Source organism: Sinocyclocheilus rhinocerous, unplaced genomic scaffold (genome assembly GCF_001515625.1).
Source record: "Sinocyclocheilus rhinocerous isolate Xijiao unplaced genomic scaffold, SAMN03320098_v1.1 scaffold387, whole genome shotgun sequence".
NCBI lineage: Eukaryota > Metazoa > Chordata > Actinopteri > Cypriniformes > Cyprinidae > Sinocyclocheilus > Sinocyclocheilus rhinocerous.
In genome coordinates, this window is record NW_015651557.1 from 647,697 (window position 1) to 719,785 (window position 72,089).

Consider the following 72,089-nt stretch of genomic DNA (forward strand, 5'->3'; position numbering starts at 1 on the left):
TGAACACAACTCGCTCAAGTGTCTTTGCAATGAATGGAAGAAGGGATACCGGTCTGTAGTTTTCTAAAAGTGCTGGATTTAGAGAGAGTTTCTTAAGCAGTAGGGTTACCCGAGCCTGCTTGAATGCTGTGGTAAAAGTACCAGAGTGAAGAGAGGTGTTAATAGAAGAAATGGCCTGAAGGAGGTGAGTGGGGATAGGATCAAGCGGACATATAGTAGGATGATTGGAAAGAATACGTTTAGATACGTCTGCCTCTGAGAGTGGAGAGAAGGTGGAGAGAGAATGAGTATTTATGGTTACGAAGTTTTTGTCAGTTTGTGGTGTGGAGAATTGGTCGCTAATGGTTCTTGATTTATTTATGAAGAATATTGCAAAGTCATCAGCAGTATGAGTTGATGAAGGAGGGGGTGGAGGAGGACAAAGAAGAGAAGAAGAGAACATCAGACAGCCAGGGGGCGGAGGTGGTGCGTGCTGGTCTAGATAGATAGATAGATAGATAGATAGATAGATAAGCTTTAATATATCCAACTTTTAAAATGACTAAACTTATATGTTTTCCTTTGAACTCTGTGTGAAACTATATAAATAATTAAATTCAGTTGATTCCTTTGCATAGTCATATATTTTCTTTCTGCTGCCAAACTTTTGCTGCAGCGGAAGTGCTTATTCCTTCCTTGTAAATGAATTTAAATTTATTAAATTTTTTATATTGACATCTCTTAATCTTCAGAAGAAAAGTGAATTGCTGACTCTTGCGAGAAGTGAATCCAGCTGACGCTCTTCACGTTCCGTGTGACTGGCTGTTTGCTGCATGTGTCACACTTTCAGGTGCACACACTCCAGAGTTAATCACAAACTCCGGTCCAAACTCTGAGTTGACAGAGAATGTTAATATCGAGTTTTGTGAGCCCGGTGAACCTGATCTAAACCAGTTTGGCTTTATCGGGTTTTGTCAACTCAAAACTTACTCTGCAACTCTTGAGTTTGTTCATCTCGCTTCATGCTACAGGCCACAGGTAATACTAATCCCATGTGAATAGGGCTTTAATGAATGGATATAAATGTATAAAAACAAAAGCAAGTGAGGGACTAATGACTTAATGAATGCAACACAGATTAACAGAGTAACGTAATTAGGACAACTAGGAAAAGTAGGTCAAAGGAAAGTCAACACAGAAAACCACAGACATGTAACAAGAGGCCAAAACAGAAGAGATATGTTGGCTCTTCTCAGCACGCACAAGCAGACAAGCTGCCACATTCTGAACTAATTGTAAGTGTGAAATAACGGTCTGACAAGACCCCACATTAAAAAAAAAAACATTACAATAGTCCAGAAAAGACAAAATAAAGGCATTAATAAGAGCTTTAGAGTGGGCGGGATTATTCACATGTCGTTATAGTTGCGCCGCCTCTACTACCACGACTCCTAAAAAAAACTTTTTCATCCCGCGTCGTCCCATCAAGCTCTCGCTGGATCCGCTCCTCTGCTATCAGAAAAGCACCATAAGTGTTAATGTCTGAGCATACTCTGGTGGGGCAAAAATCATAATCTGTTTTACTTTGATTTAACTGAACCAAATTGTGAATCATCCAACTTTTCATCTCTTCCAGACATGCCAAAAGTACATTTGAACCACAATTCTCTCCAGATGTCAAAAGGAGATACATTTGTGTATCATCAGCATACAAATGGTAAGACATGCTGTATTTTTTTTAAAAATCGAAAACTTGCTGCATGAAAAATCAGTATGCACCTACAATGGGAATATGTTTTTATTTTTCATGGAAGGTAAAAATAATGACATCCAAATAAATGCACAAGTTTATGCACTTTAAACTATGCTTCCAATATACATCCAATAAAGAGAACAGGCTGAAACAATTAAAGATTTTTTTTTTCTTATTTACAGTATGTTGTAGGATTTATATTAAACAGTATTAATTAAAGAACTGACCTGATTTAAACCAATTTCCTGTACAAACATTTAATTTATTCGTTAACATGGAAACTACAAAAGCTTTACCAATCATTTGAAACAACTTAAACCAGAATTACTTCTCAAACTTTACTGCAAGGCTGCTCAAGCCCATGACTGCTATCATTGCCCCCACAGGACGTGACAAGAGCTGGTTTCAAAACTCATGTTTTGCATGCCAGCCAAACCACAAATGCAGCCATAATAATCTTTGAACTTTGTAACTCTTAAATCTGCAGCTCACTGCTATAATGATGAACAGGTCACCGAAACCTTTCCAGCCCACGCTACCAAACTCCCCAGTTTCACTTACGACACTGCAGAGAACTAGCAGCGAAGACATTCTGGTAACACACATCAAATGAAGTGTTACGTAAAACATAGGGATTTCACACTAGAGAAAACCCAAATATCCACATACAGTACAACAAACCATTAGATTTATTGAATACATGTGTTATTTATTCAGTTTAAAATAAATATGCTGAAGTAGAACGTGTAGAACCTGTGACCTGTTTTTGTTTGTTACATCTACAGATGTTTCTTGGATGGTGTTTCATGTGCAGATCATTTCTTTTACTAGGTCTGAGGAAAATAATACAAAAACACAACGAGTAAAAAGAACAAACATCCTTTAAAAATAGTTACATTTTGTATTTAGTCAGGAAATTGTCAGTACATTACAATAAAATATATCAATTATTCAAATACTTAAAATAATTAAAATCAAGAGACAAGTCTCCTTTGATAACTAGCAGCAGGTCAGCAAACAAAATAGTCTTACTCTGTTCCTGTTGTTTTCTCCTTTTTGTGTGTGTGTCTGATGTTAGAACATTTAGGGGGAGACAAATAAAAGCTTACAATTCATTTCATCTGGATGAATCACTTTGTTTCGACCTGAATCAGCAACATCAAATGAGATGGAAGAGGAAGCAAAACAAACATAAAGCCTGCATCTGCCCTTGTAATATTTGTAATGCTTTGTTATCAATATACATAAGAGTGGTATAGTCTTCTTGTAACAATCTGAAAGGTGGTAGCTAAAAGGTACAAACCCACTATGGAGCCTTGTGAACTCTCTTGAGCAAGACAAGAACAATGTGCATTTACTTTTAAATTGTAACATATTTAGACATAAGTGTATGATGATGATGCATCAGCCAAGTGTTATTAAGGGAAATAAATAAACATTTTGCTAATATAGTAATTTGCTTATTTGCATCTGCTTATTTGCTAATAACAGCACAAAATGTAAAGGTGCCCAGTAGTAAATTAAGAGTTTATGTTCTGGAATTGTTCCAACTTATTGTAAACATGCCATAGCGCAGCCTTTATTGAAGAAATCAAACATGGATAAGAGTGTGTTGTGCAATTATAGACCAATTTCAAACCTTCCTTTTTTTAGCAAAGATTTTGGAGAAAACAGTTTTTAATCAACTTGAGTCCTTCCTTAATGATAATGCTATCGGTGAAGACTCTCAGTAGGGATTTAAAAAACATCATAGTACAGAATCTGCATTATTGAGAGTTTTTAACGATATTTTTATGGCAACTGACTCTGGTGACGTGACTCTACTTTAGCTTTTAGATCTTACAGCGGCATTTGATACAATCAACCACCAGATTTTGATCTCACGGTTAGAAACTTGTGTAGGTATTCGAGGTAATGCCTTGAATTGGATTAAGTCTTATTTTCAAGACAGAAGTTTCTCTGTTCAGATGGGTGAAGGTATGTCGACCTCAGCGCCTTTATCTTGTGGTATTCCACAAGGATCCATTCTAGCACCAGTCTTTTTTTCACTTTATATGCTCCCGTTAGGTCAGATCTTGAGTAAATATGGTGTGTCATTTCACTGTTACATAGACGACGAGTATTCAAACTGAATGATTTCACTCAGCCTATAAGGTTTTAATTCAACATGATGATGTCTGAAGATGTCTGAAATGTCAATTTTTGTGTCTAAAATAGACACGAAAACTTTTGATATTCAGCATAATACAATCATCATATCATTATTTTCCCAAGACACAAAAATAGATCACTTAACCTCAGAACTGTTTGGTCTGACTAAATCTCACATATGTCGATATTCAGATAAAATCACACACACACACACACACACACACACACACAAGTCTCACATAGCCATTCATTAAGTGTTAAAATGAGATTTTGTGTTGGTCATCTTATCCCATCTTACCTACCCTTTTTCTCTATTCCCTTAATTAGTCCACTAATATAGTCCACTATAAGGAAGGAATTAAAATGAGTAAGCAAATTTGGACACAGAGTGCTGGCTTTAAAAGTATCCCCCCACCCACTCTCTGTCTCTCTCTCACTATCTCAAAAAAATTATAATAATAAAAATAAAAATCACTAGGCTGGTAGCCTGTTTAAAAGTACTACACTTTTGTACCTTATTTAGCCCTAAAAGATGCATATTACACTCTTAGAAAAATATGCTGGGTTAAAACAACCCAGCGCTGGGTTAAAATAAACCCAATAGCTGGGTTTGTCCCTTTTTAACCCAGCATTTTTTAGAGTGTAGTACTATAAATGAACATATATTACCTTGTTATTATTGCAGTGCATTATAGGATTGAATAAGTGCACATCATATCTACTAAGCTTTTGGATACCACTACAAAATCAATGTCCCCTTAAAGAGCGCACTACAAAAGGGTAAAGGGAGGGATTTTGGACACAGCCAGAGTCAGTGAAATTAATTCATTGATGTTATTAAATTAAATAAATATATACCTCCTGAATATGTTCTAGAGGACGCCGTTCATACTAGAACACTCTAACTGTACTTTCACTACTGATAAAAATAAATAAAAATCTTTGTGTACGGGACGCAAGGGGGCGTACATGCTCTTCAATTTGATATTTACTCAAGCTTGTCTTATATTGATTCATTGACATGAATGCACATTCACTAATTTGCACAGAAAACGTTCGTTTTCATTTCAGTTACAATAATATACAGGAGGATTGATCTTTAATCTTTTATCATACATTGTTTATTTTTATTTTTATTTCTTTCTTTATTAGGCTATTCATATATAGGCCTAACTATGAAAGCAAAATTGAACAATCAGCTGAAAAGAGCACAAAACCGCTATTCGGCATCTTGTTTATGACATTTCCAGTTTCACAGGGAAATGAAACAACTTCAATCAGCAAGTGGTTAACTCAACTGTAATTCGGCAAAACTTTTGTTAATTTTAAAACCGTACTATGATGAAGGCTTTGCTCATTAATATTTAACAAACCTTCCTGGAGAATACTGTCACATTACAGGATTACTATTCATGAACCACGCCTTCAATAGCAGCATTCCTTTAATTCGCTAGATTTCGCTTGTTTTCTTTAAAAAAAAAAAAACACTAGCTTTTCAAATCTTTTTGTATTCTGTCTATTTGTCCTCATTTGTAAGTCGCTTTGGATAAAAGCGTCTGCTAAATGACTAAATGTAAATGACTAGCGCCCGCTTACTAACGTCTGTCTTTCAGCCAATCAATTTGGACTACTGCTACTTCATTAATATTCATGAGCTTAGTCTTCGCCATAGTAGAAATCGCTTGCGGGTCCGCTTTACGTTTTGTCAGATACGTAAGTGCGCACTCTAAAGGGAAGCTGCAGTGTGCCAGCCCCCTCCTCACACTAATGTGTATGAGCTTTGACAGCTGTGTCTTGTCTCTTGCGCAAACTCTGGACTTCGAGCCCGAATCCCTCAACCTTTATCTTCAACTATCTCAAGCGTTCTTATCACGTCGTATCGCTCTTCTGGCCAACCCCTTTCGGACCTTGAGCAGACCTAACTCGGTCCAGACTAATTTTTTTTTTTTTTTTTTTTTAACCACTAATCTCACGATTACTCACGTTTCCTTATTTCAGCATTTACATTTGACAATCGGATGTTGACAGTGTGTGTCGATAGTTTTTTATCAGTGTCACAGATAAGAGTTTCTCATGGACGATAAAGATGTTCTGGTCCAGACTGGTGCAGCCCGGTTTGAGATCAGCATCACACTGCAGCTCAGAACAACTTTCCTCGGCATACCATTAGATATTTTAACGGTTTTAGGTCAAATGGTTTGCAACGTAACTAGAATTAATTTAACACGACTCGCATATAAAGGCGTTGAATAGATTTTCGAATATTATTTTGGCATGACGCATCGTCGTGACGTCATGGTAGTGGGAACTCATTTCCGTAAAACGGTTCTTTCGAACAGGATTAAAAAAAAAAACTGATTCGGTGATTCTTTTATCAAATGGTACCTTTTATGAGATCTATTCTAAAAGAAACTATGGTTACACTTTATTTTAAGGTGTCCTTGTTGCAGTGTAGTTATACATTTAGGTACTGAGTAATATTAATTAACTACATGTACTTACTCTATGGTTAGGATTAGGGTTTGGCTTAGGGTTACTTGCATGTAATTATGCATAATTAATTGTTATTATAAGAGTAATTACATGTAACGTCTAACAAGGACACCTTAAAATAAAGTGTTACCAAAACTATGAAACTGTAGCACGTTTGCTATTTATTACCCCGTTTTCCTCAATTAACTTTTGTTAGTGTTTTGTTGTGATTTCACTGTCCTTGTAGTCCATGTGAGGTAAATCTTCAATACAATTATGTCATAAATGTTTTTAAACAAGATATAGCTAAATATATACAATCAAGTCATAACTATATTTCCAGTTAGTTGTATGTGTTTCACTTTTTGTGTTTTGCTGTTAAAGTAACTTTCGTCCTATCAGTCAAATCCTCTGGAGAATCGCTTAGTGAACCGGCTCTGAATCACTGACAAGAAATGAATCGTTTACGCAAGCGTTACATGACGGCTGTGCGCGCGTCGTTTCTCTCTGAAACAAAAAATAATAATTTATATTTATTAGTATTTCATTTAATGTGGTGGGGATTTTTTTTCAGTCTGTGCCTGGAAAATATTCTTTTACTCTAAGATAATTTAATAGAAGCTGATTCTACTTTTTGCTGATGTCATACTAAAATAGCTTGTCATCCCAAAATACTAATTTAAGCAAATAAAACAAAATACCAGAAACTTCCAGTTAAAGTCTCAATTTAATAATTTTCCTTCCTTGGAAAAACAATAGAGACATTGACGAGATCTCAACTAACATTCTTATAAGCTGTTAGAGATAATACTCACATAGTGTTCGCCTAGAAGCCTGTATAACTATAATGATAATTGAATTAGTCAATGTTTCAGATTCACATGTTGACTCATCGTTATCAATCTCTCTGCTCTTCGCTTTTATGGGTTAATGTCATTAACTCCTTTTCCTTGTGTTACCAGCAGTACATGGGACATTATGTTCAAACATGGAAAAGACATTTCCAGTTGTGAAGTAACAAGGTTAATGATTGCTTCCTGAGATAAACTCATTGATGAGGAGACAATAGTATTCTGTAGCAAAGATAGAATTAGTGGCAGGAGGCACAATAGACATGTTAACTCTGGTTTGCCATAAGAAGTCACATTTCTAGTTAATCTTCTTGGTCAAATGTGATGTCTAATGGTTTGAGGGAGACCATTGAAAAGCATGAACAAATCCTTATTATTATTATTATTATTATTCTGCTCTGGACTTCTGACGTTTAAGACTGTCTCTGGGCCTCTCTAGCTGAAAAATGTTGCACATATTCCTTTCATTCTCTTAAAATCTAAACATATATTTGCATATATACTTTTTTTTTTATATATAGATATACTGATGTAACCATAGCCAATAAATCTTTTTATGCAATACCAACGTGATGGTTGATATTATAAATCGATTCTAAAATCTAATGTTCCAATGTGTAAGCTCCAATGTCTTGATATTATCTGCTTCCATAATTAGTCAGTTCAGTCCAGTCCAGTGTTAATATTGGCCGATAACTTTATGGTCAATATTAGAGGTCGACCGATGTATCGGTTTTGCCGATTAATCAGCACGGATAGTTTTTTGCTGGAACTATCGGTTATCGGCAAAAATCCATGCCAATAGTTTTCCGGGTTGCGTCCGTTGCTGGAACGGCTGAGAAGGGTCTGCTGTCATTATACAGTACGAGAGCGGCCTCTAGTGGTTGAAATCACTGACAGCACGTGCTATTTGTTTATACACGTGATACTGCACGCCTAAGATTAACAGTGTTCCTGTGGCTCAGTGGTAGAGCATTGCGTTAGCAGCGCAAAAGGTCGTGGGTTCAATTCCCAGGGAACACACATACTGGTAAAAAATGTATAGCCTGAATGCACTGTAAGTTGCTTTGGATAAAAGTGTCTGCTAAATGTATAAATAAAAAATAATAAAAAAATAATGAAAGCTGTGTAATGAAAGTATCGTTCCTTGTTAGAGTGTGTTAATTTCAACATTTTTATTATTATTATCTAGCTATCGGTCTCGGCAAAATCCACTATCGGTCGACCTCTAATATATTGTCAACTGGAATGCGTATTACACTGAGGTCATATCTAGGGATTTTCAGATTTGGGCCTGTAACTAGCAATGAGAATCATGAAGACAACCACTTAATCCATCATCTCATTCGAATACTAGACCTACTACCTGCAGAATACTAAGGTTTTCAAGATTGCTGACAGGGGTGCTTCACTAGTCAGACTGAAAAGCACAAGCTTTCTATAAATAGAAGCCGTCATTTTCTCTGCAGATGGGGGGTTTGGGGGGGGGGGGTCTGGAGAACAGTTTGGAGCTGCTTGTGTATAACACGGTGTCCCTGCATTGTGTTTGCTTTAGATAAAAGGACAAGACATGTAGCTTCCCTGTTCACACACATGGTTGATTGTAAGCACATTGACTGTAGCACATGTATGTGTAGCTGGTCTACAGTAGAGATGGATATTCCCCATGAAAATGTGCTTATGAACAGTAAACCTTCAAAAAAAAATAGCTTTACCATCACAAAAATCATGCAAGCAAATAAAGTTTTAAAGAATATCATAATGTTGTTGTTTATATTATTGGTCCCACTTTATATTAGGTGGCCTTAACTACTATGCAATTCAAAATAAGTACTTATTGTGTTCATATTGTATTGCAAAACAGTTTTGCTGCTATGGAGGTGGGATACGGGTAAGGTTAGGGACTGGTTTGGTGGTATGGGTAGGTTAAGGTGTAAGGAATGGGTCAAAAGTGTAATTATAAATGTAATTACAGAAATTAATTACAGGTGCAGGTTTTTTTTTTATACAAGTACAATGTAAAACATGAATGTACACAATAAGTGCATTGTATCAAATTATTAATTTAAATGTAAGTACATGCATATGCATATGCATTTTGCAACGCTGCAAGCAATCAAGCGGTATATAGTGTATATATTATAGTATATATGTGAGTATATGTATGTGAATAAAGTTGGACATAATTATATATTCAACTTTATATAGAGAGCTTGGCGATAATATAGCTACATGAAAAATGACTAAATGAAAAATCAGGCAGCTGAGATATATATCAATTCAAGTTTATTTGTATAGCGCTTTTCATGATACAAATCGTTGCAAAGCAGCTTTACAGAAAATTAAGTTTCTACAATATATTTAGTAGTAGCTGCTCAGTGGTGACTATGTCAGTTAATGTACATATGGCAGAAATGTACGGAAAAATCAGTTAAAGACGTAATCAAACAGACGATGAACACTATTAACAGCAATTATTATATGTTGCACTCAAACTTATAGCAACATTTGGTAGTTCTGTATGTTGTTTATATCACTTTATCAGAGTTTATTGAATTGTTGGATATAATATATTAAATTTAATACAGTTTACATTTGTGTGATGCTATAAACGATCACACAGTCAAGATTTGCTATATAGTATAATAGCTAAAAATAAATAACTGTGGTAAAATCACTGTAAAGTTCACTGTTGTGGCCTATGGCATATTTGAAACTGTGACAGTGGTAATATGATAAAAGAAACCAAATGCCACAATTTTCAGTATTACAAGGCTGTAACCATGTCATGAACAATGAGGGTGACCAAACCTGTTTTTTTTTAATTTTTTTAAAGGGGTGGTTCACTGGGTTTTTTCTAGGCTTGATTGTGTTTATGGGGTGCAGTCTAACATGTGTTAATGCTTCGTTTTTAAAAAAACGCATTATTTTTCACATAATTTACCTTTATTCCACGCCGCTCTGTCCTTCTCTGAGAAACGGGCTGATCTTTTCCTGCTTTTATGAAGCCCCGCCCCCAGAAATAGGCAATGGGCTCTGATTGGTTAGCTAGCCCAGTGTGTTGTGATTGGCTAAACCGCCTCTAGTGCGTGTCTAAACGTCCACAGCAACATCACACACTAACTAACGTTAAAAAAGTGAAATCGCATTGAACCACCCCTTTAATAGTAATGGTCTGAACTTGAACCTGAACTTAAAGTAATCAGTTTGAAGCATTTTCAAGTGCATACTCTTATTCGTATGTTATTGTTTATTGTCTTGTCACATTCAGTTAAGAATTACATAAATCAAGTAAAGGAAAGAATATATTTTTAATTCAAAACTGCGAAATTTGACAAAAGATGGAGTAGTTTGCAACACTGGATATTATTGTCAGTTATATCAAGATAAAACAGTTGTTAAATGTTAAATGTTTATCTTACCACTTTCCATGTAATCTTTTGCTGCCCAGATTGAACATCATCATGAAAGTGTTATTAGCATATAGCATGTGAATAATAGATTGTATTCATATTTGTTCTGCAGGGACACATTTACATTTTTAATCACACAGCAGTCCAGTCAATCAAGATGCATGAAGTAACAGCGCAAATTAGGCCCTTTCAGGTTCATGGTTTGGAAGATGACACTTTTTAAACTCACTAGGGTTGTTTTGGCTTGTGTTGCTCAGTGCAGTCTTCATAGATCAGGGGTTGTTCCCCAGGACATGATGAGACTAGACTCAACATACTGCAGGTATCAGCAAGAGTCATCGACTCTATCACACTTCTTTTGGTGAAGTGCACTGCAGTACATATCTCCGCAAAGGCCAGAGCTGTTTCTTCAGATGAAGAAAAACAGACTATAGAGTTTCAAACTGAGGTGTTTGAACATGATCAGTAATTTCAAATATTTAGAGGACTGTTTTGGTTATTGCTGCTGTTCATTTTTTTGTGTTCAGCACTGAAAATCAGGTGACAGTTTCAACATCTTAAGCCATGCGATGATACTTCCCTGAAAACAGAGGTGTTTTTTCTTTGTCTGTTGAGTCACATGATAGTCCTGACTCAGTGAAACTCCAAAGTAGGAAGTGTATTAAAGGAGATCACGTCGCAGTCTGTTATTTTGCCCTTGGGAATGAGGATGTGTTAGAGCCTCCCACAGTCATAGAATTGGTCGCATACACACTGCAAACTTTTGGGAGTGTACAAATGAAGACCTCTATTAGCATTACAGTCAACGGTCTGATATGGGATTTACTGCAGGAGGATATGACCTCTGTAAACTGCAATAGCTTTAGTTATGCCAACACTGAATTCTGCATATGAAACATACAGTTTAACTTTTCACAGTTGAAGTGCTGATTTCACAAGAGCTTAGTCAACATATTTCTCTGCATGGACACGCATTAGTAGGTTCTGTTTAGCTGACCCATGCATTGATGTTTTATCAGCCCAATCGTGGCATGCAACCTTTGCTCAGGATGTTTGGCTGTTTCCTACCAACATGTGACTTCCCTCTGATGAGGACAGTGCTGTCAGCAATACGAAGCGAGTTCATTGGAGGCTTTTGCTGATGGTTGATCTCCAACTGGTGGCGCACTACATTACAATTTTTACATTTTAGACAGAATTAAATAAAAAATGTGCATTACAATAATGTAAATGTATATGTAACAACGTTTGTAGATCGGGAAGAAGGAGGCGGGAACATTTAAAGAAAACTTTAATAAAGTAAACAAACACAAAACGAAAGTAAAGCGGCAGCCCCTCGCGGACGACTGCCGCACACAAAACACAAAATAAAGTCCAGGCCTGGTCCTCTCTCGTCCAACACTGTCGTCACTCCTCCTTTATCCTTCCGGAGCTCCTCCGTGAGACTCGAGACCGGTGAGTGGCGCAGGTGTCGTGCATTAGCATTTACTCAACCGGCCTCGCTCCGTTCCCACGGCTCTCGGCCCCGCCCCTCTCGTCACAGTATATATAACTACAGAAATGTATTACAGATGTAATTACAAGACGGTATTTTCCAATATAAGTACAATGTAAAAACATGTACAGCGCAATAAATGCATTATATCAAGTGATTAATTTGTATGTAAGTACATAGTAGTTAAGGACACGGCTGCTCAAATGGAAGCTTGGTCAATTTGTTGGTGATCAAAGGTTCAGTATGTATACCCAATCTAATTAGGTAGTTGCTAGATTATCAGCTGAAACAGTTCAAACTAATATCACAAAAATTATGTCTCTGTGATGACTGGTTCATATACCAAAGGAGTCTAGCCTCCTCTGAGATTGTTTTATAAATCTTTTACAGAATGTATTTTTCTACAAAGGTTTTGTATACATTCCGCAAAAGTTTACCTGTGGGGCTAATAATTTTACATTTTGCATTATGAAAATGTTTTTTATTTATATATATATATATATATATATATATATATTTTTTTATTATTATCTCAATATGTTACAATTTAAAAGTAAATGCACGTTGTTTTTAAGGGTGGCATCTTGTCAAATATATTAAGTTTGCACTTCTGCCTCTAGTCTTAATGTGTCCAGACAGATGCTATATTTATACCTGATTGAATTACATGTAAACACATGTCAGTAAATATGCATTTCAGGATTATCATACAGTATGTGTGCGTAAATGGGTTTCTTCAGAGAATCCATATGAGCAGGAAACACAAAAGCACTGATTTGATTACCTTAATGTAGTCACTCAGACCTGGGAATCCCCATCTGTCCTGTTATCTCACTTACACTAGTGGACTCAGTCTTAAAACCCTTTTACCTTTACTCTCACTCTCCCTTAGGCTAACTGAAATACAGAGAATCTAACTTTGATTTGACTTTGATACAAATCATGAGTTGTACTTATTCTCGTGGAGATTTAGTTAAAGCATCTGATGATAGTTGATTATCATATGAGTATCATATAATGTGCAACATCAATTTTATTTGTAAATGCTATAGCTGAGGGGCTAAACTTCAGCATATTGAGGCCTCTATTTCTTCAGGTGCTCCTCCAGATGTGCATCAGATCAGCCACATGTTGATTCTGATTTTAGCTTCGTCAAAAGGGCTGTAGTAATGGAGCATTTCGGTTTTATTTAGTTCAGTATAACTTAACATCATCAAATGTGTGCGATTCTATCCGCAACAACTTTGAGGACACCTAAAATATGAAAGAACTGTGTCGGATTTGCATGCTCTAACATTATCACAGACTAATGGCTTCCATTTGTTAAGCAGTTTACAGACAAAACGTGTTCGAGGGATTTTTAAAGAATGTTTTTCACTTCTGTTTTACATGAAAACTTTAGGTGTGTCAAGTTAAAACAGTGAAATGATTCATGGCTCAAGACAAGTACAGTTTGTCTCATTCTTTGCTTTCAAAACAACCTCTTTCAAAAGAAATGTTAGAGATTGCTTATGGTTTTGTACATGACATTTGCAGTGATCTAATTCTTAGAGTTTGGTCATATGAGTCTAAGCCTCTGTTTCTAATAACTTAAGATCCATGGTCCAACGGAAAGGGCCGGTTATAATACATGTTGTTGAACTGCCAAAGTATAAAACCATGCTGTCATTTTTGCTAAAAACTATTAAATGAGGAATAGCTATGGGGTAAAGTGTGCCAGTGGCTCGAATAATAGTGATAGTAAGTTTTGCATCCAAAAGCACTGTTTTCAAATTATTATAAACTTTTTCTGGCTAGTTTATTGCTCAATAATGACACTCAGTGAGGAAAAGATCTTTCACTAATTCCATTTCATCAAGACTTTAAGCATTTTTATTGTGCTTTTCCTTATTTAGAGGACAACTTGAAAGGACGGCTCACCCCCATCAACATTCATTCACCTTCATGTTGTTCTAAACCACATGGCTTTTTTAAAGGAACACACAAGATATTTTGAGAAATGTTTCAGTGTTTTGTGGCACAGCTTGTCCCGACTGTCCAATATGAATGCATAGTGGATTTCATAATGTATGAAAAAAGCATACTTCATCATCATATCTAGCTGACACCAGATTGTGCTGATCAGTAAAACCATCATGTTAGTCATCGCGTCATCAAACTCAACTCAAAGTCCTGATCATGTAATAGTAGTAATGTGGTGTAAACTTTGTCCTGAGCATTCATGCATTGTCATGCATTTGCTGAACATCAAGACGTGTATGTAAGAGCTTTTCTGTGAAGATCACTGTAAAAGCAAGACGTGGCATTTTTTTTTTTTTTTTGCGTGTCTTCTTAGTATTATTGAAATGACTGACTGCTGCTCTCTAGGCCCACTGCTGTGTCTGTGAAAGCAGATGATTGACAACCCGAGCATGTCTGTCATATTTTGCTCATAAATAATGCTTGAGGTTACCAGATTTACCCTGGCCTGGTAACCCTATAATTATAGCATGACAGTAACAACCAACAAGATATGAAGAGTTCATTTGCAAAAACCGATAACTCATATGATGCTGCTAAAAAGAACATTATTTTGTGTATTTGGTGTAATGAAATGTGTTTATGCGGTTTAAAGTTAAAAAACACATTATTTTCCACATACTGTACATTATTGCCCCGCCTTTTAATACACGGAGCCATTGGTTCCGTGAAAACGTTTCAGCTTTTATTCTCCTTTTTCGCCCTGAAGAAGATATCACAGGTTCATCAAGTTCGTCGAAATGATCCAATCACGGTATATGTGGAGAATAATGCACAGCAATCAGCTCATTTTTTTTAAAGTGGCGTTTATCGGTTTTTGCAAATGAACTCTTCATATGTTGTCACACTCTGTGGACTCTTAAAAAAATAAATAAAATAAAATAATAAGTAAATAAATAAAATAACTACAAGATGAGCTAAAAGTGCTGTCCTACATCCCTTATTGTATTTAGAAGTGTAGTAGTTTAGTAGTTTGTAATAATGTCAGCTGCAAAAAACTGTTCACCCTATTCATTGTACATTTTTCACTGCGCTTTTTTTTTGTAAATGCCAAAAGACGGTTTGTGTTGGTGCTAAATCTGGCCATATATGTATGAACAAAAATTGAACAAATATGAATAATTAAGTTGCTTTATACATTTCAGACTGAAATTCGATTTTAAATCACTAATAAAAAGTTGGATAAAGAAAAAAAAACAATACTGGTAGTATCAGTCAAACCATTTCTGTAACACTCTTTCTCCATAAGAACTTATGTATTGGACCACTCAATTTAACATATTATTAAATAAAAGGTACCATTACTACTTTCTGAGGACGTTTGTTTAGTCATGTCAGTTGAAATCAAGCCCCCTGATCAGACAACATAACCATGCCAACCAGTTCCCAGCATTGCAGGATTTAATGAAGTGTTAAGATGTAACCGTTTAATCGTTAACCCAGGACAGATGTCCACACTGACTCTTTAATTCTAATCCTTTATCATACCGTTTTATTTTACACCTACAAACCAAAAAATAACACGTTTACAAAATCATGTATGATTCCTCCCTAATATCTTGTCTAAGATATATGGATTCAGCTAATACAAAACTAATTATTGGGATTCCTGTAATACAGATCTTAACGTGCTCCATGTTTGCATTGCCAGGCTGCTATGCAGACTTACGACTGCAAAGGACAGGAAGTCTTCTCCAACGGCAGCGCTGGCCATATGAACGGCAAAGACACGGGCAGGATGCGAGAAGTGGCCTTTGAGAAGAACCCCTCTGAGCCACTGGTATAAACGTTTTATTTCATTTATGCATTTCATTTAATGTTTAAAAAAAAAATTTTTTACATACAAAGAAGAATAGAATTATTAAATTATTTGAAAGTAATGAAAACATGAAACATTTTAAACAATGTCTAATTTACTTGTGTCATTCAAAAGGATTATTAAGAAGACATCTAGTCTAAATTTGTGTTTTGTGCCTGTTCAGGGTGTAACTCTTAAGCTGAATGAAAGACAGAGGTGTACAGTAGCGAGAATATTGCATGGAGGGATGATACACAGACAAGGTTTGTTTGCGAATAATAATCAAGTTTCCATACAGCTCAATGAATAATTGCTAATGACAAACCTTTTATTTATTTTTTAACAGGTTCTTTACATGAAGGTGATGAAATCGCAGAGATTAATGGGAAAAGTGTTACTAATCAAAGTGTAGACCAGCTACAGAAGATTCTGGTGGGTTGTGTTCTCATTTGTGGACACACACTTTGCAGTGTCTTATGAGAATAGTACATTTTAGCATACTTTTAAAAAGAGCATTTATTATTAATAAAATATACTTTAAAAGAATATACTTAAGTGCGAACTGAATTTTATATTTTTGGACATTTAATGGTATGTTATTAAAAAATAAATGAAAATGTATAAATCTTATCTTAAATCCAATTAGTTTAGTGTAAGACTGCTTTCTTGGCAGCATTCACACATTGAAAAGCATTCATTAAAGGGATAGTTCACCCAAAAATGAAAATGTGATGTTTATCTGCTTACCCCCAGGGCTTTCAAGATGTAGGTGACTGTTTCTTCAGTAGAACACAAACGAAGATTTTTAACTCAAACCGTTGCAGTCTATCAGTCTTATAATGGCAGTCAATGGGCTCCACGACTTTGAGAGTAAAAAAAACATACACAGACAAAACCCAATTAAACCCTGCGGCTCGTGACGATACATTGAGGTCTTAAGACACGAAACGATCGGTCTGTGCAAGAAACTGAACAGTATTTATATCATTGTTTACCTCTGATCCACCACAATGTCTGAGCGCGTTCACAACATCCGGCGCGTGGCGCATGACGCGTGTACGTGCTCTGGCATAGTAGACATAGATATATATAAGTAGATGCCTCATTAGTGACTGTTTCTATGGGCCGTGATACGTTCCAAAATGGCGGATGCGTCAACGTATCTGGAGCGGTCGAATAGGGCATCTATACATGTGCGGAAGCGATCTGTCGCGCGTATACATCTCTCATTATTTACACAGTGCAGAGAGATTGCGGACGTGTTCACTGGCACTGCGATGATCTAAAGATATTTAGAAGTAGAGGTCATCACAATGGAAGACGATTTTGATATATCATCAGACAACGTGGAATTTTTATTTGACGTCACGCGCCGGATGTTGTGAAGATGCTCAGGACAGTTCGGACATTGCGATGGATCAGAGGTAAAAAATGATATAAATACTGTTCGGTTTCTTGCACAGACCGATCGTTTCGTGTGTTAAGACCTCAATGTATCGCAGGGATTAATTTGTTTTTTTTTGTGTGTTTTTTTTACTCTCAAATCCGTGGAACCCATTGACTGCCATTATATGACTGACAGACTGCAACGGTTTGAGTTAAAAATCTTCGTTTGTGTTCTACTGAAGAAACAAAGTCACTTACATCTTGGATGCCCTGGGGGTAAGCAGATAAACATCAAGTTTTCATTTTTGGGTGAACTATCCCTTTAATTGGCTAAAATATATCTTAATGTAATTTCTATTTAAACTTGTATGTCATGTGTTTAAATATATGTGTCTTTACACTTGACAGCATGACAAAATTCTCCATGCACTGTTTTAATGTCACATTGTGTTGTATCATACGTGATAGTATACAATGAAATGGTAGAATCTCAGGAAAACTACAGAGAATTGCCTGGGTCATATTTCATCCTAAAATCTAAAGAAAAATTAAGAAATTATATTTAACATTTTGTTTTGTTAATACGAAGTATGAATGAAGTATACATAATGATAATGACGGAGGATTTTCATGACTGCCTTAGATGATTGAGAATGGCATATACTGTATCTGTGTTATGCTAATTCGAATTTGGCATGAAGATGAAGCTTCAGTTCAAGTTTCTGTTGTGTAACTACTTTATTAAAAGCTGAACTTTAAATTCTGGGTAGCTTGAGGTTTGATTAGCTGTAGTTTCAAAGCAGCTCCCTGAGCACTGGCACTCCAAGATGTTTCTGTGGTTGTGTTGCTTTTGATTTAATGTTGTTGGATGCTGTTCAACATTACAGAAAGACACAAATGGTGTCGTCACATTGAAAATCATCTCCAATCAGCAAAGTCGCCCCATGGCATGTGAGGTGAGTAAAAAATAAAAAATAAATAAATAGCGAAACCAGTGTCACATCTTACCAGTTTCTTGCTTTATTATTATGGATCCCAGCCTACTCAACCCGCTTTTTCCTTTGATCAGTAAATACACACTTAAATGTTATCACTTCTTTCTTTGTCTGTCTATCCTGTATCCTTGGTTAAATTAAGGTTTGGTGTTTATCATGGGAATGGGAAACTGATTGAAAGACACAGGTGACTATTTAAAGCATCAATAGCAGATAACTACACTTACTTTTCTCATTAGTTGAAGTAACTACAAACTTTCTTCTGCCATCTGCTGGTCACACAGCATCAAACTGAACTGCAGTTGATTAAAACGTATTAGACATGTTTTGATGTTGTGTAGAGCGATGGCAGTCCTCATTCACCATGTACAAGTAACCATTATGCTGCTGTAAAGTTTGAACATGTAGAGCTTTTCTTACCATTTTTAGCCTGTAACTAGTTCTAGCTGTAGATATTGTCACTAATCAATCAATCTATCTATCTATCTATCTATCTATTTATCTATTATTTTAAAGAATAGTTTAAGCAAACATGAATGTATCACATGAAGGGATTTTTTTTTTTTGAAGATGCTAGTTACAGCTTCTACAGTAAGTAAGAAAGATAATATATATTAAATAATTAATGCACTGAATGCTTACAATGCATTCAGGCTATAAATTTTTTTTACCAATATGTGTGTTCCTTGGGAATTGAACCCACAACCTTTTGCGCTGCTAACGCAATGCTCTACCACTGAGCCACAGTGCATTATGAAGTGCATACAATGAGGGAGTAATGTTTTTCAAATAATGTTTTTGCAGACGTATATGAGAGCACAATTCGACTATGACCCTGCCAAAGATGAACTTATCCCATGCAAAGAAGCTGGCCTGAAATTCCAAACGGGTGACATTATTCAAATTATCAATAAGAAGGATCCAAACTGGTGGCAAGGGAAGGTGGACAACTCCTCCACAGACTTCGCAGGACTCCTCCCTTCCCCAGAACTTCAGGAATGGTACGTTCTGACATGCATTCATCTTTTTTTGGGCCCCACTTTATATTAAGTGGCCTTAACTACTATGTACTTACATCAAAAATTAAGTACAATGTACTTATTGTGTTCATATTGTATTGCAAAACACTTTTGCTGCTATTGAGGTGGGATACGGGTAAAGTTAGGGACAGGTTTGTTGGTATGGGTAGGTTTAAGGGTGGGTTAAGGTGTAAGGGATGGGTCAACTGTGTAATTATAAATGTAATTACAGAAATTAATTACAGATGTAATTACATGCAGGTATTTTTAAAATATAATTACAATGTAAAAAACATGTATGTACACAATAAGTGCATTGTACCAAATGATTAATTTAAATGTAAGTACATAGTTGTTAAGGCCACTTAATATAAAGTGGGTCCTTTTTTTGTATATTTGGTGATTGACTTTCTTTGAAGTTATGGAGAGATTAGTAATGTACATGTACGATCTCCCTGTCTTTCACAAGTTAAACATTTCTTTTCTTTTTTTCAGGCGAGTAGCAAGCAAAAGCAAAGCAACACGGGAAGCCAGTCAGTCCTGCAGTCCTTTTGGCAAGAAGAAGAAATGCAAAGACAAATACCTTGCCAAACACAGCTCAAGTAAGTGAAGCTCACCTCTGTAGCATTTCTAAGGCCTGCATGTGATTTCATATCACATGCAGTGCATATTTATTTTGAGAAAATCCTCTAATAACAATCTTTTGAAAAATAGGCTTACATACATACATATACTTTTGGTTTGTGTTCAGTTCCATGTAGATTAATTACTTTTTGGATGTAAAGGTGACACTTCTACCAATGAAGATTAGATTTCACAATGATGAGTTGTAATAATTCTCAAATGTCACCTCCCAATAACCAGTTTATGGCTGTAATTAAAAAAACAAACACTCAATGTAGTAACCCAGTATGAAGCACAAACGGTGTCTGTGTTAAAGTGCAACATGTGTCCGCTGTTGTAGAAGCAGGCCTTAGACAGGTGCTCTTGTCATGCATTAACTAAAGAATTTGTGTTTCTTCCTTAGTCTTTGACCAGCTTGATGTAATATCCTATGAGGAGGTAGTGAGACTGCCTGCATTCAACAGAAAAACTCTGGTTCTCATTGGTAAGCATCTCCATAGCTATCTTAGTCACAGCTCAGACCAGCAGGATGATTTATTAGAGCACAGATCATCATGGACAGCACAGACTGTGATCATGTCTTTCCACAGTTATTAACATTGTAAATCTAGCCAAAGTTTTTTACATTGTAATTAAAAAAAATAAAATAAATAAATTGAGGGTTTGACCATATAATTCTCTCTTCTGACAACCATAATCAAACTCTCTCTATTTTTTCTTCTTTTAAAAAGGCATAGAAGGCATATATATTTTTTTTTTTACTATGGACCTTTTTCACATTTCCTAGTTTCTCAGCAGCAGAAGTCATCATAGTTGGGTAAACTTCTAAAGCAGTGAACATGAGACTACATCATATATATTGCTTCATGATGTGTGTTTTCATGGCTTTCAAAGAGAGGAAAAAAAAATAGATTGATAACAGCAGTCAGAAAACAGAAAAGTGTCAAATTTACCGTCACGCCCATAGACGCTATATTAGAAACACATTTGCTGCAGTGTATACTATTTTTTTCTGTAATTTCATGCAACGGTAATATAATACAAAGTAAAGTGTTATAAATTTACTTTTTTTTTTTTTTTTAAACGGGGAAAAAAAAATATATATATATAAATTTGGCAGGATTTACAATGCTGATGACCATTAAAACGTGCCATTGCAATTTGTGAAAAGCAAATGGGAATGCAAAAATATATATTTGTTGTCATTTGTGTCAGACGTTTACCCAACTATGACAACTTCCGCTTCTGCACACAATGGAAATATGAAAAAGAGTCCCTTGATAAAATGTAGATCACACAGATCCACAACGATGATCTTAATAATTGAAAATGCACAGTTAATTAGAAGTGTACAGGCTAAAATGTGTTATTTATTTAAAGGTGCACCTGGAGTTGGAAGGAGCCATATTAAAAATTCACTGCTGAGTAAATATCCTGAGAAGTTTGCTTACCCAGCACCACGTATGTACTGTCCAGCTGCATGCCTTCTCTTATTCATTTCTTAAAGGTCCCCTGAAATGCTTAGAAACACGCAGCGTTACTCTGTGTTGACGTCATTTTAACTGAAACAGGAAGACAGGGCGGGACATATCAAGCAGCCCCGCCCCTTTTTAAAGTAGCCAATAGCGTTCGTTTATATCACAGCTTGGGCTAGATCAACACCCAAAAAACTTTAATTTTGATTTCATGGGGACTTTAACCATGAACTCTTCCACCTGTTTTTGAGAGTGTGAGAGCCAAATTGAATTGTATACAGTCTTAAATCTATGTGTACATAGTTTACCCAAATATTAAAATTCTGCCATTATTCATAACTTGTCAAGTTGACATGCTGCATCATTTTTAGTCCATTGCAAATTGTATTTTGTGCACTATAAAGGCCCAGATGTACTTTTACAAAAACGATCAAATGTGACGTCATCTCATAAAGTTTGTTTAGAGTTTGTTATAGTTTAAAAAAGCTTGCCAGCGTGAACTTTTTTTGGAAAACGCTGGCTGTTAAACATCTCTGAGCTACCACTAGTTTACATACTCATCTAAACACCACATCCGGCAGTGCAGACGGTGTTCGCAAACAAGTAGAAACCATTGCTCTGCTATTTCAAACATTTTTTTACCACTGAGTGAAAACCTTAGAAAAAAAATCAATGTAAGGATATTGGGGGCTTTAAAGGGGGTTACAGTGTGTTTGTTTGTTTATTTCCCTTCCACTCCATTGATTTTCCATTGTTTTTCTGTGTAAACATGTTCTAGACTGACTTCTTTTAGTTCAACTTTTAAAAAACAAATAACTAACTAGCTTTTTGTATTGCAATTTTTGAACGCTTTAAAAAACACTTTTTGAAATTATTTTCGCTTCAAAATGATTTTCTTAATCTCTAGTTTTATTGTTCATTTTTTAGTTTTCCACTTAGATTATATTATCATCCTTAAAACAAGTTACAGGTACTTGTTAAACAAAACTGCACAAGATATTAAGACTATAAGATATATCTTTTAGAGATAATTATTTTTTAAATTATTTATAGATCATTTTTAGAGCTTAATTTAAGATATATTCTCTGAAAACAAGTGTTACAAAAATCTTATTTTGAGAATATTTACTAAAAGGCGAGACAAAATAATGAATCATAAAAACATACCATTTTCCTTTGTAGACACCACTAGACCCCAGAAGAAGGACGAGGAGAATGGCAAAGAATATTACTTTATTTCCAATGACGAAATGACCAAATGTATCATCGGAAATAAGTTACTTGAATACGGCAGTTACCAGGGACACATGTTCGGGACTAAGATCGAAACTGTCCACGAGATTCACGAGCAAGGGAAAATCGCTGTGCTGGATGTGGAACCGCAGGTAATGACACACTGTCAAGTCAACCGTCAATGTAATTAACATAGCATTTGATCCCTACCCTTACCAAAAAGTAGTATACTTCAAGTTTATTTTAGTAAGTATACTTAAGTAAAGTTCAAGTATATTTTTAAGTATACTTTATGTAGTAAGTATACAAATATCAGTGTACTAGTAGTATACTTGTAAGTGTACTATTTCAATACTCACTAAATTGGCCCACTTTCTGTCTAGGAGCACAATTATAGCTAAAATATGTCTAAGTCAAGTATACTTAAATGTAATTTTAAGTATATTTCTGAGAAGTACATAAAGCCCATTTCTGAGAAGTACATAAAAAGTAGACTAAAAGTATACTTTCCTATTTTTAGTTTAAAAGAAGTATACTAATAGCACACTTGAATAAACTTCTTTTTCGTAAGGGTAGCATTGTGGAGATACAGTCAATGAACTTTCCAGTGTCACTAATTCTTGCTTTGACAATCAGTGGTTTGCTGAACGCTTTCTGTTTTTTTCCAGACGCTGAAAGTGCTCCGAACGGCAGAGCTCGCTCCTCTCGTGATGTTCGTTGCTCCTACAAACACTGCCAATCAGGTTACAAAACTGATTTATTCAAACTTGTTCATTTCTACTCATGCTTATGACCTGAAGGTTATAACGCAACAACCTTTAATTTTTACAACCCAAGTTTCCATTCTGCTTTTCAGTCAGAGGCGGTGCAAAACATCCAGAAAGAATCCGACAGCATCCTCGGTGCATACCGCCACTTCTTCGACGAAATGCTCGTCAACAACGATGTAGATGAGAGTGTTAAGGGTGTGGAGGAGGCCATCGAGAGAGCCTCCTCAACCCCGCAGTGGGTACCGATCTCCTGGGTGTACTAAACCCCAATCCCGTTCTCCAGTCGCCCCTCCAAAAAAATCCCACTCACACAGTGCCCTGCCTAATACAGTCGTTATCAAGACAGTTTGCACATGAATAAGTGTTTTATAGAATGTTTGGCAAAAAAGCAATAAGTTTGTTCTTTTTGTTTAATATGTGAATGATTTTCAAATGACAGAGCGCTATAGCATTAAGCGATGACATTGTTAGCGATGCAAAAAGGACCTCTAACTGTGATTCAAAATACCACTCAGTTCATTAAGTTCTGTTGGTTTTCGATCCTCCCTGAAGTTTCAGTGGGTGTTTGTTTTTTTTTAAAGATTATTACATTTAAAAAAGCACGTTAAAAACACAGGGAAATTGTATCAGTCAATATTTGAAAGCAGTCCTGAAATGTTCTTCATAATTATATATGGATTTACCTCAAGTCCTAATGTAAGGCACTTTTAAAAGAACTGAATAAACCTCTCCCTACACTCCAACTGCGAATGACTCTCTTGTGTTAAAGTGTGGAAAACTGTTACTGCGACTAGCTACACCATCTTTTTCACGTTTTAGCACTGGTGTCTGTGATGAGCAGTTTCAGCTGTTTCATGGATGTTGGATTTGTGAAGTTGTCTGTGCTTGGTTTTTGTGTAAACACGGTCTGTTGTTCTTGAAGCACCAAACAATTGGGCGGATAAGGTTACAGATGCTAGTGCTAAGTTAAAAAGATGATATATACACATTTGTTTGCTTCTTTCATTTTAACCTTTTAACCAATCATCAAAATGCACACTCATGCACAGTCTGGCCTTCAGTGTGCCTCAATATATTTCTCCTGATAATTTGCACACTGATATTTAATCACAGTGCTAGGTCTATTCTATTTAAAGCAGCACTATGTAACTTTTTCTGTGTTCAAAATTTGCAAAATGTATATAATGAGCGAGTACATCATGAATTAATCTTCCAAACCGCGTTTTTTGTCTTATTCCGAATCACTACGGTACACTTATAATAAGTACTTATATTTGGACTATTGTAGGCTGGTCGGGTCGTCACCGCTGCGGAGTAACACATACCTGCGTGAATCGCCAGAGACATAAATTTAGAGAAGTAGCTCCGGTTGGAATGGTCTTCCGCGGGATGTGTGCAGTTCTGTTTATTAACCGCTAGAGCGCCAAAAGTTACATAGTGCTGCTTTAACATTCAAAAAAAGTCAGATGTATTATACTAATAATGTTTCTGTCCTGAATTGTGAGTGACAGATTCACACATAAAATGTAATGCCCTTTTAACAGTTCAAGATCATGGTGAACTTCATCTTTCATCTAGTCTGACTAAAATACATAGCTAGTATGGTAAACAAACATTATGCTAAATATGACATTCATACACAAATGTGCCTAAAACAGCCCTTTGTACCCTGCATTCAGACGGACTGGGGCAATGTAACTACACTGCCCAATTTAAATTTCCTAATTTTTGTTTTGTAGTCACTGTAGTTCTTTTTTCCATTTGTCAATTGTTATAATCATAAATTCATGCATTTTATGTTTCCATGTAAGTGTTAGCATGTTGCTAAATTCATTATCTTTGTAAAATATCATATGTCTTTTAGTAAAAGTTTAATAATAATGGCTTTGCATTCCACTTTAGTTCAAATGAAAATTTAGGAAGAGAACCAACACAAACTCTTCCATAGGGCAAGGAATTTGGGAAATATTAATTAGAGTATGTTTACTGACCACTAGATGGCAGTATAGGATTGTGTTTAAGATAATAGAAGAATTAGAGTGGAGAATGTAGTGTACTTGCTGAATTCAGATCCGCATACTAGCATATTACTCTTACTAGTCTGCCTTACAAAGATATAGTAAAAACTGGAAGTCTATCTATCTATGTCTGTCTAATTGTCTAATTATCTTTGTTTATTTCTGAAGCACTTCAGAAGTACTTTTTCTTACCTTTGCGGTGTAATTTGAGCCACAGCTATCTTTCTCCATTGATGCTTATTCAAAAGTAGCTATGTATTGACTTTTTTTTTTTTTTTTTTGCATTCAACATTTAAATTACAAATATTTCATTATATTGAATGTTTAACTAGAAACCACTTCTTATTTTTTTAGGAGGGATTTTAAAGAAATACACTGCATTTGTCAAACTACTTGTTTGTTTTGTCATATTTCATATAATATAAATTGTAAAAATTGTAATTGAATGTGACAAGCCATTTTCAGCAGATTAGTACTCTAATATAATCAGGAACATTTGCATGCCCTTAATTTTAAACCCTCATCCTCTCCCAATTTTTTTGATTTATTTATTTACTTACTTCTACGTTCTTGGATTTTTCATAAGCATATCGATTTTTACATTATTTTACAGAGTATTTAACCATCATAATAGATGATGCATTGAGTCATTGAGTGTCTCCGCTGTCCCCTGGTGGAGAAAAAATAACATACAATTGCATTTTACATTTTATGATTATTGCCACCAGAGGGCCCTGTAGGATCTCTATGGAAATCTACATAGAGTAAATAAATTAAGGTGAAAAATGTTTTAACACTGCTTTATTACACTCTAAAAAATGCTGGGTTAACAACAACACCGTGCTGGGTAAAATAGGGACAAACCCAGCAATTGGGTTGTTTTGACCCAGCGGTTGGGTTAAATGTATAACAGACAGTTCATTTTTGGGTGAACTTTCCTTTGAGTTAATGTGAAGATTGCTTAAAATGACTGAGTAATTTGATTTAACCCAATCCATTTGAATTTAACTCACGAGACAACAGGGTAGTGAGTTTCTGCAGCAATAACAAAGCCCTAAAGCAGCATAAATTAAAGCATGAATGTTATGTAAAACTAGATGAGCACAGGAGCGCTAGTTCTAGTTCTTTTATTTATAAAGCACATTTAAAAACAGTCACAGGACAGACTGTTCAAAGTCACATAGTCAAAACAGGAAATAGCATACAAAAATGAGAGCATCGGCATCTTTTGAAAGCTAAAGAAAACAGGTGTTTTTACAGACAAGATTTCAAAACAGATAGGGAAGGAGCAACTCAACTGAGGAGGAGGAGGAGCAGCAAACTGAGTTTTGCTGGCTGCAGGTTGTTCCACAATCTAGGTCCCACCACCGAAAAGGCTCCATCTGCGTTTTAGCCTTGTGCAGGGAACCATAAGTAGGTTTTGAATACCAGATCTTAAGTCTCTGGAAGGTTCTGTAGGGATGCAGCAATTCAGATCGGTAACAAGGCATGGTTGTGTAAACATTTATACACAAATAGGAGCATTTTAAAATGAATCCTATGTGAACTGGAAGCCAGTGAAGAGCTCGTAAAAAGGGAATGGCATGACCTTTTGACCTTTCTTAAGAAAATTGGCTGCAGCATTTTGAACCAATTGTAAACGAGCAACATGGGACAATACAGAGAATAACAATAGTCCAAACCGAGAGGTTATAGAAGCAGGCATAGCTATCACAAGGGATTTTTATTTTTTTTTCAGGCAGGAAATTATTAATTTTAGAAAGTAGGCGGCGTGATATTTAAATACATTTCATTTTTATTTGAATTTACTTCAATTTAACAGGATTTCATATTTATTGTATTGCAAGTTCATAGTTTATTGGACTTTTTTTTATCGATATATTTATAATTCATTTTCAATTATTGCTGTAAATATTATGTAAAATAAATATTCGTCTTTTTGCATGATGTGATAGCTCTTCGGCCACTCTGTTCTTTAAGAGATTGTGTGTTTGAAACATGTTGTCAAGGCGGTCAGTATGATAAACGTGGATTTTTCTGGAAAGGACACATCTTCCAGCTGTATCAGATATCTGTCACGTCACACATTAATATCACTCACATGTCATGTATGCAGAGTGTAGACTATGAGTTTCTACATTTCCTTCTACGGCTCTAAAGCACCCGGCCTAAAGGCCTTGAAGGAAGCCTGTGTTCTGTACTGTCACATCCAAACTACCCTGATCCATGATGCTTCTTTTACATGTATACAGACTAGGGGCCAGAATTACTAAACAGGGCAAATCAGGTAAGACTGCAATTCCATAAAAGCGCCAATGGGAGTGGACATTAACATTAACTAATGGGACCTTATTCTTAAGTGGTACTGACACATCAGTTTTGCTCTCTTCTTTGTTTCTTTCATAGATTCTCTCTTGTAAATAAACAGCATTTGAGTTCCATTGACACCGGAATAGTGGCACATTGTAGGCCTGTGTATATAGATGGAGTCTTTAATAAAATAATTTTAGCAACTAGGCCTACTTAAAAACATCTTAATCAAAATTATGCTTGAAATCAATAGAGAATGAATGTTAAAGCATAAATATAAAACATTTAAGCACCTTTGCAGTAGTATGAAAATGCTTAGGTCAAGTCACGTTTATTTATGTAACGCTATATACGGACGTTTCAAAGCAGCTTCTTAAGCCAATGTATATAATATATAATATGTAATATGTATAATATGTCGTGTTTACAACGTAGGAAATGCATACCTGGTTGATGTAAATGTAGTGCTTGTTTCGTCCTGTGAGAGCGCTAAAGTTCACAACTGTCTGACTGACATCACACGAAGCTCCAAGACTAATCTGATCTGATGAGGGCTGTGGCTTTGCCATTAACTAGATATATCATTTTATTTAGACAGTTTGCCGTGTGAATTGTTTCTATACTGGGATCCTCGTTATCCTTTTAAGCTCGCTGAGGATGGCTGAGCCAAGTGGGAGATATCAGCAGGTGAGTGAACTCCACTGTAACTCGGCACGGCTATTTGTAAAGCAGACCAGAGGCAGGCGCCTCCACGGCGGGGAGTGTTGTCGGGAAACACCGAGGCTCTGACAGGATGCGGGCCGTAATGTTTTGAAATGAATAACACGTCCATTTAAATGATAGCGGCATGGCATAACACTTAAATTGCGCTCGTCTGTGAACATATAGCGTTTAACCAGTTCGTTATTTAAAAATGCTTGCTATAAATGCAGTTGTTTCTTGCTTACGTCAAAGTTTTCATTCATACAATAAATTATGTGTCTCTTTTACAGTAAGTTACCCATGCAAGGAAAGTAAACTTAACGCAGGGATATTGCAGATTGGCATATGTTTATGTAGCCAGAACCGGCCTGGTTTATTAAAGTGACAAGTTGAAAAAATATCTGGTTAGAACGCTGAACTAACGTTAGTACGTTAGAGGCCATTGTAATGTAATAGCACACTACAGCAGACATGTTGGCAGAAGTATGTTTGATTATTATTATTTTTTTTTTAAGAAACATCCTATTCGGTGACATTAAGTTTGGTCAAGGTTCTTGCACTAACCTTTATATGGTACAGTTCTGATATCAGATGGTAATACCATGGTACTTTGATCTATGGACTATAGAATTGCATGTCCAAGCTACTTCTGTCGTGGTAAAACAATGATAAAACCACTATTCTGGACATACAACGTCCCATAAACCATGGTATTACGATGGTGAATGTCTGGAGACATGGTTAACCATAAAATGCACACTACAGCAGACATGTTGGCAGAAGTATGTTTGATTATTTTATTTATTTTTTTTAAGAAACATCCTATTCGATGACATTAAGTTTGGTCAAAGTTCTTGCACTAACCTTTATATGGTACAGTTCTGATATCAGATGGTAATACCATGGTACTTTGATCTATAGACTATAGAATTGCATGTCCAAGCTACTTCTGTCGTGGTAAAACAATGATAAAACCACTATTCTGGACATACAACGTCCCATAAACCATGGTATTACGATGGTGAATGTCTGGAGACATGGTTAACCATAAAATATGTTTAAAAGATCTGGAAAAGAATGTAACCATGTATGTTAATGATGTATATAACAATGGTACATTAATTCTTTTACGCCTGATATAAAACCTGAAACAATAGACTAATAATAGTGAGAATGTGGAGCTTATACTTATACTAATATGCAATTTGGTGCAGATGTTGTTATTTACATGATTGAAAAGTAAGAAATTGTGATAGCTTATATTGTAAATCAGTGAGATTTTTACCAGACTACTTACCTAAAATGTTCAGTTCAGTTGCTTCAGTCCAGTAAATGTGCACCTTAAAATATTACTAACAATATAAAAGTTATTCTTATGTTTACTAAAATTCATGAAAGATTTCACACCAATAAGACACGTATACCACACCATGAAGGTGGACATATTTTAGAATTATACTAAAAGGGATTTTGCTTATTAAAAAAGTATAAACTATCCATCAGAGAGCAGAAGGCATTTAGTAGATGTAGTAGAAGTAAAGTTTTGACCATGTTGATAATTTAGAGGCATTAGAAATGCATGTCAAATTTAATACAATAATATTTTTAAGGGTAGTAATAATAGTGCATTTACAAAATGGTGTAATCCTATTCCATCCCTATTATGTGGCTGTTTACTTTTTCATTTAGTGAATAAAACTTAAAGTTTTTCATTGAAGTTGTTTTATGTAATGTGAATACTTCTGGTCATCATTAATAAAGGGCAGTTTGGCAGCCCTTTTTTTCCCTGATTTGTGAAATAGTGAAGATGAACACTTCTGGAACAGATGTGAGTGTTTAGTGCATGGCCATGTGATGAGTGTATGAAAAGTCATGTGAGTTTAAACTTAGTTACATTTGTGATGGAGTTACAGTGTCATGTTGTGCATTTTTACAGAGAATTTACACTGACACCACTGGTATTTCAATTTAACACATTAAAATCAGGTTTTACTTGTACCAGATCATCTCATATTTCCACTTGCCTTTGATAGAGTTGTATTTGCAACCATGTCACAGTCAGACTTGGGAGGCAAAGTTCAAGATTTCATGCAGTCAATGAATTCTCTTGTGTCACCAGCTGCCCAATGAAGAGGAACCAGAGGAGGGAGCTCAGGTGGCCAGTGATCCTCCGCCCCCTTACAGTAGTGTCGCAGCTGACAGCGCAGGTATGCAACATTTATAGGGCCCTGTAAAATCCTTTTAATTTTCTGTTTTCCATTTTAATTCTTCTGGGTTGTATTTTAAAGGTTTAATATTGAATTTAAATAATCACAAAGAATGTCTAATGATCATGGAAATCATAGTGCACAACATGTTTTTTGTTTGTTCAAACCATATTATGAAATGGCAATCAACATTGATTTTTATTTTTCACTCTTCACAGCATATTTTGATTACAAAGACGATGCAGCATTTCCCAAGCCCCATTCAAACCATATTATGAAATGGCAATCAACATTGATTTTTATTTTTCACTCTTCTCAGCATATTTTGATTACAAAGACGATGCAGCATTTCCCAAGCCCCCATCTTACAACGTAGCCACATCTCTACCATCGTACGATGAGGCAGAGCGAACCAAAGCAGAGGCTACTATCCCACTGGTCTCAGGCCGAGTAAGTACCGCAAATCTCAGCCACTAATTCCAACCAGCTCTGGGACAAAAAAATCCTTAACATCACCACAGGAATTGCTGTTTTAATGTAATGTTTCCCCTGTTCACGGCTCTATTTCTCTGCCACTCACTGCTTGCGTACAGCACAGGGAACGTCTGGACACATTCGATGACGTAACTCGCTGTGCGCTGGAGGTACAATAACAGAGTGTGTGAGACTGTAAAGTGTGGAGGTGATGTCAATCTAGGAAGACCCCAGGGCCCTGTTTTTCTGGCTTGAACCTGTTACAATATAGGTCTATATTTATTTTTGTGATGTAATTTGCTGCACAGAAAAAATATCAGCATTAACAGCAAGCATTGCATGTTTGATACAATTATTAGCATTTGGATAGCAGCACTGATTTGGTGCTTTTCAGGCCATGAAATGTTGCCCCTGGTGTCTTAGGTTTTAGACGTGATGATAGTTATGTGCTATAGAGTATCCGAAACATTATTTTTTTTCTGGAGATATTTTGCTATTTGAATGTGTTATGTCTGTGGAATGTTTAGTAATTTGACACAATCATCTTTAAAAATGTGTATATATAAAATTCAGTTCTTTCAGTCAGAACAACTTTTAAAGGAAGTTCAAAAATGTTTGATGAAAGTGGAATCATGAACCTGCTAGCAGTGGAGAAATTTTAAAAAAGGGACAATTCTTTTGAGACTTTATTGTAATATGAAAACATGCTGTAACCTCATTAGTGATATTTATTCTTTATAGTATTGATTAGTTTGAGAATTTTGAAGGCAGTAAAAAGAAATGTAGTGAATTTATTTAGAAAGGCAATGTGCATTTAAAGAGTGTGCAAAAAGGAGTTAAAATATAAGATGTTTGCTTACCATTTGAAAGTAAAAATTAAAATGACTGAATTAAAAATTATAAAGAAAAACGAAAGCAAAGCAAACAAAATGTTAACTGGTTGAACCGCTGCCAGAGCCGATCCTCCCTCTACGCAAGCTGCGTAGGGGCCCCGAAACACCAGGGGGCCCCCTTGCTCTCAAAGATGATTTAATTTTAGTTTCGTTTTTGAATTTGGCCAGCGGTTATGAAAACCGCTTATGTCATTTCTTATGTCGCCCTTTCTACGTAAAAATCTGTCAAATCATGTAACGTGAATGTCATACAGTCTCTTACTCGAGACAAAAAAAAAACGACTTGAAAGTGTAGCCACAGAAGAGACACTGTTTCTGAAGCGCTTTCCGTGAGCGCGATTCGAGACGGAGTGAACACGGGCAAAGGCGTTTCATTCATTCATAACTCGTCCAACCTCCCCCCGCCGACCAACCCGCTAAACTACTGTATATGCTTTAGTTTAAAGCACTTAGTATGCATTTAGTATTCTCATGTTTAGGACAACATAAAGGCCTTTTCACACTGAACGCAAAATTCGGCGCGATGACGCTTTTAAATCGAAACAATAGATCACTATGGGGCAATTCACATCAGGCGCGATCATTCATGGCGCGCAAAAGTGAGGAATTTTTTTTCGTCCTGTGTGTCGATTTTTTCCCCCGTCACTCCGCGACCAAACAGGCCGTCCAATCAGATTTGAGCTAACATCACGTGCCCGGAGCAGCTGCTGTTGCACAAAAAGGCTAGAGTGGTGGCGCTGTTTCGAAAACCAGTGTAAACAAACAAACACTGAAGAAGAGTGTCCCGCAAGGACAGATTTATCTTATTATAATTTCTGTTAATTCTCCACTGAATCATGTGATCTGGACAGCACTGTCTGTTTTCTTCCACGTGCGCGAGTGTTATATGAGGCTCAGCATGTTCACTGTCTTGATCTCCTGAATTAAAATATCCTGTAAAAAAAATCGAGTGAAACGTTTTTCTACACATGAAATATGAAAGCAAATAGACATGATTATGATGATATATTTTCTGTATGTTTTGTATGCAGCTCATGGTATTGTTCTTCCTATCATTCTGCCTTACAACCTCAGCAGCTGGGCGTTATGGCGCCATATCTGGGTTTGGTCTGTCCCTCATCAAATGGATTCTCATTGTACGGGTACGCTTCCACCTAGACATTCGCAGCTAATTTTGCACGTTATGATTTATTTAGATAGCATATCTATTGGTTAACCATTTTGGCTTGGCTGGGTTAGTGAGAACATTCCAGAAGCACATTACCCCACATTAGTAATCACCACAACTGCTCAAATCTGACTAAATGATTTGAACATGCTGTAATGTATTGTAATGTGTTTTCTTCATGACATTACAAGCCTGGACATGATCGGTGCTTTATCCGTGCATCTCTTTCTCACTCTTTCTTTTCATTCTCAGTTCTCTGCTTATTTCCCTGGTTACTTTGATGGACAGTACTGGTTATGGTGGGTGTTTCTGGTGCTTGGTAAGTTCCTTAAGTGAAATGTTTCACTTGTGAAGCAGGCTTATGATCCGTATAAGTAGATTCTAAATCATAGGTGGATGTTTATCTAGTGTAATGACATTCTTAATTTTAAGTGCATCTTATGCATTAAAAAAGTGTATGTTGTCGGCCCAGTTAAAAGGCTGTTTGAAGCGAGAGCACTGAAATGAGTTTTTATGACCTACAGGCATCCTGCTCTTCCTCAGAGGCTTTATTAACTATGCCAAGATCCGAAAAATGGCAGACTCCGTTTCTACTCTTCCGCGGACCAGAGGTCTCTTCATCTATTAAAGGTTATTATTTCTGAGCCTCTTTTATATGAAGGCAAAGCTATTTTGTGTTTATTAAATGAAGTTCTAAAACTTAATTGTCTCGAGACTTGCCTTCAATTGATGATTATAATCATATATTGATTCCCTTATGAGCAACCCCTTTCTTAATATTTAAAGGCAGCTATATATATTTTTTTATGTTTTAAAAAATTTATATTTAAAAATCTATGCAAGGTTAAATTAAAAGCCCTTTTCCCACAACCTATTGTTATGAACACCCTCTTTTCAGGAACTGCTTTTATTTCCAGCAGTATTTCTTAACATGTGAATATTAGTATTAGCATAGAAAGTTTAACAACTGAGATGAACTGAAAAGGTTTCACAGGCATTTGACGAACTGAAATGGAATAACGAGGCATTGAACAAAGCGGGGGTCAATATCAAAAGTTGCAGTGAGTATTTTGCACATGCCATATATGTTAATAAATACTGCAATGATCATAAAAAAAAATGTGTTCAGAAGCAAGCATGCAATTTGGAACAGCTCTGGAAGAGTTTATAATAACGACTGTCCAGTCCAGTAAAGTGAACACATGAATAATGCAAATGTTTATTTTTTTTCAATCTGCTCTAGTCACTTGCTGGAAATGAAAACACATTCACAGGCCTGCATTGAGCCGTTGACCCAGCAGTGAAAACATATTTAAGAGAAAAAAAAATCCTTCCATCTGTTATCTACTCATCTAAAAGGAAGACCGCGGAATTTCAGAGCGATGGAGGAAGAGCATTTTTTTTCCACCCTCTGCTTTTGAAAATGCAGTTTGGGTGTCCGATAGCAAGATACTCTTTTTACGTTTCTAGATGTAAAGTAGTGGATGCTAACAGCTCTGTACCTGTTCTGAAATCATTAGTGGTTTGATGTTGAGTGCTATTTGCTTTTTTCAAGTCTGTAATGTATTTAAAGGGGTCATATGATGCGATTTCATTTTTTCCTTTCTCTTTAGAGTGTTACAAGCTCTTGGTGCATAAAGAAGATCTGTAAAGTTGCAAAGACTAAAGTCTCAAATCCAAAGAGATATTCTTTATAAAAGTTAAGAGTTAGCCACACCTACCTAAAACGGCTCGTTCGAACACGCCCCCACATACCTACCTCACTATGTGGGAAGATTTGCATAAAGCCCCCAAATGTTCACGCAAAGAAAGAAAGCGTAACTTTTATTCTCGCTGTAGTATTGTTGACGCTGCAGCCATGTCCCGGCCGGACACGGCATCGACAGTATGGTGAGGGGCGTAACATTTCCGTCTCATGCTTGAGGTATTCGGCCAATCACAACGCATTGGATAGCTGGCCAATCAGAGCACACCTCGCTTTTCAGACCGATTAGTTTTGTAAAAATCGACGCGTTTCAAAAAGGCGGGGCATAGAGGAGAAACAATAATGTACAGTATGTGGAAAATAATGTGTTTTTTTAACTTTAAATCGCATAAACACATTTCATTACACCAAATACACAAAATAATGTTCTTTTTAGCAGCATCATATGACCCCTTTAAAAAAGCCTTATGTATGAGATCTTGTTTATAGTAAAGGCATGCACTATACTCACTGTTAACCAGTAGGGGGAAGTCTTGCTTTTTTATTTCAGTGTTTTTCCCCCCACCCCCTCATTCAGTGACGTTTGACAAGAAGGCAACCAGTCACTGCTAGTCACCATTCATGAAGAGCTTTTCTCTTTGTGAATGGCTGTGTGAAATGAATTGAATCTAAAACAGTCTATGCTTTTCTTCTATTCTCTTCTACTGTTTCTCTCTTGCTCCCTACATGACATGAAATTAAAGTTGCTGTTTTTAAGTTATAATTTTTTGATGTGGTTCAGACATGTTTTATTGGCCATGTAGTTTTCCGAGTGGCTTATTAATAGCAAAATTAAGATCATGGAATATTTTTTTTAAAGATCTAGAAGGTACATGAATGTCATCTAGCATTAGCAAATTAGTCTTTTGCACTCATGTTTGAGTACATGCAACTTTTTCAGTGAAGGAAACGTTAATATTTGCAGTTGAACATTTCTCCTTTTATACAACGTGGCTGATGGCACTGCACATTTTTCCCCACCTTTGAATATACATTTAGCCGGATGCCTCTCCCCCACCTTGTGCAGTGGCCGTGATAGGGGCCCGTTTGATCTCTCGCTGTCTAATCATGCATGATTTTGTTGTGGCTTGTCTGCTCTTGTCACCTTGGGTCTCGTTCCGTGACACAGGAAGTTACTCTTTTGTGTTGAGTTTTCCATGCAGCTTTGCGGTCGCCCTTTGAATTCCAGTGGCTGTGCACATGCATTTGCTTGTAAATAAGATACTGCTATTAAATGTCTCTGGTGTTCAACGTTTACTGGAACTGTTTTTTGTGTATCTTTGTCGTAAGGGTGCAGTATATACGAGAAATGTGAGTAAACATTTAAAGTAATTAGCAGTTAAACTCTGATAAACGTTATACAGTAAATAAAATAAAAAAATGTAAATTAATGTCAATGGGTTTTTTTTAAAGTTAAGAATATTATCAGTAGTATATGCCTTATGATTAGTAATTTGATAAATTTTGCTTTACTTTAAGTTATGAAATTTAAACTTACATTTTTTTTAATGGTTTAAAATACTTTTAAAACCATATGAGGATAATATGAATACAAAAAAAGGTTTCTAAGCACAAGTTTTAAACTAGATTTTTGATTTTGTTTTCTTGCACTCTTATTTGTCATTGACCGTTTTCTAACAGCAAAAGCTTTTGAGAAAGAATCATCTGTTACTGAAGGTTTATTTTCAACTGTTATCCTCTCCTGAAGTCGCTGAACCAATAAAACTAGTCTGACCTGATTTCCTTGGTCGGATGTAGAGGAAAAATATTCATGTCAACAAGGGCAAAATTCTGTTGTGGTTGCGGCCGGAGCCTATTGACAGGCAATATATCATGTCAGCGAAATGAAAGTAATGAATCATGTGGAATGTAGAATATTAAACAGCTGGTTTTGAATACAAAGATTTTTTTTTTTTTTTTTGCCGATGCCCATCTAATAGCTCCTGAATGCAGTGCAGTTGTGTGTATGCGAGTGTGGGTTTGAGGAGCAGGCACAGGCTGTCTCCTGTTATTGCCTGTTTGTGCCGTCCATTTGAGGTGTGAAACCAGCAGCTCTCATTCCTCCTCCTGGTGTGACTTCCTGGGGGAAGCGCACAGCATTTAATAACCTAACACTCTCCTACCACTGACAATCATCTCCGTAAACACAAACACACTCATGCTCTGGAGTCCTAAATATATCCAGGATGGCTTTCCAAGAAGGGGACCAGAGTCCCATTTGAATGTGGAGGGAGGTGGAGTGTGACTGTGACAGATGAGGGGGAAAAAGCAGTTTTATTTATTTAAAGTTATACATGTTTTTTTTTTTTTTTTAAACACATTCCTTGAATACTATGGTAAATATGGTGATCATTTAGTACCATCCATGCTATCACCATCTGATACCATCACATGAACCATGGTAATACCGTGATTTTATTGTATTATTTTATTTTTAATATGTTCTATGGCAGTGCAGTTTTTCGAACATTGTTTTGTTGTAATACCAGTCTTTACACATATTACACGTATTCTTTAAATGACATGCAAATACTATGATAATATGGTAATCATCCAGTACCATGGTATGAAAACCTTGCGATACCATCAAATGTACCATGGTGATAACATGGATTTTAGAACATGTATCATAGTAATACCATCATTATTTGTATTTTTTTTTACATACCACGGCAGTACCTTTTTTTGGACGTGAGTAAATGGCATATATAATATGTGACCCTGGAGCACAAAAGCAGTCTGAAGTCGCTGGGGTATATTTGTAGCAATAGCCAAAAACACATTGTATGGGTTAAAATTGTTGATTTTTCTTTTATGCCAAAAATCATTAGGATATTAAGTAAAGATAATGTTGACCCTTATGACTGGTTTTGTGGTCCAGGGTCACATATGGTAATCGCCCAATACCATGGTATGAATCAAAGTACCATGCTATTACCGACTGATGCGTTCGCTGTACCATGGTACCGCCTCAGCACTTAGTAAAGGTGGGGGCGGGGGGCTTCAGTCACTTATGACTCATACAGCCCCCCCTCCTCCCTCCACACACACACATTTGGCATAGATGTTCTGTGTCTCTGCCTCAGTGCTGATAAAGTCAATCGAACGGCGCAAGGACTCTCGCTGACTGGTTACCGTGGCGAGGGTGGACCAGTTACCGGGAGTGACGGCCGAGCGATTGGTGACTCATCGGCGGCTGCTGTATTCTGCTCACGCTTGCTTTCCGCACCTTTCTCTCATCGCTCTGTTTATGAACGCCGTTCATTCACAATGTCTGTATTTTTGCTCATCTTATATCACCTGAATTCTGTTCTAGCAATCAGTAACCATCATATAAACTGTCTATAGGTCAGTGTTTCCTAACCTTTTTGGTTTTATGAGGCCCCACGGCCCCATCAATAAAGCTCAAGAACCTCTTCATCGAAACTGAACCAGAAATGTGCAACTTTCGAGTTATATTCTACAGGAAATCATATAACATCATTTCTTATTATTACGATAACCATATATGTGTCCCAAATTATGTTGTAAACACTATACACTATGTACTCTACTGTCTAGTGTATGACGTTTATATGGTTATTTTGTCATTCAGCATTGGAATATGATCAAATCTAATTCAAAATATCAACAAAAGCTATAGTAGTATATCATTTGTTCACTTTTTAATTCAAAAGAAAAAAAATACAGGGCAACTGTCTATAAGTGAATTTAAAAATAAAAACAAATTAACTGTAAATTACATACATATTTATGCGGTGGAATTTAAATACCATAGAAGCAAGTCTGAAATTCACCATAATTTATATATTTATAAATTTTAATATTTTTCCCCCAGACTTGCCAAACTTACCAAACTATTTATATATATATTTTTTTTTCTTTTGGAACATGAGGATATTTTAAGCCAAGGAATATTTCAACTGTTTTGTCCGTACAATTAAAGTCATTGTGGTCCCAAACAACATTGGACCCCACTGACTTTTATTGTATGGATATATCTGAACATATTTTACTTAGTTTTCCACAGAAGAAAGAATATTTTGAAGGAAAAAAGATTTGCAAATGATTTTTGGGTGAGCTATCCCTTTTACAAAACATTGGAAAAATGATACCCCTACATGGGAATCAGTTCTATGGAGCAGTAAATCATGCAGCGATGCAAGAGTCCTGCCGAGTCTTTGAGATGCTGAAATGTTGGCCAGCCATATTACCCAGCTATCTACATCCACATTTCATATTTTTATGAATGAGGAGAGACAGTGAATGCTGGGATGCTGCGATTGGCTGCAGAGGACTCATTCAACCATCCGCCCTCCAAACACACACACACACACACACACACACACAGAAAGAGCGAGGAGACGTCATGCTACGCTTCCGCAGTGCATCAAGGGAATCAGACTGCCTCTGACTCATGCTGGAGAAATTGAGAGAAAGAGTGAGTGGGGAGGGCTCGCTCTTCATTCTGATTTTCTCCTCTTTCTCGCTCGCTGCTCCTGGAGCCCAGTGATGTAATACAGGTGACCTATTCGTCACAGACCACCCCCGCTTCAGCCCTGGCAGCCGATTGGCTGAGCGCTTGTATGAATGGGCCGCTCTGTTCCCTGTGGGGAGGGGGTTTGGGTGGAGTGAGGCAGAAGCACGTCACTCGTTCATTGAGAAAAAAAAAAGGAAGTGGAGAAAAAAGTCTGCTGGCTTCCTTGGCAGCAGCTCTGAATAGAGCTCAAATGAGTTTGCGTGCTGATCTCACTCTTTGTCACACATGTAGGCAGTGGCGGTGACAGCGGGCGTTTTTATTCTGTGTGTGTGCTGATGGATATCCATCATTAACTACTGCATGATCATTCATTTCAGACAATGAGAATGTAATAGCTATTGTTTCATAATTATTGCATCGTAATTAAAGACACTTGCATTAACACAACTATTAAGTGGAGCGTATACGGAAGCATAACTGAACCGTGTCTACAGTGTAATGAGAAACAAACCTTGTAAATTTGTGATGTCAGATGTGATTTAAACAGCTAAATATATTTTTGTTCTGCTCTGCTCCTATTCTACTTAGCTCTCTTATGTACTGTTCTTATTCCATTCTAGTCTGTTCTTTTTCTATTGTTTTCTTCCATTCTATTTCTATTGTGTTCTATTTTGCTCCTATTCAGTTGAATTTTCATCCTATTATTTTCTTTTTCTACTTCTATTGTGATCTATTCCATTTGTGTTCTGTTCTGCTCGTACCTTGTTCAGTTATGCATCTATTCTGTTCTATTCTATTCAGTTCTAAACTGTTCTTAGTCCATTCTACTCTGTTCCAATTCATTTGCATTGTTCTATTCTGGTCCTGCTGTATTCCGTTTTTGTTCTATTCTGTTCCAACTCTATTGTGTTCTGTTCTAATCTGCTCTCCTCATATTCTATTATATTTCTATTATATTCTGGTTTGATCTATTTGCTCTGTTCTGTATACCATTCCTATTCCATTCTATTCTGTTCCAATTTAGTTGTATTCTGTTTCTGTTCCATTCTGCTTATACTCTATTCTGTTGTGTTATATTCCTATCCTACTTCAATTACTCTTTTATTTTGCTCAAATTCTGCTCTACTCTACTCTGCTCTACTATCATGTTCTACACAGATTAGTATTGTGTTCTATTCTGCTCATATTCTCTATTATGTTCTACACAGATTTATTCTATACTTATTGTCTTATCTGCTCTTCTTTTTCTTTTCTATTCTATTCTATTTATGTTGTGTTCTACATCTTTTTGTTTTGCTTGTTTCTATTCTATTCTATTCTATTCTCAGTGTTTATTATTTGCCAAGAACGGTCTAGTTGTACAGTTGCTAACATAAGGCTATGTATTGAATTTTGTCAGTATTTTTGTGAATGACTTCATACTGTGTGTATTTGAGTACATACTGGAGAACTGAAGTTGTGTGTGTGTGTGAGAGACTGCATTGTGTGTGTTGGGCTGGAGGAATGCGTTTGCGTGTGCAGACCCTGGCCGTCTCTCTGCCTTGATCCTGAATGAGTCACTGCTGCAGTACTCTGTGGGAGGGGCTAAGGTTGGATCCCCTGCTGCAAACCCAGTTAAACATACTCGCATGCATGATTTCTCTCTCCCTCACACACACACTGCATGCTGTCACATCCGGCCCTCAGGTCTACAGTGTGGCCTATAATTAGACGCCTGCACAACTTATGGCCTCAGAATGATCTAACTAAATGCTTCAGAATACCATTCCACTGAGACAAAGAAACAGAAAGATGGTTGGAAAGAAAAAGAAGGAAGAATAGATGCTGAGCTGGAATCTCTAATGAGTAAACCTAGAATGTTACTGCTGCCTCTTGTGCAGTCCAGAAACACTCTGGTGTGTGTTTTCTGACTGTCCTCCCAAAGCACTCCCAAACAAAATGTGTTTTTGTCATTAGGGTGAGTTCGTGGTGGGAGAAGAGGCCCCTCTCTGCCTTTCCAAAGCTATTAAATGTTCAAAAACAGCAGAGCGGCCCAGCAAACAAAGCAATTTCAAGGAACCTCCAGTGACTACAATTACATCTGACCTGAGGTGGATTTGTCCTGCACAAATATTTGTCATAATTATTAGTGAATTATCACATCCTACAATTTAAAATGCTTATTTATAGTGGGCTATTATAAATTAGTTCAGTGGCCAAAGCATGTTTTTCCAGGAAGCAGTTTATATTGTATTTAATACAGTTTTGGCGCTCAATATGCAATGGTATCCTGCTTTTGAGTGGGATTTTAAGGTCACACTAATATCCCTCAACTCATCACTGTTTGCTGTTGTGTGGAATCTCTTCTCGGGATGGACAGTGAGTCATACACTCCCCCGTTGCTGTCCCTCTCTGCCAGGAGTGGGATCTCCATGGAATCACTTATTCTTGCCTGACTAACCCATCTCTGGTCGGGTCTTCCTGCCTCCACCAGTGGTCAGGAGTCTCCAATGCATCATCTAGAACATATTACACCCAGACATAGAAAATAAAATTCAATTTCCTTAGAAATAGAACAGAATGCAATATGTATCATAATATTAGATAGTGTTTTCTTGGAGGTCACTACTAGTAGCACCAAATGGAATTTGATTTCAAATGTTTTTTTCATTGTTCTCAAACAGGTGGTCCCACCACAAATACACATCATTAGCTGAGCACATATGCTCATTGACACGGTAGACCGCTCAAATAAACAAAGCGGTGTTTTGGAAATCTCTGTGCTTTCTTATTGTTGTCTATTCACATTATCTGGGACAAAAGTTTGTCAGCATAAAAAATGGCAATGTACAATATGAAAAGAACCATTTTTCTAATAATGGTTAATGGTTAATAGTAATCAAGGCTTGTGTTCACAGCAAATGAATGAATAAAACATACGTTTTATTTGAATTGGCACTAATGACGACGTCTGTTTGCACAAAGTTAAAATTATTTCTCTGCCCTCTACTCGATCCGTAAACACGCAAGATGAATTGAGCAACTTTATATCAGAACACATCTAAATATCAGTATATCAACTCCAGCACAGGAATAACTAATCAGCAAACAGGAAAAACAGAGGGCTGTTTACTTTAGTTTAACATTAGTATTCTCTCTCTTGTTTTGGAAATCTCTGTGCTTTCTTATTGTTGTCTATTCACATTATCTGGGACAAAAGTTTGTCAGCATAAAAAATGGCAATGTACAATATGAAAAGAACCATTTTTCTAATAATGGTTAATGGTTAATAGTAATCACGGCTTGTGTTCACAGCAAATGAATGAATAAAACATAATTTTTATTTGAATTGGCACTAATGACGACGTCTGTTTGCACAAAGTTAAAATTATTTCTCTGCCCTCTACTCGATCCGTAAACACGCAAGATGAATTGAGCAACTTTATATCAGAACACATCTAAATATCAGTATATCAACTCCAGCACAGGAATAACTAATCAGCAAACAGGAAAAACAGAGGGCTGTTTACTTTAGTTTAACATTAGTATTCTCTCTCTTCTACGGCAAACTGGCCTCCAGCTGCAGTCGCATATGGAACCTATAGATCTTGTTTTTGGTCTTGCTGAATGCATTCCTTTGTAATGACATCCTGACCAGAGTCTGTATCATCCTCTAAGCGGCCAAAGCGACCGACCCTGTGAATCTGTTGGAGTTTTGCATTCCCCTTTAACAGTGGCAAAGTTTGTAAGTCTTTTATAAAAGAGTTGCCGGTAGGACTTGGTAGTTAACTTAATCTAGCAAGACAGCTCAAGGCAAAGGGCACGGTATTCTCAGTAGGGGACATAACCCTGTTATATGAACCATTACACAAGGATCCTGATAACTGCCTAATGGGTTAAGTCTGAAAATAGATGTGGTAACTCTGTTAGCTTAAACTGTCAAAATGCATTGTAGGAAGAGGTCATTCGTGCTTGTTATTATGACAGCAGCACATTTAACCAAGGTGATAGCGGAGTGAGAAAGGCCTGACCCTAGTCCTGTTTCAGCATTGCATCACGTGCCATAAAAGCACTGACAGGTTACATAAATACCATGAAATGGAATGTAATCTTATATTCTTAACCACTTAACTTTTATCAGGCAAAAATGAATTATTACTATTTAAACACATGAAGTCTGAATGTGTCTCCATCTCTATTATCTTTGATGTCATCAATGTTCTAGTGTACTCCTAGAAGTTGACAAAATAAATAAACCTCCTGTTACTATAAAACAGTGGTTCCCAACCTCGTTCCTAGAGTACCCCAACACTGCACATTTTCCATGTCTCCTTAATCAAACACACCTGATTCAACTCATCAGCTCAGTAGGCTGCATTTACACTGCAGGTCTTTGACTATATCCGCTTTTTTTTTCTTTTTTGATGATCAGCTTATGTGACCTATATCCGATATCTGCATTTACATTATTTAGTTGGAAAAACAACCCAAGGTAGACGCACTGACCTAGAAACAGGGTTTCCAGGTCTGCAAAATAAAATTAGCCCAATTGCTAATCAAAACTAGCCCAAAACTCACCATTGGGGGTCTTCTTCCTCAGAATCGCGTTCCTGGGGAGAGAACGCTTTAACCCACAGACTAAAAAATAATGCGTGGCAACAGTGTAAAAGTAGCCTAACTCCATGGGAAAACTGCAAACTTGGCAACACTGCTTGGAAAAGCGCCACCTGAGTCAATGTCAGTCGCCACCGTCGTTTCTTCAATGATGTATGACTCGAATTGACAGGGGAATATCCGATCTGTCCGCTTACATGGCAGATGCAAATACACACATCAGATTCATATCAGATTTATTTTCACATATGAATGAGGCCTGGAACCAGTCTGAGAATATCGGAATCCACGTGCTTTTGTCCTGTTGACACGTTCATTGGTCATAACCAATCTGTGCCACATGGAAGGAAAAAATTGGAATTGGATCACTTGAAAATATGTATGTAAATGTAGCCATAGAGCAGGGGTGGTCAAACTTGGCCCTTCCAGACCACTTTCCTTCAGAGTTTAGCTCCAACCCTAATCAAACACACCTGAACCAGCTAATCATTGTCTTCAAGACTACTAGAAGGCTACAGGCAGGTGAGTTTTATCAGGGTTGGATCAAATCTCTGCAGGAAAGTGGCCTGGAAGGGCCAAGTTTGCCCATCACTGCCATAGAGACTTCCAAGACCTGAAATGAGTGTGTCAGACAAAGAAGACATGCAAAATGTGCAGTGTTGGGGTACTCAAGGAACATGGTTGGGAACCACTGCTATAGAAAATACGTTAACACAGGGAACAAACTTGCATTGAACAAACTACTTCATGACCTACATAGGCAGCAACATATGCAACCAAAATAGTGCTCCACATGGAGATTCAACTCACAATTTATTTTTATTATGAAGAATATGTAACACTTCATACTTTTTAAAACATAAGTTTTGCTCAGCTTGTGTCCGGAAAATTATATATATATATATATATTCATAATGACAAAAGTGACTGAAAGGAATTACTAATACTCAGCACTTGACCTGGTGGCCCAAAGACATTCCCTTCTTCACTTAAAGGGTAAATTGCTGTGCAGACATGGCTCTATTCCTTACCGTGAGGTGTGGTGGCTGGGGTGGTGGAAGGTGGTGTGGGGGTGCACTGAGAAACGGAAAGGGGGATGCGGAGAGAGCAGTGAAGGTGGGGTTGGGAGGTGGGGGGGTAATGAAGGTGTAATTTGGGAACCATCTGTAAGACGCCTGCAGGGCTTCCTCTCCAAAACCTCCCCCTCCGGAGGGAAGCAGGTGCTGAAGGCGGAGTAGGGGAACAGGGGAGTGGAGGAGGAGAGGAAGGGGGAAGTGAAAAAGAGAGGTGGTGGTAATTGTAGTTAGCCAGCTTGCTAAAATGTCATCAGCTCTAGAAGTCTGAGTTTTGGGAGTCTATGTGACGTGGATGGCCTTTTATTCCTTTGACCTTCTTAAAGGTCTTTGAGTCAAGGGGTGTGCCCTTAAGGCTTATGGATGCACCAACTTGATTGCACTGTTCACACCTGCAGGTCTTCCTTCCTATGCTTAATTTGGGAAAAGAGTTTGTAAATGGGAGCGGTAATAATGCTCTTAAGCATTTAAGCTCAATTTAAAATGGACTGTAATGGTTGAAAATAAAGGCCAATCACAAGGTAACCGCTCAGAAAACATGAAAGGGGGTGAAGGACTTTGTGTGTAGCTATGTTGTCCTATTTTTGGCAAGCGCAGCTAGTGGACTCCTGAGATTCTAGCGTGGAGATTGGCGTGACACTTTGGAGTGCGTGGGCAATAGTCGGACATACAGATACGATTACCCCAGCACGTTGGATGTACACGTTGTATCCTGAACTTGACAGTGTTAACAGAGTGTAACAGCTGTAGTAATAGACTAAAAATGCATGAGTTGGACTCCTTCCAATTCCTTTTACAGTTGAAGTGCTCATTCTTGCATTCAGCTTGTGCTTTTTTCCTTCCATTTTAACCACTTGCCCTCAGTCTCTCTTTCCCTCTATTTCTCCCTTACACCTACTCAGAATGGCTCCTGCTTAGAATCCATTAATTCTAGCTCATGTCAATGTCCGTACCACCCCCGAGAGGACACCTTTGTTGGGGGATGAGCATTGGGGTGCCGTGGTTGAATTCTTGCCTGTTCCCTGATTTGCAATCAGTGCAGATGCTCCAGCAGTTATTCCAATCCTTATGAAAATGGGGTTGATGAACTGCTGAGAGATGTTCATCACCTGCATTGAGTGTTTTTGGAAACTGGTCTGAGTTGACACAGGCAATCTTATTGTGGTTCTCTTTGAGTGCCACAACATTCAAAAAGCTCTGGTGTGCTTCACGTTGAAGACAAATGGGGCCATTGCCTTCAAAGATTGGCTAAATTGTGTCATTAGTTAACTACCTGAGCTTGTTTGGTGGAACCCGTCCTTGGTGGAGTCAGGTGTAAGGATGTCTGCTGCTGGTGGTTATACTCATTCTTTAATCAGTTCAGCCCTCTCTAACAGTCTCTCCCTCTCTTTCTTTGGACTGAGTGGGCATGGCTGTGGCTCCTTCCTGCTTTGAAATCCTCTAGTCAAGCGTGCTGGCTCTCGCCACCGTAATGGGTTTAAGAGGCTCTCCTGAGCCGCCGTGGCTTCCTGCAGAAATGGCTCCTTCCGCTGGCTCGATTCTTGTCGGGGAATGTGGCAGGTGGCTGGGCTGTGCCTGCTTCTTTGTCTTTTCTTTTCTTTTCCCTCCCCTCCACCCCTCCTTTTCTTCTCTCTCTTTTCCCTTGAGCAAGAATGAATGAGGCATTTAACCCCTTCAGCCTTGTCTGTATTGTTGGCACTTCCTGGTGACTTTGTGTTGTTTGTGTGGCGTGGCCTTACATGTGCAATGTGCCATGCTAGAGTCGAGTCTGAATACAGCACAGCAAAATAGTGATGATTAACAGTCTGAGGTGGATTTTAACAGCAATGCTACATAAAAGAAGGGCTTTTCAAGAAGTGTGTTGAGTACTAAGGACAACAGCACAGGCATTCATACAACACAAAGCGTTGTAATCTTACTTTAGATGGTGAACCTACACATCAGTAAAGTAGGGGCACAATATTTTTTGCATTACCCGTCTCAAAACAAACTTCCGAGCATGTTGAAAGTTGCTCATGCAGAGTTCCTTGTTTCTTTCCAAACAGAGCTCTAACAGGGCTCATCAGAACGACCAGCAGATTTCCTCTAATCTGGCATACCGCACATTCTCAATTTCCCACACTGATCCGCCACCCTTCCATTCGGCTCAGCTGTGCTTCCAGCAGGACCTCAAGGCTCTATCGTGAACATGCTGCAGAAAGAAGAAAAGAAAACAGCTTTTACGTGTGACCATACAATAAAAATGCGCAGTAAAATAGAACTAGCTCACATTTATCATAACGGAACCAACATTTGTCCCCCAATACAGTTTTCTACATTTAAAAAAATGTAAATGTGCAGTTGTTACCTTAAGGAGCAGGTATTCCTGATACTGTTTTTGGGGTGGTATAATGTAGTTGGATAATTTATTCATATTATTGTTTTTGTTTTTTTGCTTGAATAAAACTATTCCAGTACAGAACACTACAGTCAGCTTTTTTTATTTTTTTTTTACATCATTTTATTTCACATTATCCTCAGAGATATATCTAAAATCTCCATAATCTTTGCACTTGCTCTCCAAAGGTAAACAAGTCTTTGTGAACTCCCAGGGGCAGCTCAGCTCGGCTCTATGAGGGCTATGGGACACAAAGGCGTCCTCTCTTGTTTCTTGACTCTGAAGGTATGTTGTTGTTTTGAACTCCATCTTCACGCCTAGACTGTCACACTCCACCGAGGCTGGATAGGATGAAAAGAAAAGGAGAACCTTGGTGATGGAGGTGCTGGTGGCTTTAAAGGGGTCATATGATGAGGTTTAAATTTTTCCTTTCTCTTTGGAGTGTTACAAGCTCTTGGTGCATAAAGAAGTTCTGTAAAGTTGCAAAGACTAAAGTCTCAAATCCAAAGAGATATTCTTTATAAAAGTTAAGAGTCAACCACGCCTACCTAAAACGCCTCATTTAAACACGCCCCCACATGTCTATGTCACGATGTGGGAAGATTTGCATCACAACTGCAGACATGGTGTTACGCTCCGGCCTGACAGGGCATCAACACAGTATGGTAAGGGGCGTAACATTTCCGTCACACGCTTGAGGTATTCGGCCAATCACAATGCACTGGATAGCTGGCCAATCAGAGCACACCTCGCTTTTCAGACCGATGAGCTTTGTAAAAATCGACGCGTTTCAGAAAGGCGGGGCATAGAGGAGAAACAATAATGTACAATATGTGGAAAATAATGTGTTTTTTAACCTTAAACCGCATAAACACATTTAATTACACCAAATACACAAAATAATGTTCTTTTTAGCAACATCATATGACCCCTTTAAGGGCCAAACTAAACCCCCTTTACCTGAAAGCGATGCCAACAATATGTAAAACCAGCTAATTTAGCAGTTATTTGGAAGTAGCAGACTGGATAAAAATTACAACACATTCTCACTCCCTTTAGCATATTTTTTCAGTGTGCAATGTACTCTATTGCATTCAATGAGAAACTTTGCTGTCAATACACAGACGTGAAGGGCATGGGAAATGTGTTGTCATGAAATTGTTTATTGGGTATGATACTTTCATTATGCTGCAGTTTGATTTTCAACTTTTTTAAATACTTTTTGAACTGGTACACATTATGCAATGATCACATTTTCAAATAGTAGTATAGTACGTTTCACGACCTTACATTATACCTTTTTAACTTGCATTTTGAATAAAATTTTCTTTTTAACATCGGGCTGGGCAAACAAACAAATAAATATATAATTTTCTGTTATCTTCTTTTTTTGTCCTGCTTCAAGTTTGAGTTGATGTACTGAACTCAGATTTGAGTGGTATGGTCACTCTGCTGCTTTTACTCCAATAGTTTGGCTTTTGAATGTGACAACTATTTGTCACCGTCTTTCTCTCGCTCTTTCTCACCATCTCACCGTCTATTTCCCCTCACCCATGCCCTAAAGGTCCACATCCGGTTGCTGTGGTGTTTATTGCTGCTTGTTCAGGTGGAGTGTCAGGATTGTAGTCCACAGTTTAACCGGAGGCACATAATTACAGCTTTTGATGGTGAAATAGCAGATCTGAGATCAGTTTGCACTGTTGTTCTTTAGCTTGATTGATGACCCAGCTGGATGTGGAAACATTACTGTCCAGAACACACATTTAGGAGTAGAGGGAAGGGAATGTCGCAGTTGGACTCTTTTTCAGGATTTGGGAATTGGCAGTTTTTCAAATTCTAAGACGGAATTTGAATCAAATTGGCCACGTGACTTACACTATTTTGAATTCGAATTTAAACCGGAAAGACAGAAATCATTCAGGAAGTGAATTTTGTATTTAACAGTTCAGTTCTGTATGGTTCACAGCCCTGGAATCTGACAGTGTTTGTGCTGTGGTTTATCAGGTGAAAAGCCTCGCACAGATGACACAAGTCTGCTAGTCTTCGTTCCACACACTCATACAACTCACTGCCCACTTGATCAGATGGCAAATATGCAGCACCGGAAGTACAGGAACACCGTATCAGCATGCTATCTTAGCTCCTGTTTACCCTGCCTGCCCTTATCTGTCACATGAGGGCCATTCGGTCACATAAACATGTTTCTGGACTAGTGAATCCTGGGAGAGATGTGAGCACCACATAAAAAACAACTTGCATCATACTTTTTAACTTCTTACACACAACTAAACGTTTCTTAAAATGCATATTAAAACAAATGCACAACAACTGAAAATGTAGTGTTATTTTATTAATTCATTATTTAGTATTAATTGAATTTATGGCTTATACCAACACTGTCATGGATTCACTCTGTTTGCTTTCACTATTCGTCATCTTCATTTGTCAAGAACTGCATAAATACCTAGTTCACACACACACACACACATTCAGTTTTATGGGGACATTTCAAAGGTGTTATGGTTTCTATACTGTACAACCTGAATTTTATATCCCCTTACCCTAATCCTACCCCTTTAGATTTAAAAAAAAAAAAAAAAAACTCCATTCTATGGGATTTATAAGCTTGTTTTCTCATGGGGACCAAAAAAAAAAAATGTCCCCACAAGGTCAAAAATTACTGGTATTACTATTCTTGTAGGGACATTTGGTCCCTGTAACATATGAATACCAGAACACACACACACACACAGTCATTAGGTGTGTTCCAGTTGACAGGGTCCCTAGTACACAGTTCACTGCTCCCTACTCCCTAAACTGGAAACTGGTTGAAGTGGACTTCACTGACAACAAGGTCATATCACATATCATAAATAAATATTATCATTTACTTTACTTTCAAATGTAAAATACACATAAAATACATATTCAAAACTCACATTGTGTATCTAATAAATATAGTCAACACTTATATGTGTATTATATACTTGTATGACTATTGCGGCTATTCTCTTTGGAGTGTTACAAGCTCTTGGTGCATAAAGAAGATCTGTAAAGTTGCAAAGACTAAAGTCTCAAATCCAACCGTCATGCAATATGAAAATACATTTTGATTTGGTTAACTATGTGCATATCTGTTCTTAATCCATGGTATCAATAATTGATTTGTATCTCATCTCATGTGCTTTCTTTCCCAAGCGCAGCTGCATAGTAAACACTCAAAAGGTAAATTAAGTAACATAAAAATGACACTTTTACTTTGTAATACCAATTCAGTAGAATATGCAAATGTAATAGTCATCGCCATAACCATTCATAAATTCTCTAGTTTGTATAATAATAATAATAAAGCTGCTCACTTGCCGACACAGGTAACTGATCCAACACAAAATATATTTCTTTATGTACGTAATCATGCAGGAATTATTAAACATGAACATACATCTGGTATTAGTATCCGAAATTGATTCGAATATACAATGAATAATACAATACAAGTCTGTTATATTGCTCTATGTTGTATTGAAATTAAAAGCTTACCATGCATCATCTTGGAAATAAAGCTTCATGTCTTTTAAGTCCGTACCATATGTAGTCAGCGTTATTTCTCTGAATGAGTTATGATGTGTATATTTTTAATGTCCTAGTTGAGCAACATCTATTTCAGACTCGCCAAGATCGCGCAAATATGACGTTTTACTATCATTACCGTTTCCATGTAAAATGTTATGTATGTTAAATTAATAATGAATTTAACCAACGTTAAATCACTACCTGCTTCGAAATGATCTCTTAACGAAATCGTTGTTGAAACATTTGCAGTTAGCCTACTGTACGAATAAAAACACTATCATAAAATTACATAAACAGTGAATAACTGTACAAGGCGAATGAAGGTATATGTGTATACAAAGCATAAATCTTTATTCAGATTTCAGAATGAGCACTTTGTCATTTGTAATACATATGTTGAGGATCTCGTCTGTCTGATGTTCACGTTCATCTGACGTTATACTGTATATGAACATAACTTTAATAAGCAGGGGAAATTCCCGACATTAAACAAATAGCCATTTACTTGCTTAGGACGTTTGTGTTGTAAGAATGTACAGGGATACTTCAGATATAAAAACACTGACTTCTTAGGTCACGTTTTCTTATTAAAATAGTACGATTTCCTATTAACTCAATAGAATGATTGGGAATACTAGGGAATACCAATATGGCGGCGCAGTGGCTTCACTTTTATGACGTTATGAGCAATCCAGTTCTCTATTATAGATCAGAACAGTTCTGAAAAATGACAGTTGGGTGATGTTCCCCCTCCACTTGCTATCAAGTGATACATCAATGTCCTTATTCCCTATGCCGTTCACAGTGCCCTTCGAACTGAATATATTTGCTCACTTTGTATTGGAATCTCTCTTCTGAGAGGTTTATTTTTTATGTATATATGTAAATTGCTTTTTAACAAATACGGAAACTTATAAATGACTGGTTTTGAACATATGACCACACAAAAGGTTGAAAAGTAAAGTTGAAAGTAAGCATGTTGCTAAGCGTATAAGCAAATACTTTAAGGCCTGGTTTCACAGACAGGGCTTAGATTAAGCCAGGATTAGGCCATAGTTCAATTAGGACATTTAAGTAATTTTTATAAACATGCCTTAGAAAAAAACATTACTGGTGTGCATCTTGGGACGAAACAAGGGCACTGACATATTTTAAGAGCAATCAGTGCACGTTTCTTTCATTTGAAACAGCTCAGACTTACATTTTAGTCCGGGACTAGGCTTAAGCCTTGTCTGTGAAACCGGGGGTAAAAATCATAAATTAGACAGTGCATACAAATATTGTGTGTCAAGATGAGCGGCAAGATGTCAATATGTAAAATAAGAAGTCTTTTTTTGTTGCTGTTGTTGTTGTTTTTTTGGGGGGCGGGGGGACAAATTTAGGAAATTCATTCAGACTAAAATTAAATCATTAAAGGGCACCTATTATGCAAAATCCACTTTTACATGGTGTTTGGACATAAATGTGTGTTGGCAGTGTGTGAACACAACTACCCTACAATGATAAAAATCCACCCCTTTAAACCAAGTCAGTCTCACTGGGCCTGCCGTTTTGATTCTCATGCAGTGTGATGTCACATTGCATAGGACGGTGCCACAGGGGTTGATTGACAGTCCTGCATTGCTATAGATTCCGCCCTCAGCGGTTATACGCTGTCCTCCTTTTTATCCACGCTCGAGCAGCTGTAACGTCAACAATGCCTTGTAAGCAATCCCCGTGTTCTGCGTTTGGATGTAAGACTGAACATAAGAGTCTTCATTTTCTTCCAACATCTGAGCTGCTGAGGACGCTGTGGATTACTTTAATTTTTCAAGGTAATGCGCCTCAAAATCTACCTAAATACGTGTATCACTCCAGACTCCTTTGTGAACGTCATGTCGTTATAGTGCTTAGCATTTTAACCGTATTTGTGTGCGTACATTCAGTATTTTTTAACTGATCAACGCTGCACTTGTGAGATTAGTTGGCGCCGTTCGTAACGCGAGATTCGTTCGGTAGCACGGTTGCGCGGCTCGGTCAATTGATCTGCGCCGATGACAGGTCAGCGCGGCACGAGCTCTGTAACATCGCGCTGTTTCGTTCCAATTTCAGTGCATTTGGCTTCCCATATGTATGGCTAAACACCGGTTCTCTCGCTCTCAGTTATGTTGCTTCTACCGGGCCGGCTGTTTATTGCTGTAGATATGCAATGCAGAGAGACATATACGCAACGCCCTCTTCTGGAGAAGGGGTGGGAATATGCAGCTTATTTGCATTTAAAGCCATACACCCCAAAAGAGCTCTTTTTTTAGACACTCCCCAAAAATGACATTTTCCAGTTGTTATAATAAATGATCTGTTGGGTATTTTGGGCTGAAACTTCACAGACACATTCTGGGGACACCCAAGACCAGTATTACATCTTGTAAAAAGGGCATAATAGGTGCCCTTTAAGACATCAATAACAAAAAGAAGCGATTCAAGGAAATGGGTTACACTTTCCGTCACTAAACAACCAATATTTTATCTGACAAAGTTTAAATTTTGCCATTAGACCAATTATCTAAATCATCACTGAGCTTCTGGATCCTTCATTAAAAACGTTGGATGTGAAACATGTGGAGTGTAGTCTTCATTGTGTCTTTCAGCAGCCGTTAATAAGGACACTTCTCAGACTCTGTTCAGTCGCTTCTACAGGGCGATGGGTTGTGGTTAGCTGATCTCCAATGAACTTCCAATGAAAAACAGACCTGGTGGCAAATCAAAACATCCTCCACAGAATTAAACACATTACGACAGGAATAAACAATCCGCTCCGATGACCAGGAATAGCTGTCTGGGCTCAGCACGCTGATTGAAAGCAACGATATCGCCGCGTTGGCATCGCAAAACCTCTTTTTTTCCCAGAGGAAGAGGATTTGAAGGAGTTCAGGAAGGATAGAGGGAACAGAGTGGTCGGGGGTGTCAGTCGTAAGCTCAAACTCTGCATGTTTGCTTATGAATGACAAGGGCCCAAGTGTAACTATCAGTAAATAAAAAGTGGCTGTAAAATTAACTACAAGACAGGTCCAACAGGAATCCCTGGCGGCACTTCCTGCCTCTCAGAGGCCATAAACAAGCCTTAAACAAGCCAAGCTGGCTCCAGCTCATATCCCGCGGCAACATGCTGGGGTCATGGTGGCCCCTGTTGCCTGCCTTCTCTGTTGGGGGCCAGGACACTGGGACAACATGGAAGAGACCACCGGAACCAAAGGAAGCTGTTTATGCCCTATGTTAATGTTGACTTTTTAGTGAATAACACAGTGGTGGATGGCATGAATGTTGAGTTTACTTTTACTTATTTAAGTAAGAACCCTGTGCAGATGAATATGTATATTTTATAACAGGTATCCAAATGTTTTTTGATATCCATCCATATTAGTCCCCTGATAATCTCAGAAGCTGGGAATGTCATTATGTTGAGTGCTGAGTGTTATTGTAAAACAATTTCTGTTAAGCCATAAAAGCCATTTTGTGTGTCCTAAACTTCGGCTGAGTTTTACGGCATTGGCGTCAGTAGAAAATGGCACTTGACAGACCAGTAGGGGGGAAGTGTTGATTGGGGCTCGACCCCAAGTTTCTCCCACCTATCCAACACTAACTAACCCTGTCTGCTGCCTCTACATAATTGACTGGAGTGCCCCAGCAACGTTCACTTGAGTTATGGTCAACTGACAAGACTGTAGGCTGAGCTACATCAAATAACAAACAAGCCCAGCAAAAAAGAGCTCCTTTCAACAGCCACTCCTGCGCTCCTGCTGTCAGAACAAAGCAGGCCAGCATTGCAGCAGTATTGCTTTGCATGACTTCTTTGCAGAGTTGCCCAAAGCCTCCTAAAACATTTTGTTTTTCCCAAAACATTTGGTCAGATGCTTGGTTGGGAATGGCCTAGCACAGACCGACAAAAACTGAAGAATCTCATATTTATTTTTTATGCACTGAAAAAAAATCTCTGCTTGATATAATTATTATGTTTTATACTTTTAGCTGGTCCCATATTTACATATCCATTTAAATGTTAGCTGTTATAATAACTTGCTATTGGGAAAATGGCCTGTAGTGAAAAATATATATACTAAAATGTATTTAAAATACATTTATTTCATGCAAAGTATACTACAAATACAGTTATGTACTTAATAAAAATACCCTGCATTTGTACTTTTGGTGTACTAAACTGGTATACTTAAAGTCTGCTAAATTAGAACTAACTAATTTTACTTAATGCACTTTAATTGTGCATAAGTAGTACTGAAGTCTAACTGAAAATATACTGAAGTGTATTTAAATGTGCTAAAGTGGAATTATTGCAAGTACATTTTGAATATATTGCATCTAAAGACTGATATTATTCAAAGAACAAACAATCCTCATCAATAGTGACATTAAAACACATTTTAGGCTCAATATTAAGAAATGTGCATTGTGCACAAGTAGTACTCCAAATAAAGTTGAATTATAATATTTTATATCAATAAGTGCCGAGCGATATGTCAGTAAATATGTTAATAGATTTGAACTATACTTAGTAAATGTATTTTAAATATATTACTCTTTTACTAGGGAAGATCATTTCTTGACATTTTTTGACAAACTTAGATTTACTAAAACATTAATTTAATAATTAAGACATTTATAGCAGATTAAGTAAATATGTACCACATTTATAATATAGGTCATATGCATATATTTACCATTTTAGTTATTGGCTCACCTTAAAAAAAATTCTACTATCAAACATTAAAGGACTTTCCTGAGGTAAATGTTGTTCACAAGCTGTTTTAGTGATATTTTTGTGCTATAACTAGCAGTAAATAAATAAATTCAGTTGTGCTCAAAATTATTCATACCCCTTTGTAAATATGATCCAAGAGGGAGAGAGTGAGAGAGATTTTTGCTCACACTCCCTGACATTGTTTTCATGTCAAAATGTTTGATTACACTTTATTTTTAGGTGTCCTTGTGACATTTGTACGATGTAGTTGTACAATTACATACTGAGTAATATTAATTAACAGCATGCATTTACTATATGGTTAGGGTTAGTTGCATGTAATTATTCATAATTGTTATAACTATAAGTACATGTAACATGTGCAACAAGGCTCCTAAAATGTTTATTGTATTTCATGAGAAAATTGTATAATTTGAAAGCTGAGACTTTGTTTTATCAAATATAACATAACACAATTCAGTCAAAATTCAAGCATGTCACATATATCAGCATCTTGGAATGCTGCTTGTCCAATCAGAGGACCAGAAGTATATATATATATATATAAAAAAAAACAGCATTTAAAAAAAAACCTCTCGCTGGATAGAATCTTGTCATGCTCTGCAACAGTTTCACATTTACTGTGGACAGACCAATTTCCTGTTGCTGCTTTGAATACTGTGTTAGTGTATGTTGGAAAGCATTTCAATCACAGTATTTACATTGTGACCGTATCGGTTTTCCAAAATTCTCTTTGCAATCATCTGTGACTCTGACTACGGGGTTATGGACGGTCTGTAAGCTGTGCTCAAACACAAGAGTCTTCCCTCAAATCTCCTGCTTCAAAAATGTTCCACCTCCATCTTTTTTTCTCTCTCTTTTTTCCCCCTGCAGTTGTTTTCCTAAACACCAGATTTTCATTTGGAGTTTGGGAGGGAGCGGTGCTGACAGTATTTATAGCCTGGTGTTCTAACCAAAATTATCAGTGTACCACAAAATAACTTCCTCAGTCCTGGCCACAAAATAACAGGATGCCTTCAATTGTGCATATTTATTAATTTTAGCAAAGGATTGCTAGTTTTATAAATAGCAACGCTCCTGCGGCCCTCCAAAAGTCGGCTGTATAAACTTCCTCTCTTGTCCTCCTCCTCTTCATTGGGCCTCTTCAGTGGGTGCTTGAAATCGAAAGACGCCCATGGGCCACACCGTCGCCCTGCGCTGGCGTCTGGCCTCCATTAAGACTCCATTTTATCAGGTCAGAGGTGGGAGGTCAGAGGTCACAGAATGTTCATAGCTTAACTGGGGGGTCTTTTCTGCTTGACTGGTCATCAGCACCTTGTACAGGGAACCCCAGTAAACTAAACCCCGGCTTCCTTCCAATGCGTTATGAGGTGTTCACACTGAAAGCGATTTGCCGTGACAAAGTGAACAGAAGTCTTTAGTTGTGTTCGGCTGTGGCAGGAATGTTACCAAAAATGTTTTATCCAGTTTTGCGCACAAGTTAAATTTGCATCTTTGGATGAAAACATAGCTAATGACACAATGTAGCAATAAAAGAGTTGTTATTGTTATAATAAAAATGCCAGTTTTTGGCAACATGAGCAACAATGTAGACGTGTCCATCAAAATGTGTTAAAACTGATTTCTCTTCAAAAGAAAATGGCATCTTGTTTTTACTGGCAACCAGTGGCGCAGTGTACTTTTCAAGTATCTGTACTTTGTCGGAGTATTTTTATTTTGAGAGACCTTTACTTTTACACTACGTTCCAAAGCATAATATCGTACTTTTCACTCCACTACATTCCTTAAAAACATGTCATTCGTCGTTATTTTGAATTGGAGAAATCGTCATCCACTCCGAGATGCGATTCGTGAACGAGCTGATTCTATTCAATGAACCTGTTAAATCGGTTTGCAAATCGCACTAAACAATTAATTCACGAATTGGAGGCAAAAAAAGTGTATGATATTGTATGACAAACCACCCTCCCCCAGATATTTTGAGCAGTAGGATCATATAAAATTATTAAATATAAAGGTATATTTATCGATCAGAAATTTTCACTTTTAATACTTAAGTACATTTATATCTTAAGTACACTGATTTTACTCGCGTAAAACTCAAAAGGAATACTTCATAGTTTTATGGGAGTAATATTGGTAACACTTTATTTTGATAGTCCACTTTAGACATTCTATTAACAGTAAGTAACTTTGCAACTACATGTCAACTAGCAGTTAGTAGAGTATTAGTAGACTGTCTGCTTAATATCTTCTACCACTTTCTTTGTCAACTTATTCTACTAACCCTAAACCTACCCTAACAGTCTACTCTGAGAGTTAGTAGACATGTAGATGCAAATTAATGAGAATTAGTTGACATGTAGTTGACATGTAGTTACAAAGTTACTTATAGTTAATAGAATGTCTAAAGTGGACTATCGAAATAAAGTGTAACCGTAATATTTTATTAGGGTATCTGTACTTTTACTCAAGTACTTGATTTTGCTGTACACAAGAAATGATTATTTCACCGGTCCGAGTCCTTTGTTCTTCTATAACTGCACAGGAAATGATTGCTAATCATTTATATTGTGTACATAGCCTAGGCTCGCAAAATCGCTAGCCCGACTTCCGGGGGCTATTGTGTTTTCCAGTCGGGCTACCAAAATGTATTACTGCCCTGCCCGACGGGCTATCTTGAATAGTGATATAAAATCCCTTCCTTGATTCGCGTTGTTCACTCGCTCGTAGGGGTGAAAACCATTCATGCGCATGAAGAATTCAGTTCGGTGCTCGCGCGCACACGCTCAAAGCGCGCACATACAGAGCGGCGTTTCAGGCAGAGCACGAACACAGAATTGATTCCTCTTTCGCTTAAACGGACACATACACGCAAAATTCTCTCAAAATAACTATCTCGGCAAGTATTTTCATGTCTTGAACGTAAACAGTGGAGAAAGAAATGCAGCAGCCTATAAATACCTGCTGTTTAAGCGCCACCTGCTGTCAGATTTGCGTCTCATTCAGCCCGTCTGCTGTTTTTGTTTCATTCAGATTTTTATGTAGTATCACAAAGCTAAAGTCAGACCATTTTGTTTTTGTTTCAAATTTAAAAATTTTACCATCTAAATAACATGTATGCAGCATCTTTGTTTGGATCGTGATTAAAATACACAGGCAAAACCTTAGTTTACTTGCATGGAGAAATTTCTTGTTTTTGTATTATTTATTTATTTGATTTGGGCTTTGTTTTAAAATTTCAAGTTAGTATATTGTTTGACATTTTCTGTTTCACAAAGTAATGTGCAGCCTTTTGCTCTGAGAAATAACAAAAGGACACCTTTTTTTAAAATCTGTTTTAAATCTCATTTTGTTAAAAAATAAATTGTGAGAAAATTGTATTGTGAAATCAGTATCGTGGATCATATCACATCGTGAGTTGAGTGAATCGTTACATCCCTATATGCTACTAGTTTTTGCTGTGGTATCGAAGTAGTAAATTGTTCTTTAAATAATAAGTTGTACTTTATTAAGTAATAAAGAACCATATTTTTTTTGCTCATCATGTGATCCGTTGCACCCCTACACTCGTGGCTTGTTATTTGAAGAAAAATACAATATATTTTATTCGGGCTAGTTCAATTCAATTTTGGGCTACCAAAATCTGAAGAATGCCTGCCCGAAGGGCTACCAGGGATTTTAAAATTTTGCGAGCCCTGGCTGTCATGTGACGAAAAAATGAATGACTCGGACCAGGTGAACTAATCAATTCCGTTTCCTGTACCAGAATTTTGTATACCGCTGAGTCATATGTACAGGAAATATAATTGATTAGTTCACCTCCCGAGTCATTTTGTTCATGAATGAAAGGATGGTGTGCATGTGCGGTCATAAAAATATGTACAAATCATCCTCTGATACAATTCGTTACTCCCGAGTCACATAAAGGATTCATTCAAAATGAATGATTCGTTCATGATTGACTCATCACTATTGTCAGTAGCATAGAAGCACTGCTCACCCTGAAGTTCTTTTCAAACTAAACAGCATGCGAATGCGCATGACCAACTTAAACATGAGCGAAATCTCTGTGAGGATCTTTTTTTGCCCTTGCGCAAAACTTCCAATTGCACTAATTCCTATTAGAATGACTGAGCAATGGTAAATGTGACTGCACCTTTACTGTGAACTTTTGTTAAACGTGTTAGTGATTCACTGGATTTTGTCCAGACGTTTCCAGGCAGATCTGCGCTTTGTTTACAACTGAACAGAGGCAGCTACTTAGCTACTCACTAACATGTATCTTTAACCTTCTAGCTGTGCCTCTCCATTATGAGCTGATACATATGAACTCGTACTTTCAGCGTGAAGTGATGCATGGTAATATTTCATCCTAATGGATGAGCCTACTTGATAAAAATGAATTCTTCTTGGAAATTCTTCGCTCATGAGCAGGACCAGCTGTGTTCCTCGTGCTCCTCATCGCACTGTAAGTGTCCTCCTCCTCCTTTGGCTTGCCTGGCGGGTTTCTCTAGTGCTGAACAGGGCCTCTGGGTCAATAAATCTCTGGGAGGACATTTCAGCACAAGGCTGAGTGTGTCTGCTCAGTGCAAATAAAATAGCAGAACTTCCACCTGGTGAAGATGTTAGCATGTGTGCTGCAGGATATAGGCTATTGCGACATTTGATCAGATGTTCCACTGCTATCGGATACAAATACTGTTATTTTATTTTACTTGGCAAATTATTTACAGTGGCAATATAAGCACACATGCAAAAATGACTTTCTTACTAGGTATTTTTGTCGTTTTCTAGTATAAATATATAAACATTCTTGAATCAAGATACATTTATTTGAGAAGCAAAATGACTTATGATATTAAGTATTGTTTCCTGAAAAAATGCATCAGGATTTTGTAAGTTTTTCCTTAAAACAAGAAAAAAATATCACCCATAATCTTAATTCAAATGGAAAACATGATTATTATTTTAACCCCATTGGCAGCTATTTTTCTTGTTTTTGTTTGTTTGTTTTTTTCTTGGCCTTTTAACTTCTTTAATAAATCTATAAAAAGTGTTGAAATCAGTCAAATTTTATTTTGCACTCCTTTCAAAAAGGAAAGTCCAAAGAGAAATTTACTTGAGAAGCAAAATGACTTCTGATATTAAGTATTGTTTCCTGAAAACTGTATCAGGATTTTGTTAGTTTTTCCTTAAATCAAAAAAAGAAAAAAGAAAAAGCTATAAAAAAAAAGTGTTAAAATTTGGAAAATTGAATTTTGTACTCCTTCCAAAAAGGAAAGTCCCAAGAGAAAAAAAAAAAAATCACTTTGAAGGTGCTAATGAATGCAGTAAATGACTGCAGATTAAGGGTGCGCCAGTCAACCACATCAATAGTACTTCATAATAATGACCCATATGGGTGTGTGGCACAATTTATTCTATTATTTAAAATAACCATTTGGAAACGTGCCTGCCTTTCAGAATAATTGTAATGTTGACCCAGTTGCAATGTAGACAAGATTACAATGTAGACAGATTTTGTGGTCAAATGTGACCAAGATATATATTTACAAAGGTCGATACAACATCTAACAATGTTCACTTTCCAGTAAACAACAGCTATAGTGAGTTAAGCGTCATGCTGTAGGACTGCTTTTCATCAGCCAAGACTGAGCATTGTGTTAAAACAGAAGGAAGAATGGAACGGCTGCAAGATTGGAACTGCTCGGGAGACGGTTTATCTTTCAGCAAAACAATCTCAAACACACTGGAGTGGTTCAAGAACAACAAGTTGAGTGTCCTACACTGGTCCAGTCAAAGCTCAGATCTTAATCCAACTGAGAATCTGCAGAACTATTTGAAAACCGCAGTACTCAAGCATCATCAAACAAAACTAAACAACTGGACAGCATCTGCCTGGAGTCATGGGCCGAAATTACACCTGAGCAATATACAAAATTGGGTACGTCCCTCAAAAGGTGGTGATTTACCACAAAACATGGTGATTTATGCAAATATTAGATTTTATTTTTTCTCTTATTTAGTTATATATTTATTTAAATGACAGAATGCAACTTGAGAAACTGCTTTTGAAAGCCACTAGGTATTAAATCCTGTAAAAAGACACATGTGCTCACTGAAATTCCAAACATGTTGTACTTTGTCAACTAAAATATTTAGGTCAGGCAATTGGGCTACAGCTAAATGGGCTATTACATAAACTGTTGTCCATACATCTACAACAGCATGGTCACATTTCAGGGAGTGGTGTGTGTGTGTGTGTGTGTCGTAGCACTTGCCTGGTCGCACAACCATTTTGAGGCTTGCTGCTTTCGAGCCCTGCACTTGTTAATCCCAACTCTTTCCTGCTGTCAAGTTAACAAAAACAAACAGATAATTTATCTACGTGGCTGAGCACACGGAACCAAGCTCTGGGGGAGTGGTGCGCGTCACGTTGACCTCATCTTCGGCGAGAAGCATTCGTTTGTCTCCCACCGCTCGTCAGCTAACACGTTATTTATTCTGCAGGAAGAATGTTGTACTCTCTAAGCCTGGCACAGCATATCAGTGAGGAATTCTGTCTGAGAGTCGAAGCCGCTGCCTGACGTCATTTTATCATCATGTTCATTCCGAGAGATTCACCACAGTGGAATAAACCAGCAGGTACTCAAGCTGGGTCAGGAGGGGGCTTTGGAAAATATCACTTTCTTAACCCTAAAAACAGAGATTGCAGGTTGTTTAACATGTGGGTGGTCAAAATATTTAAAAAGTACTTAATTTTTTCTATTTGCATCCCATCAGATGCCTCAGTCACTTAAATCAAAACCAAAATCTATAACTAAAGCAGCCGCCTTAAAGGGATAGTTCACCCAAAAATGAAAAGTACCCCGTGAAAAAGCCATCCTAGGTGTATATGACTTTCAGATGAATACAATTGGAGTTATATAAAAAAATGGCCTTGCTCTTCCAAGCTTTATAATGGCAGAGAATGGGGGTCGAGGTTTTGAAGTCCAAAGAAGTGCATCCATCCATCATAAAAAGTGCTCCACATGGCTCCAGGGGCTGAAGCGAAGCGATGCATTTGTGTAAGAAAATATCCATATTTAAAACTTTACAGACTGTAATCTCTAGCTTCCGCTAACTGTTGTACGCACGTTCAAGAGAGAGTGGCGTTCCAGCGGATGATGTAGGCGTAGCGTAAGCTCTTGTGAGAAGTGACGAACGTAGAGGAGAGAGCAAAACAAAACACCAGTCACGAATTCTAAGTACAAAACGAGGATTTGTAAAGGAAAATATCAGAAGAGTTTGATATAAGCCAAGAAGAGACTGGTTTTCCTTTGCTGTAAACAAAACTTGGTTCTCACGAGACTAGCATATTCTCACAGGATTTGCCTACGTCATACGTCATCCGCTGGACGCCACTCTCTCGTGAACACGCTTTAGACAGCAGAAGCTAGAGGTTATGGTTTATAAAGTTTTAAATATGGATATTATTCTTACACAAATGCATTGATTCTCTTCAGAAGGCCTTTATTAACCCCTTGGAGCTGGTGTGGAGTACTTTTTAACGATGGATGGATGCGCTTTTTTAGGCTTCAAAATCTCGACCACCATTCACTGCCATTATAAAGCTTGGATCAGCCAGGACATTTTTTTATGTAACTCTGATTGTAGTCATCTGAAAGAATAAAGTCATATACACCTACTCAACTCAAACTTTATTTATAGAGCACTTTCAACACCACAAGTGGAACCAAAGTGCTGTACAGAGAAGGATAAAAGAGAAAAAAATGAAAGAAGAATAGAAAACATAAAATCAATGGAGACAAAGAATACACAGCTTACAAAGCATTTTCAAATGCTAATGAAAACAAATACTTTTTAAGCACATTCTGAAATACACCCAAAGTAGGAGAAGATTTAACAGACAGAGGAAGGTCATTCCAGAGCCTAGGAGCTGCAACAGAGAATGCCCGATCGCCATTACATTTTAAACGAGAACGCAGAACCATAAGGAGCAACTGATCATTTGAGCGCAGAGATCTACTAGATTGGCAGAGACTGATTAAGTCAGAAACTTACTCAGGCGCTAGGCCATGCAGAGCCTTAAAAACATACAACAGCACTTTGTAATGAATTCTGTATTGTATGGGTAACCAATGCAATTTGATTAACGCAGGAGTAATATGCTCTCTCTTCTGTTAAAACCTCACCTGTTAAAAGTCTGGCAGCTGAATTCTGAACAAGCTGCAAATGAGAGAGAGAGGCCTGACTCACACCCAGATACAACACATTACAATAATCCAAACGGGATGGCACAAAGGCATGAACAATCTTCTCCATATCTTCAAAAGAGAGTATAGACTTCAAGTCAAGTCAAGTCACCTTTATTTATATAGCGCTTTTAACAATACAGATTGTGTCAAAGCAACTGAACAGCATTAATTAGGAAAATAGTGTGTCAATAATGCAAAAATGACAATAGTAAACACTCATTTTTCAGTTAAAGGCAGTTCATCATTGAATTCAGTGATGTCATCATCAGTTCAGTTTAAATAGTATCTTTGCAATCAAGTCAACAATATCGCTGGAAATGAAGTGTCCCCAACTAAGCAAGCCAGAGGCGACAGCGGCAAGGAACCAAAACTCCATCGGTGACAGAATGGAGAAAAAAACTTGGGAGAAACCAGGCTCAGTCGGGGAGAAACATCCCTAGGCAATCATAAACACCCTCTACACACCCCACAATATTACCAAATAAAATCATCTCTGTCTTATCCTCATTCAACTGAAGAAAGTTATTTGCCAACCAACACTTAACCTCAGTCAAGCATTCATTTCATATAGGGACTGAATGGCACATTTATGCCCATGTTTCAGTGGTAAATAAATTTGAGAATTATCCGCATATAAATTATAGTGAATCCCAAATTTCTCAAAAATAGAACTTAGAGGGAGCATGTAAAGGGAAAATAAAATTTGTCCCAAAATAGAACCCTGAGGAACCCCACACACAAGAGGGGCAACAGTAGAAGAATAATTCCCTAAACTGACTGAAAATGTCATATCTTTCAATTAAGAAGAAAACCATTTCAGGGCTAAGCCCTGAATGCCAACCTGGTCCCTAAGACAATCAATAAGAATATTATGATCAACTGTATCAAATGCCACAGTAAGATCTAACAGAAGTAAAACAAACACCTAGGATGTCTTGAGGGTGAGTAAATCATGGGGTAATTTTTATTTTTGGGTGAACTGTCCCTTTAAATTGATCACTGATCAACATACCACAAAAAATCAGAGGAATAATTAATTACTTTGTGAATGTTTAAAAAGTATCTTCTATGAAGTATGAATGTAATCTGTTTATATCTGTCATTACCATGTGAGCTATCAGCGTCAGTTGCATCGCTTCACTGCTATTCACAAATCATCTCCCATGGCCTCATGGGACAGCAAAGTCAGAATCTCGCAGAGCATTTGCTTTTCTTTATTGTGTGAGAGTTTAATTTAATAAACTAGGGCTGTTAACGTTAATGTATGTGATTAATTAAATAGGAGTTTTTATTCTCCTAATGTTGTCAATGCATTTATCTAATTTGACATGATAACAGAACAGACCTTTTGAAACCGATAAGAGCCGCAGCTCAAAATGTCTAATGTATAGGCTACACAGAGTCTCTAGTGATGCACCAAAAGACCCTTTTAATGGATAATTTATTAATAAATCAAACCCAGATGGAACATTTAATAAAAGTAAAGTCATTTGCATTCTTTGTGTGGTTAAACTGTTGTTGAAGCTCTCTCTCTCTCTTACTTTCGGCTGCTCCCATTAGGAGTCACCACAGTGGATCATCCACATATTTATTTGGCAAAGATTTTTACACCGGATAATTGCTGCAGAAGCTCAAGCAAAATATAACCTAGCAAAGCACCATCATGTGCAGACCAGTGCCATTTTTACACATGCAATAATAAGTCCATAATGTGTGGGGAGTTTGTTTATTATTTAATTGTTGCAGGACTTTTTATAAAGTTCCTTGGTTACAAATTGTGTTGTAATCAAATACAGAAATTTGTTTGTGTGAGACAAATAAAGAACAGTGTTGAATAAAATTTCACTCGAGTATCATTATTAATTAATTACACAAAGGAGAATTTAGTTTTCTTTAAAAAAAAAAAAGAAAAAGTACGGAATTAATTACTTGCTATTAAATATTTTGATTCATTAACAGCCTTATTGATATCATGATTTATTGTGGTGATTAATTAGTTTATTTGACATGTTTTGCTGTCTATAGCTAACCCAATTTTGCAATGAATACTGACCCTTGAAAAACAGCAAACAGATAAGTGCAACATTACCCCATACACTTTTTAGAACCAGACATCCCGCTGTCTTTTACTGGGTGACCGTAAACTAGCCTGCCTGGACCTGGATTGGGTTAATTATTTCCCTATGTTAATTTTACCTCCTCTTTCCTGGGAGCAGGGGTCACTCCTGTGTTTTTTTAATAATGCCTCCTTGTGCTGGGGTATGATAAAGAGACAGCGAGTCGTAGAGGGCAGCCGCCACCAGAGACTGGCGCTCCCTGAATTCATGCGCTGCTCAGCCGGGGCCAGTAAATCTGAGCATTAGTGTGAAGGAAGTATGATCCATAAAGTGCTAAGTGACGCTGTCTGCTCCTCCTCCGTCGCCCATGGCCCAGTGTGGAGGCATTATTGAGACTCTGTGAGTGCAAGCAGTCCCGCTGTCTGCTAAATGAGCTCCTTCCAGCCCCGGTAGTGAGGCGGCAGGAAGGGCAGAGGTGTTTAAGCCAGGATGAAAATAGATGCTTTAACAGGCAGTAAACTGTGTTACCTAAAGCAAGATTGCGAATGTTTTGGGCTTCTCTTGTGGTACCAATAAAACACTCCAGACTCCAGATGAATGCTGCCATCACTGTTTAATGAAATTAGTGCAGCAAAGTCTTGGCACAGTCTTCATCAACGCAATTACTAAATAATCACAAACTTCTTTGAGCACATGAAATTTAGGGTTAGGTAAGTTTTCCCAAATGGGTTATTGCACAATCAAGTTTGTGTACATTCACAAGCCCCTTGTTTTAATCACAGAATGCTTTTGTTGTATGGAAAAGAACAGCATGGACATTCTACTAAACATATTTTGTATTCCATGCAATAAAATAAATAAAATTATAGCTTATATCTTTTGAAGACTTTTATATATTTTAAAGAAGTATGCAAAGTGGTATATTTATTCTTGATAATCCCCTATGAACTATAGGTAAAATATTCCAACAGTAGTTACAGATTAACAGTATTTACTTTTTTACATGAGCAATTCTAACACTATTGCATCCCCTATATTGCATGCAAACATGTTTTCTGAAGGAGGCCTAGGTTTTGTGTGGGTTTGTGTCCAATATTCGTTTAACCAAATATAGAGTAAATTTTAGCCCTGATGCAAAACCACGCTTTATGCCTCATCTATTTCTGAATCTCACAGCTGAACTCCACTTCAGGTTTTTTGTGTTGCTGGATCATGATTCCAACCCCGGATCTGTGGACAGCATTTTGCTGCATGTAAAGTAAAACTATCTACAGGGACAGCATTTGACTGCGGAAATTATTCATTAACAAACTTGAGTTTTACGGTCTTATTTTTCTCATGTTGGCTCTGAAAGCACAGCTATTGCCAGAGGAAAAGTTCTGGCCTGTACTTGACTCGCAGTGGAAGGATAGAGTGTCAAGAAGGACGGATGACCTGTTTGGCCACATGTCTTTCCAGTTTTTTGTTCCTTTTCCTTCCATTCCAAAATCGAAGATCTTGGAAAAGATTTGAAAATAGAACAAATTGCTTAATGAAAAAGTCCCTCGGGCTCTTGTTTGCTGTTTATGTCCTTGCAAGAGAGGCCTTAGCTGGCCTGACCATGTTTGCCCCGATCCACAAGCTGTTCCATCCCTCTCTGGGACGCAAGCCATGTGCTTTGGAGGAAAACCACACAAGAGAGACCTAGCAGGGGGTAGAAAGTTCCAGAAAAAGCCGTGGCCGTTCTGAGCCAAGACACCAGCGAGAAACCCAAGTGGATGTGGTGAAAAAGTCAAATTACCAAAAAGGAAATGGAGGGGAAACCTCAAGGCAAACGAGAGCAGCGAGATGCATTCGTATTTTGCAACACTCTGAGCTGCATCTAGGAAAAGAGGCCTGATCTGATTTGGAGATTTGGTTTGCTTGATATGTTGAAAGTATATTGCAAGATTAATGACCCCAGATTTAAAGGTGAACTGTCTCACTTAAAATGTTACTCTGTCCCAACTTAATATGCAGAAACAGTCATAAGTAGTGTTGGGGAAAGTTACTTTTAAAAGTAATGCATTGCAATATTGCATTACTCCATAAAAAGTTACTAATTGCATTATTTTTTTATGTAAAGTAATGCTTTATGCTACTTTTGCGTTACTTTTTGTCACCTGAACTGGGCTTGCTTATTTGTTTTTTATACTTTTGGCAACTATAAGGGCCCTTTCATACCAAAAGTGAAATTAATAAGCCTCAAGCTGAAGGAAGTTCCTCTGCACCTCACTCCCAATTTCTCTCAACACAGGGACAGGAGAGGTGTCAGTGAATAAATGGGAAAACAAAGTAACTTGCATACTTATTTGAAAAAGTGTTTCAGATATTTTCTTGTAAATTAAGAAGTAATGCGTTACTTTACTAGTTACTTGAAAAAAGTAATCTGATTATGTAACTCGTGTTACTTGCAATGCATTACCCCCAACACTGGTTATAAGATATTAATAAGCTGATTTTCCTGTAAAATATAAATTCAAACGTTTGTTTGACCACCAAACTGAAACTGAAAACAATTTCATTTGTTGCTAGTCACGTAGTATACGTCACCTTTGCAAAAGCACTTCTAACTGCACATGGCAAGTCGTTATAGCTAGTATCTTTCCTTGAGAAAAAAAAAAAAACCGGCTCCACAGCGGCTCCATCCCAGTTTTAGAGGACAGAGACCGCCAACAGTTTCCTCTTCACTCTATAACAAACAGAGAGAGGCCGGGCCCCCGGGGCTTCCTGCATCCCACACACAGCCCACAAATAAACACAATCACGTTCTTTAAACGTTCAACTACTTCCCCTCCACATTTCTTCCCTCTCTTTCTTAGAAACACTGCTTGACCAGCTACGTAACTTTTTCTCTGAAAAGGAATGCTACATGCCTTCATGCGGCATCGGGATGACAAAAACATGGAGTGGAATGTTTTGAGCTGTCCTGTAAATACATCTCCTCCCCCTGTATTCTGCACATAGTCCCTGGCTGCATTGTCAGATGTAAAGAACCAGATATGAGTAAAGATTTTGCAATTTACTCAGAAATCTTGATGTTGATTATAAAGTAGAGATAGACAGAATAGAAAACAATTGCACAGCATAGCTTATAAAACCACCAAAATGTTACTTCTGTCAGGACCACTATCGTCAAAATGATAGATACTTAGTATAACGTTTGGTTTGGCGGTATGGTTCTGTTCTGGGCAAAAAACTCCCTGCCCATCCATGCAGCCTGTGTATGAATGAGCAGGGAGAGCAGCAATAATAACCCCCCTAGGGTTAACAGAACAGAACAAGGCAGATATCATTAATGTACTTGATATTTAAGTGTAACACTTTATTCAAGATAAAGGAGTCTGATTAGCAAGGAATATCAGAAAGCCAAGTCCTGACTGTGGCGAAAGGAGGAGCTGGGGATGGAGGAGGGTAATTTGCTCCGGAGCAGGCTGAAAAGCTGCTGAATAATACTGAATAGAGCTTATATAGGAATGCCGCGATAGGTGTCGTATTCCTATAGCTATATGTGATCAGCTGAGAATCAGCTGATGCAAGCTTGACTCACGTGACCTGCCAGAACTAACGCTAACGCTTAATATTTGACTTTAAACATGGTGCACAGGCCATTTGACTTAATTTAAAAGCTGAACCGTTAAACTGAAACACAATTTAAACACAAATCCAAATAAACAAGTTATTTTGTAATAAAAAAAGCAGGTTTATAAATGGCAGTTCACTTGCCTAAATCCAGAATCCTTGTCCAATAGAAAATAATATACCGTATAAATGTCCTCATCTGGTTTCCGCAATAGCTACACTTTAACCTAATAATTATTCTCTATCTTCGTACTCCAGCGCTCACTGCTTTGTGGAGTCATAATTCAATTATGACCATGCTCTCCTGTTGAAAGCCGAATCTTACTCCTCTGTGTAAAACAAAACCACGAAAGACCTCATTCACAGCAATAAATGAAACAACTGGAAGGCAAGGAATTTCTTTCCCACTTGTGGCAATAAAGAGAACAAACGTGAGCAGATTTTATGCAAATAAATCCCCAAGACAAATATTGGAGTTTGAAGGATTTTAATGTTAACTGTCAAGTAAATTGGAAATATTGAGTCCCTGTGGAGGGCAAAGGGAGTGTTTGGTGCTGCCTTTACACCCTTTTTGATTTGTAAAGAAGTCTAGAGTTAAGTGTAAGAGAGAAGTTTGTTTCCCTGTCCTAGAGGTTTTAAAGCAAATTAGAGCTTAAAAAGATTATGTAGTAATATAGTAACCCATTTTTGCTTGACACACTCCCTAGAAAAGAAAAATCAGAAATGAAATCTATTTAATGTCTCAACTGTTTGTTTAGACAGCAATGAGATTAATTTTGTATTAATTTTGCTCAGTAAGTCCCAACAGAACATTTCAAACAAAGTAGCAACGATATTTTAGCAGTTGTGGGGAAAAAGAAATACAAAATCAAGAATAAAAGCTTTTTTTTTTCTAAAATAATAAACACTTTGTTTTTACTGTTTTTTATTTTAGGGGTCATATGATGCGATTTCATTTTTTCCTTTCTCTTTAGAGTGTTACAAGCTCTTGGTGCATAAAGAAGATCTGTAAAGTTGCAAAGACTAAAGTCTCAAATCCAAAGAGATATTCTTTATAAAAGTTAAGAGTTAGCCACACAATACTCTGAAATCTTCAATTTTATGATAAATCAGTTATCTATTCAAAAATGAGGCTCTCTGTTTTCCCACTAGTCGCAAATGTGACAACTTGCATGTATACATTTCCTGTGAGCAAGACCAAAATTATTAATACATTTATTATGGACTGTTTGAACATTATATGTACCACGTGTGTGTTGTGACAGCTATTACATGTTTGCAAAACTTAGCTTTGACACAGGCATGTACAAATTGTCACATGCAATCAAGAGCATGCACTTTTAATTATTGTTTGCAATTGTGTGCGCTAAAACGTCAGTTTCAACCCGTTTTAGACTCCTCAGACGGAATTTCATTTACAAACGTAACCCGTGGAAATAAATGGGTCAATTTTAGGATTTTCTTCCTGAGAAAAAAAAAACAAACTGGATAACTGGTGTATTTGTCAATCAATCAAACAAATCATAAAAATTAAATTAAATGTAATTAATTACATTTAATTAAATTTAATTAAATAATGGTTCGGTTTAAGGGTAGGTTAAGGGGTGGGGTCAACAGTGTAATTATAGATTTAATTACAGAAATGAATTACAGATGTTACGTTACGTTTTTTTTTTAATTGTTGTTTTAAATATAAGTACAATGTAAAAAAACATGTATGTACACAATAAGAGCATTGTACCAAATTAGTAATTTAAATGTTAGTACATAGTTAAAGATATTTAATATAAAATTTGTCCAAAGACCCCGCTAATCTCACAAATGAGTTTCAGATCTCAGAAAAAAAAAATGTCTCAAGCTCAAACTTTCCCAAAGTCTGCAATCAGAATTGTGAAATTTCAATATGAACTTAGAACAAATTGTCTTATTTACATTCATTTCATTCCTCTTAATGAATGTCAACAATTGACCCATTTCTGTCTGTTTTTATTTATTCTAAGAAAGTTTAGGAGAAACATCTAAGACCAAGTTAATTTCATGAAACATTCAACTATGTCTCAGAAGAGCAACCTCGGAGAGCGGCAGAGATGGAAATGATTAGATTTGTTTTCTGCAGAACCGTCAGCTGCAACAGTCAATGTGCCAAACGCAAAGTTTACTCAACCTCGCAGGTGCATATTATCTGCAAGCTATGTCATGTCAAACTTTATTTAAAAACTCTCCCAATTGACTGCCATCCAGACGCTCTCAGTTTTTCATACAGTGATGTGCTCAAATGAGCCTATAACTCAAAGAGCAGTAGATACTTTCTTTAGCGCAAACTGCCTCTTGCCATCTTAACATTTTGACGTGATATGCATGCATATTTGCGTG

General features: G+C 37.2%; 2 protein-coding genes across 2 annotated transcripts; both read left to right on the forward strand.

Annotated features, from left to right (window-relative positions):
* The first annotated feature begins 5,956 nt into the window (after positions 1-5,956).
* On the forward strand, positions 5,957-24,025 carry mpp1 (MAGUK p55 scaffold protein 1). Its single transcript, XM_016518559.1, has 12 exons — positions 5,957-6,088; positions 15,785-15,913; positions 16,116-16,194; positions 16,278-16,363; positions 18,205-18,273; positions 19,117-19,313; positions 19,827-19,933; positions 20,359-20,439; positions 21,336-21,416; positions 22,613-22,815; positions 23,332-23,406; positions 23,520-24,025. Exons 1-12 carry the CDS (start codon positions 5,957-5,959, stop codon positions 23,694-23,696), a joined length of 1,416 nt encoding a protein of 471 aa, XP_016374045.1. The 3' UTR covers positions 23,697-24,025.
* Positions 24,026-28,254: 4,229 nt separating this feature from the next.
* Positions 28,255-34,773, forward strand: LOC107713126 (NEDD4 family-interacting protein 1-like). The gene is made up of 8 exons (XM_016518560.1): positions 28,255-28,448; positions 30,583-30,670; positions 30,990-31,120; positions 31,264-31,317; positions 33,069-33,179; positions 33,458-33,524; positions 33,730-33,835; positions 34,449-34,773. Exons 1-7 carry the CDS (start codon positions 28,419-28,421, stop codon positions 33,831-33,833), a joined length of 585 nt encoding a protein of 194 aa, XP_016374046.1. The 5' UTR covers positions 28,255-28,418; the 3' UTR covers positions 33,834-33,835; positions 34,449-34,773.
* The last annotated feature ends 37,316 nt before the right edge of the window (positions 34,774-72,089 follow it).

Bases quoted from the DNA above. Each gene is read 5' to 3' on its own strand.
- mpp1 (XM_016518559.1), top strand. From the start codon at position 5,957: ATGGACGATAAAGATGTTCTGGTCCAGACTGGTGCAGCCCGGTTTGAG. The intron at 6,089-15,784 runs GTAACTAGAATT...TTGCATTGCCAG, and splicing joins TAGGTCAAATGGTTTGCAAC to GCTGCTATGCAGACTTACGA. The intron at 22,816-23,331 runs GTAATGACACAC...GTTTTTTTCCAG, and splicing joins TGCTGGATGTGGAACCGCAG to ACGCTGAAAGTGCTCCGAAC.
- LOC107713126 (XM_016518560.1), top strand. From the start codon at position 28,419: ATGGCTGAGCCAAGTGGGAGATATCAGCAG. The intron at 30,671-30,989 runs GTATGCAACATT...CACTCTTCTCAG, and splicing joins TGTCGCAGCTGACAGCGCAG to CATATTTTGATTACAAAGAC. The intron at 33,180-33,457 runs GTACGCTTCCAC...TTTCATTCTCAG, and splicing joins AATGGATTCTCATTGTACGG to TTCTCTGCTTATTTCCCTGG.